At 32.9% G+C, this 72,089-nt stretch overlaps 1 protein-coding gene and 1 long non-coding RNA gene across 2 annotated transcripts in view; one reads left to right on the top strand and one right to left on the bottom strand.

The window, feature by feature from the left end:
• The first annotated feature begins 31,829 nt into the window (after positions 1 to 31,829).
• Positions 31,830 to 59,126, top strand: LOC143069404 (uncharacterized). Its single transcript, XM_076244021.1, has 30 exons — positions 31,830 to 31,925; positions 32,309 to 32,356; positions 32,733 to 32,893; positions 33,422 to 33,670; positions 34,047 to 34,199; positions 34,370 to 34,565; positions 34,899 to 35,151; positions 35,526 to 35,691; positions 35,936 to 36,109; positions 36,245 to 36,391; positions 36,755 to 37,324; positions 37,559 to 37,902; positions 38,458 to 38,640; positions 38,963 to 39,224; positions 39,445 to 39,592; positions 39,834 to 40,082; positions 40,413 to 40,670; positions 40,894 to 41,128; positions 41,481 to 41,697; positions 41,904 to 52,022; positions 52,307 to 52,642; positions 53,046 to 53,211; positions 53,806 to 53,990; positions 54,287 to 54,537; positions 54,852 to 54,954; positions 55,643 to 55,763; positions 56,876 to 57,045; positions 57,308 to 57,638; positions 58,172 to 58,371; positions 58,698 to 59,126. The coding sequence occupies exons 1-30, from the start codon at positions 31,874 to 31,876 to the stop codon at positions 58,986 to 58,988; spliced, it is 16,338 nt and encodes a 5,445-aa protein (XP_076100136.1). The 5' UTR covers positions 31,830 to 31,873; the 3' UTR covers positions 58,989 to 59,126.
• Positions 59,127 to 70,642: 11,516 nt separating this feature from the next.
• LOC143069403 (uncharacterized) overlaps positions 70,643 to 72,089 on the bottom strand; it is a 7,691-nt gene continuing 6,244 nt past the window's right edge. The window contains exons 1-2 of the long non-coding RNA XR_012976386.1: positions 70,930 to 72,089; positions 70,643 to 70,711 (exon numbers count right to left, since the gene is read on the bottom strand). The exon at positions 70,930 to 72,089 is cut by the window's right edge and continues 6,244 nt beyond it. This is a non-coding gene — a long non-coding RNA (uncharacterized LOC143069403). The remainder of the gene's footprint in view (positions 70,712 to 70,929) is intronic.

Genomic DNA, 72,089 nt, shown 5'->3' with positions numbered 1-72,089 from the left:
AGAATTTTGTGTCAACTGTGCTAAATTGAGAACTTAATGTTTTTGTCATATGTTATACATACATGTATTGGATGTTTAAATATATTTAGCTGGTACAAATATATAATTCAATAAAGCTTCTCAGTTTACACATTTTGTTTTTTTGTATAGATAGTCTACTTTTTACAATTTGTTACAACAAATTATTAATTTGAAATAACAAATTATAAATTTGATAAAACAAATTATAAATTTGATATAACAGATTTTCGATTTTGATGAACAAATTATTTATTTGATATAACATATTATCAATTTGATATAACAGATTATAATTATTTGATATAACATTTTATTAATTTGATAAAATAAAAAGGGAAATTTTATATGTCAAATTACTTATGCATGGATTAGGGTTATCCCCCTTCTCTATTTGACTTAAAGTATATATTAATGCAACGATTTAACTGTTTAGAGATATAGACATAAATGTGTTTTTTTTTTTTTGCATTGTTCATGATCTGAATTCCTTCTTCCATATATACAACGGTATTAAGGTGCTCAGATTATACTCGTGTTGTCTTTTTTTTAACAGAAACTGAGAGTCCACAATCATTCAAAATCTCACGCATGTTTCTTTTTTTTTTAATAAAAAATTTCCAAACAAAAAATATATGTTGAAACAAATTTATTTAAGACAAATGCAGTGATGAATTGAAGGATGTTTAATAAATTCTTTAATAGATATAGGAAGATGTGGTATGAGTGTCAATGGGGCAACTCTCCATCCAAGTAACAATTTATAAAAGTAAAACATTATAGGTCAAGGTACGGTCTTCAACACAGAGCCTTGGCTCACACCGAACAACAAGCTTAAAAGGCCCCCAAGCATTACTAAAGTAAAACCATTCAAACGGAAAAACCAACGATCTAATCTATAAAAAAAAAATGAGAACCGAGAAACAAGTATAAATTACTACTGTACATCAGATCCCTGACTTAGGACAGGTGCAAACATTTGCTGCGGGATTATACAAGTTCCTATTGAAATTAATGGAGCAACATGCCGGGTTTCTTTAAGAAGGAAAAGCATGTTTTGTGTTTCCTTGCATGTTCCTATGTTCCTAAAAACACCAACATCTCAGCAGAACTCTTCATTTCTCTTTGACTTGAAAATATGCTATATAAATTGATCAAACAGACCCCTTTTCTCTCTTATATTTGTTCGTTCTGAGGCACCAGGTCCCGTATGCGAAATTGAGAAACAAGTCCCGAAAATAGTCTAAAATAAAAGGGAAAGGGAAGTAGGGTTGGTTATAGAAACATTAAACCTGTAAATGGAGTTTTGAAAATGCGTTATGATATTAATATGATTACACGAATTTAAATGTGCCAGTTCGGGTTAAGCAACTTTTAATTAATCATTATTATGATAAAATCACACTATTTGTAGAGAAATTTACAATTTTATTATATCAAATTGATAATCTGTTATATCAAACAAATAATTTGTTATATCAAATTTATAATTTGTTATATCAAATTTATAATTTGTTATATCAAATTTATAATTTGTTATATCAAATTAATAATTTGTTGTATCAAATTAATAATTTCTTATATCAAATTAATAATTTGTTATATCAAATTTGTAATTTGTTATATCATATTTGAAATTTGTTATATGAAATTGTAAAAAGTAGACTAGCATGGCCCTAAAAGACTTCCATAGATTTCATCTAAGACTAATGTTGTCTCTCACAGGAAGAGCTTAAGGGTTGCGGAAAATTGAGGTACAACACCAAGACATTAAAAAAAATACTAGCCGTTTAAAAATACCAATGTCAGTTAATCATCAGTTAACAGGTATCGTTTACACAACAGACGATTTTTGAGAAATGAGGTACAAAAATAAGGCATAAAAAAGAAAGATACTAAACGTTTAAAAAATACTATTGAAAGGCCAAAAGGACGATATCATCCGTTTAAAAATACAATTGAAAGTTCACTGTACAGTTAACTCGTAGAATTTACAAGTATGCCGACTTTGGCGTATTAGGAGACCCAGGTCTCCAAAAAGAAAGTACATGCACTACAGGTTTAGAAATATAATTGAAAGTTCTCTGTCCGGTTATCAGGGAGAGTTTAACTTTGGAGTACTTGGATACGCCGAGGTCTCCAAAAAGGATGACACTATACCAGTTTAAAAATACAATTGAAAGCTTAGTGTCTGATTTAAGGCATTTACACATTAATTTGAATAATTTGGGTCATTTTTTTATTTTACATTTTTATCAAAGATTTGCCCTTTAAGAACGAATTATCGCAGATCACATACACAAATGTCATGTCCTTTGACCTCTAGGTCTGTACCATATGCTTGTACTTTGGGTTTTGTGTGCTGGCAATCATTTTTGCTAGTTTTGACGTTGACATTGCATATAGGCATTCGGCAATCCTCGGTAGAATCCGCTACTCTCCTTCGATATCCATCGGCTGTAATACGGTATGTGATATGTGTCTACGCCTCACATTTCTTCGCCGGAAGATAACCGATTTACTACAAGTGATTAATATTTTTAATATTGTATTCACCTCCTTTACAGGAGATCAGTAATGGAAACAAACGTATCACGGACGAGGTTAGATAGGGGTACGGAATCGGCCGAGTTGAGAAAAATGTGCACATAGGCTTTCAAAATGTATTACACGATAAATGTGTTCAAACTCTGGCAGGCAAGATCGATGAACAATTCCTGACAGTTGCATGGCACAATTTCAAAACGAGGAAACCGTCAAATTGCATTATGTTTATTAACGAATTAATATTTTATTAATTATCTTAATAAAAAATAATCAATGCGGAATTGAAACTGCTTTCATTTTGAAATTCAAACATGTATACGAGTGAGAATCCTCTCCAGGGCTGATAACCACTTAGGTTAAGATTTCCAGTCGTAGTATCTATACTATTAAACGAGAAGACCTCATTTTGGGTGTCGCTTCTCTTCTTTCCACAATAAATTAATCAACACGCCTCTGTGTCCTATAGGTACAGTGCATAGTCGCATTTGTCATCCATTCATATGATTATTCAGATTGAGTTATTTTGGGAGAAAAACGAGAAAAAAGGCATCCGGATATTGTCCCGTCATTGGACTAAATTTTAAGTCAGATTAGACTTCCGGTTTGCGTTTTTCTGTATACTTTGACCATACATATACTACAAATTTAACTTTATAAAGTGTATTTTAATTCTATCTGCTATCATTTTCAAGTTTACTATACACGGCGGTCACAGAGTTTATCAAATAGAGGGTCTGTATACTATATCAATGACCATTAGTAAACTTAGAATTGAAAGTAAATACACTTTATTTATATAGTAATGAATGTTCATAATATACAGATAAGCGCTAAAATTATTCATGTGAACTTTTGATACCTTTTCTGAAATTCTCCGTCATTAAATCTTTTACAAAATTCATTGATTACAAAAAAAAAAGAAGATGTGGTATGATTGCCATGTTGAGACAACTCTCCACAAGAGACCAAAATGACACAGAAATTAACAACTATAGGTCATCATACGGCCTTCAACAACGAGCAAAGCCCATACCTATCCACGGCGGTCACAGAGTTTATTAAATAGAGGGTCTGTATACTATATCAATGACCACCATGAATCGATTAGTAAACTTAGAATTCAAAGTAAATACACTTTATTTATATATAGTAATGAATGTTCATAATATACAGATAAGCGCTAAAATTATTCATGTTAACTTTTGATACCTTTTCTGAAATTCTCTGTCATTAAATCTTTTACAAAATTCATTGATTACAAAAAAAAGAAGATGTGGTATGATCGCCATGTCGAGACAACTCTCCACAAGAGACCAAAATGACACAGAAATTAACAACTATAGGTCACCATACGGCCTTCAACAACGAGCAAAGCCCATACCGCATACTCAGCTTTAAAAGGCCCCGAAATGACGATGTAAAACAATTCAAACGAGAAAACTAGCGGCCTTATTTGTGTACAAAAAATGAGCGAAAAACAAATATGTAACACATCAACAAAAGACAACCACTGAATTACAGGCTCCTTACTTAAATGTTCACAACATACTAAAGGTATGTTCATATTAAAATTGATAGAAAACCAAAAATTAGGAATTTAGGAAATATAGGAGGAGGGATAAAAAAAACATTTTCCTATCCCCAATAACCTATGACTCATGATACGTTTGCTGAAATTCTCCAGTCATTCAATATTTTACAAAATTCTTCAAACAACACTTTACATACTTTAAACTACGATCTGAATGCCCGCGATTTCGCGGGTGTGTTCTAGTACTAATTTATTGTAGAACATGTAGAAAAAGGGTCCGTTCGGAACAAATCTTACCCTTAGTAGCTTTATGCATACGGACCTTGAGCTACTAAGGAAGATGTAGCATAGGTATTCGAAACAAATTGTAATGAATTTATAACAAAATTCACTCATGATTAATCTAATGTCAATTGAAGTTAAAAATGAAGAATCTAATTTGAAAACTTAAATAAGTTTTTGGAGAAAACTAGATTAAACCTGTATTGTCTTTGAGCTACGGAATTAAATGTTATTCCTTTAAATATACACAGCTGTCTTCCTCGTTTCAATTGCTAAGAGCAGATGAAAAATAATAAAATATTTTGAAATGCGTAAAATGTACTTAAAAATATTGGTTTCAAGGATTAATAAAGAAAGCAGCAGATTTGATGGAATGTTAGAATTCTACTGGGACAACATAACATTCTATCAATGTGAAATGTCACTATTAAAAAAATTAAATCAGATATATAGTTTCTAGAAAATGAAATAGAAACATTGAATCGATGTTCATTATAACGACCATTAAATGAATAATTAATACGTTCTTTGTTGATATTTCATTGCAAATTACGATTTTCTCTGACAAGACATCTCTAATGGTGACAGGATAAGATAGATTGAAACCAGTCCGTAATGAACGTACCGTTCACGGATTATAAAGAAAGACGATTGAAAGATACGGGTTTCTGTTTCTTTTACACATTCCCCATTCCCCATAACTATTTTCATTTTATCTAATAATCTAAATATTGGTACCTGATAAGAAGAAGTTATGACAAAGAAAGTTGGAAAAATGTGCAGTCTTGTCAACCATTTTCTTATATGCATAGATAAATAAGAAGTTTAATTAGTTTTAACATATTTTATTTGCTTAAATGTGCAAAAGGGATTAGACACAAGTTAATCAAACTTATATAGTCTTCTCCCATAACAATTTATAACAATAGAATATTTACAAAGCATGCATACAAACAATACATTATATATATATAAAAAAAAATATTTGAACTTTGAAAAGATGGTGTGTGATGATGTGACTGGTTATACACAATATGCATGTATTTGCACTTTATAATGTGCTATATTACACAATTAGAAACCTCTTAGACTCTTTAATAAATTCATATACATTCTTTATAATTCTTTCATTTTCAACATTAGTTAAATACGTATCGCCGGAGGTTAAGATGTTCAAATTTAGTAGAGAGTTATCTGGTAACCAATGAAGATTATTACATAATTTGGTTCTTATATTCGAATAATTAGGACAATAAAAAAAGAAGTGACGTGAATCTTCGCACTTAGCACCACAACTACAAGACGGATCTGAAATAATGTTGACTCTGTTAAGATCATAATTCAAAAAAGATGCTGAACACCTAAGTTGTGTCAAAATAATATTTAGTTTACGATTGCCAAAGTCATAATGTTTTGGTACTTCGGCTTTTGAATTCAATTTAAGATTTTTTAGTTCGGTTTTAAATTTACCTAAAGAGTCAATGTTGCGTGTCACCACATTAAGGTTATTCCACAGTCGTATCGTTGAAGGTATGAATGATTCTTGGGTTAATGAAAGTCTACAAAAAGGGTATATTATATCATTCCCATTACGTAATGGATAAACCGCTGTACTTTGGATTGTTGGTATATAGTGAAATATAAATAAGAAAATATGATACTGAGTGCCAATGAGACAATGTTTGAACGTCAAGGTAGTTGCTTCTTCGGGTTGTATTGGAACTCAAAATCAACATTGATCTCCATTTTGTCATGAGAAACAAGCAAGACATAAACTTTGAAAACGATTGCAGATTTAAATAAACAATCAATTTCCCCATAGGCGATAATGATAGCCTTTTCAGTCGAGATACTGACTTGAGAAAGTTGATTTTTTAAACAAAACCTTGCTAGAATTAAAGAAAATATCTTAGGACAGTATTTTTTGGTCCAAAAGATATAGGTTCGCGTTGCTTTTCTAAGCTGGCGTAAAAGTTATACTTATCTCCCATGCTTATCAATTTTGCACTTTACTAAGTGAAAACTAAAATACGTGTCTCATTCTAGCGTTGAAAAGACATCTCAGTTCCTTTAGGGCTCAGGAAAATAATTTATTTGGCCTTTGGTGTAATGCAGAATGCACTAAGTCTCTATTAATAAAAAATAACGGACGCACATGCCAACCAATCAGGATTAGTTATACTCTAATTTTTATTTGGCCTTTTTAACATTGTTTTAATCCTGGTATCTATGATGAGTTTATCTGAATACCATAAAATTGAGAATGGAAATGGGGAGAGACAACAACCCGACAATAGAGCAGACAACAGCAGAAGGTCACCAACAGGTCTTCAATGCAGCGAGAAATTCCCGCACTCGGAGGCGTCTTTCAGCTGGCCCCTTAAAAATATATATACTAGTTCAGTGATAATGAACGCCATACTAAACTCCAAATTGTACACAAAAAACTAAAATTAACAAGAAGTAATTGTAACAGGATGCTGTTACGAAGTCTCCCAAACAAAGCTCCCATAACTCGCCATTTATATGGTCCCATGTTCATTTGATTTGAATTTTTGTCCAATAGAAGAATATATATGGCTTACGGGTGGGGATCTCCACCATTTACAAGTATTCAAACAGGAGGGGGTGGTGGTGACCCCCAGGGACTTTACCTACATTTCATTTGATTTGTTTTATTGTCCCATACAAGAATATATGTGGTTTAGGGGTGGGGATGTTGACCGTTTGCAAGTTTTCAAACAAGAGGGGTGGGGTGACTCCCTCGGGACTTCCCTTTTATTTCATTTCATTTGTTTTATTGTCCCCTACAAAAATATATATGGTTTAGGGGTGGGGATCTGGACCATTTACAAGATAATAGCACGTTCTCAAATTGAACGGGGTGGGGGCAACCCCCAGGAACTTCCATTTAATTTCATTTGATTAGTTTTATTGTCCCATACAAGAATAGATATGGTTTAGGGGTGGGGATGTTGACCGTTTACAAGTTTTCAAACAAGAGGGGGTGGGGTGAGCCCCTAGGGACATCACTTTTATTTCATTTGATTAGTTTTATTGTCCCATACAAGAATAGATATGGTTTAGGGGTGGGGATGTTGACCCTTTACAAGTTTTCAAACAAGAGGGGGTGGGGTGAGCCCCTAGGGACATCACTTTTATTTCATTTCATTTGTTTTATTGTCCCCTACAAGAATATATATGGTTTAGGGGTGGGGATCTGGAACGTTTACAAGATAATAGCACATTCTCAAATTGAACGTGGTGGGGATGACCCCCTGGGGACCTCCCTTTAATTTCATTTGATTTGATTTATCGTCCCATTGAAGAATATATATGGTTTAGGGGTGGGGATCTGGACTGTTTACAAGATAATAGCACATTCTCAAATTGAACGGGGTGGGGATGACCCCCAGGGACTTCCCTTTAATTTCATTTGATTTGTTTTATTGTCCCATTCAAGAATATATATGGTTTAGGGGTGGGGATCTGGACCGTTTACAAGATAATAGCAAATTCTCAAATTGAACGTGGTGGGGATGACCCCCCGGGAACCTCCCTTTAATTTCATTTGATTTGTTTTATCGTCCCATTGAAGAATATATATGGTTTAGGGGTGGGGATCTGGACGGTTTACAAGATAATAGCACATTCTCAAATTGAACGGGGTGGGGATGACCCCCAGGGACTTCCCTTTAATTTCATTTGATTTGTTTTATTGTCCCATTCAAGAATATATATGGTTTAGGGGTGGGGATCTGGACCGTTTACAAGATAAAAGCACATTCTCAAATTGAAGGGGGTGGGGATGACCCCCCAGGGACTCCTCCTATATTTCATGTGATTTGTTTTATTGTCCTATAATCATTTCTGAAGACTGCATGTATCTATCACTTACAATTTTCAAGTTATATTCATTTGAAAATTTTAGAAAATAAAATCCCATAGGGTTCTATAGTAAACCCCTCCCTTCTTTCTAACCCCCAAAATACCCCTTAACAGACCCCAATGGACAAACGAAAGATTGATGGCTCACCTAGACATGTTAGTCTAACATATTGTAAAATCCTAAGTAAATCTGACAAGCCGTTTAGGAGAACCGCTGCGGACAAGTTCATTTTTAAAGTGGCGGAAGAAGAAGAAGAGGAAGAAGAGGAAGAGGAAGAATAATAAAAATAATAAGAACTGACCAAAAACAATAAGTCTCCAAACTTTGTTTGGGAGACTTAAAAATAATACAAGACTAACAAAGGCCAGAGGCTCCTGACTTGAGACAGGCGCAAAAATGGGGCGGGGTTAAACATGTTTATGAGATCTCAACCCTCCCCCTATACCTCTAGCCAATGTAGAAAAGTAAACAATACGCACATTAAAATTCAGTTCAAGAGAAGGCCGAGTCTGATGTCAGAAGATGTAACCTTCATAAAATGGCTCCACCCATAAAATCTAATGGTTTATTGTAACCTGCATGCAGTTATCGCACAGAAATCAACGAAAGTATCCTTTTCTATGGAACGCCACAGCTGACTTATGAATACAATATTTAATCATATCATTAAGGGAAGAGATATATTATAAAGCAAATGTTCTACACTTTTACGACATTTGACTTTACTACTTTTCTTATGAATCGAGAATAGATTCTGCTAAAGTAAAGTATAAAGTATGGATAAAATAAAGAAATATTAAGAATTATACACAATAAAAAAGTTAAAAATTATGATTTTCTTACATTGACGACAATTGGTTAGTATACAGTCTCCTAGCAGACGATATAAGAAGTTGACTGATGCACAGTCTCCGGACTGAAAATTTTCCTACATTGCACTTCCTGATTGGAAGATGTTATAGTTACTGTGTGAGTGTGCGAGTTGGTTGTTTTATTTTATTACATTGTATTATGTTTGGGAAGGTTAACTTTCTGGTAATAAGACCCGTCACGGCCTGGCTTGGGAATTTGGTAGGCTAATGCTCACATTAATCTGTACCGATACAGGCTCCAAATGTCCTCCTTTATAAATACGCCATAACTCATGGTGGTGATCCTTATAAAGGATGCTCATACGGAGACAATAAGACTGACTCTATAATAGTTATTAATTCCGTTGATTGGTTTGGACAATTCGATTTTGATTCAAAGCCGACCAGTCTCAAGTTTATTTGCTTTAACTCCAATGATCCTGACCCTGTAGTTACGGTTGATTCACAAAAAGAGCATAGTACCAACGTTAGAGGTACTTTTGAACATATGAAACCTTTTTAGAATTGGAGTACGATCGACTGTCGAAAAATGCGTTGTATACCTTTTGATCTTCCCTCTAAAGTTGTTAAATTAAGAAAGTTAAAAAAAAAAAAAAGCAAAATCAAGTTCGTTTGCTCTTTGTTTTTAAATAACAAGCTTTTGATAAACTATTTATAAATTGATAGCATAAAAATGACTGAATGAAAGATGCAGAAAAAAATGGAAGGTATGTGTCCCTGTTTTGAAAAATAAGCAATTGAAAATTTGGCGGGAAATTATTCTCTCTAGATTTTTCCGATTATTTGACAAAAAAACAAAAACAATACCAGCGAACATCCTCAATTGAATCTTTTAAGAATCAAACGATCGCATTGCATCCTTCCTGTCACGTGCTAACAATGTCATCCATGAGAAGAACATCAGCACGGGAAGACTCAAGTTTTTTTTAGACTGCGTTTCAAAACATAAGTTTCCTCATCATCGGATTTCATGAACAGATACTTGTAGATGTCATGAAAATGCTCTATGTAAATACAGCTGATTTACAAACCCATCGTCCTTTATATGCATGCCTTATTTGTTTAGTCTACCTATAATGGTTCCAAGATAATTCAGATCTCTATGTTTTATATCATCGAAAAAAAACTTAAACACTTTACCAGTATAAATACTGGTGTACAGTAGACAGATTTAATTCTCAGGAAGACTCAAAGTAATGGGAGGGGTAGTAGATAATTTTAGTATAAGTTTACCTCTAAAAAATCCAAGGCATATACATGTTGAAAATATGCCACACAACACTATATGTTTTGACCCGCTTTGCAAAAAATAGAAGTGCATATGAACTTTCCATCCTAGGATGTGATTTTTTACAGAACTTGGTAGTAAAAGTGTCACAAGTTTTAGCCGTAAAAGTATTTCCTTTGGGAAATTGCATTGTCTATATTTACAGAAGTGCAACCTACATATATAGAGAAAACATAGAACTGCGATCATACGGTAACTAATGCTTTTTACATGCCTAGTTCACGATGACATTGATGGGGAGTTTTACAGATCTTTAGTATAAAATCCTTTAGGCAAACCTTCTTAGAAGTCTTACGAGTGTCAATTAATTTGTCAAATAGTAGAGATTCAGTAAAATCTCAGAGGCTAAGGAAATTTGAGTTTTGTATCCATTTCTTATTTATGTTTAATGATGATAAACTGGTAAACAAACACATGGTGGTAACAAAACAAAGCTTAGTTCAACAAAAGAATATTTAAAAAATAAAAGTTATTTATTTGAAAATATCAGGTTTTTTTTAATGAATAATGATATTTATTTTCACATCTAATTGGATGGTGGATCTTGAGGGATAATATGACTTTTATTTCTATGAAAGTATTACAGATACATATTATCACGAAAAAGAGTAAAAACATTGAAATCAATGTTCATTTCATAGACCATTAAAGCTGAATTATTAATAACCTTCTTACCGATATTTTCATGCCAAATGAGGATATACCCTGATAAGAAAATCCTCCGTGACATGAAAATAAAGATTTCTGAAATGCAAAGGAAACTGATAGGCAGCTATAAAAACTTTTATTTTGATATGACAATATAAAATTGACGTCTGTAAATAAAAACACTAATATTTAATCAAATAAAGGAAACTGTGCGCATCTTTATCTCACGTGCACCGGAAGGAGGAGCATTTTATCTCACGTGCTCCGGAAGTACAATCAGTTAATGCATCGCAGGTGGCACCTGTCGTCTTTTCACTGTGTTTGATGTAGATAACCAAAATTTAGCTAGCAAGTAAAATACTTGACGACAACACTTTACCAGTATAAATACTGGTGTACAGTAGACAGATTTAATTCTCAGGAAGACTCAAAGTAATGGGAGGGGTAGTAGATAATTTTAGTACAAGTTTACCTCTAAAAAATCCAAGGCATATACATGTTAAAAATATGCCACACAACACTATGTTTTGACCTTTGCAAAAAATAGAAGTGCATATGAACTTTACATTCTAGGATGTGATTTTTTACAGAACTTGGTAGTAAAAGTGTCACAAGTTTTAGCCGAAAAAGTATTTCCTTTGGGAAATTGCATTGTCTATATTTACAGAAGTGCAACCTTCATATATTATACAGAAAACATAGAACTGCGATCATACGGTAACAAATGCTTTATACATGCTTAGTTTATGATGACATTGATGATTTTACGGATCTTTAGTATAAAATCCTTCAGGCAAACCTTCTTAGAAGTCTTACGAGTGTCAATTAATTTGTCAAATAGTAGCTTCAGTAAAATCTCAGAGGCTAAGGAAATTTGAGTTTTGTATCCATTTCGTATTTATGTTTAGTGATGATAAACTGACAAACAAACACATGGTGTTAACAAAAAAAAAGTTTAGTTCAACAAAAGAATATTTAAAAAATAAAAGTTATTTATTTGAAAATATCAGTTTTTTTAATGAATAATGATATTTATCTTCACATCTAATTGGATGGTGGATCTTGAGGGATAATATGACTTTTATTTCCATGAAAGTATTACAGATACATATTATCACGAAAAAGAGTAAAAACATTGAAATCAATGTTCATTTTATAGACCATTAAAGCTGAATTATTAATAACCCTCTTACCGATATTTTCATGCCAAATGAGGATATACCCTGATAAGAAAATCCTACGTGACATGAAAATAAAGATTTCTGAAATGCAAAGGAAACTGATAGGCAGTTATAAAAACTTTTATTTTGATATGACAATATAAAATTGACGTCTGTAAATAAAAACGCTAATATTTAATCAAAGAAAGGAAACTGTGCGCATCTTTATCTCACGTGCACCGGAAGGAGGAGCATTTTATCTCACGTGCTCCGGAAGTACAAGCAGTTAATGCATCGCAGATGGCACCTGTCGTCTTTTTACTGTGTTTGTTGTAGATAACCAAAATTTAGCTAGCAAGTAAATATACTTGACGACAACTGTTTTTGAGAATTTTAATGGAGTCCCTGAATTTTTTTAGAAGTATCAGATTGGAAATTACGAACAAACGAATATTTATAGTTATGTTAAATTTATCAGATATCCTGGCTTAAATGACCTATCATTTACACAGTGCCTGACAAATCGACTGTTGTCTGTTATTAAATGTAGTTGAACTAAATGTTATGAACACTTATAAGGGTCCTAGCTATATCCTGTTAAAACTAATGTTTAAGCATTACACAATGGTTTGCTTTTATCATACTGTTAATTAACCTTTTACACTTAATCTGTTGAATATGTTCTAACTAAAATTTTAGTCAGGGAAAACATGATTTGTAAATTAGTTGTATTTAGCATTGAACTAGATTTCAGTGATTGAGAGAACTCTAAGATCATTAATATGTATCTTTTTTTTTATTTTTTTTTTATTTCTGATCTAGTGAATCAACCTCTTTTCATCTGATATTTACAGTTTGTTTTTATGTTATGCTGTTAAACCACTATTCAAGACAGCTTTTTTTGAAAAACAGTTCATGCATAGTCAAAAATAAACATTTTTTTTTTATTGAAATTTTTCATTTGATAACAGTTTATGCATCTTGCAGTTTTTATATCTAATCGAATTTTGCTTGTGTTGTATGCATTTACTAATGCGTTTAACATGGTTTTGTGTATCTATATAAATCAATTGTTTAATATTCTCTAGCAGATCACGTTTAAAACTTGACTGACTATACATTTCCTTTTTGATTTTTTTATAACAGCTATAGTGGGCTTTTTATACACGTGTTAGCAGAATACTTTTTTACGACAAATTATAGTTCTTCAATTGGTCAATTAAAGGGTTACCATAAATGTTTACTCAGGTTGACCAAACTAACTTTGATGTCACTAAGTCTTTCAATCTAATGTCAGACTTCGTTTATAAAATAGTCAATTATCTTTGTAATCTTATAGATTCTTAGTTTCCGTAATTATCTAATCACATGTAGAGACCAGAGAAGTTCCGAAGGGACTGATAGTTCAAAGCGGAAATAATTGAAGACAAAAACGAAACTGTAATTTCAATGTAACTACACCACTGATAGTCATGCTGATATGACACGAGTCTCTCATGTTCTTAGTTAATAAAAAACCTCATTTCACAGACAAACGATAATTAATATCATTTAGAAAACTATCTTATTTAGGAAATCAGTCTTTGGAAAAATTTAGCAAAACGAATTTAATTTTGATTTAATTGAAATACCTCTCTGGACGGATATGTCTACAAATTAATTGTTGTGTTTTTTTTACTCGTAGTTGGTTGTCAATTTTAAATGTTTTACATTCAATTTTGTAGTTTTGTTCGTGAATACGACAATTATGTGGAGAAATACTACTAAATATGGAATGTCGTATAGCAAGCTTAATGTGAGCAACATTAGATTTATTAAAAATACACACGAAACAAAGAAATGAATTCAAAATTAATCTTATTTCTCTTAATAGATTATTACTCTTAATAAACCAGATTTTAGAAATACGTACGACTATTCATGAATTCGCTCCTTTCACGATTTCCTTTCCCTTGTCTTATGTACGAAAAATTGACAGTCGCGATAATAGCTTCCAAAACTTGATAGGAAGATACATATAAATACCAACTCTTTATTGAAGGGATGTCATAAAAAGTGTTGAATCAATTAACCTATTAAGAATGCCAATGGTATTTTTAGTCATCAGAAAAGGTCTGTATTTGAAATACTTGTCCCTATCCGGAATATTCTTTGCAATTTGCAATACGACCGATTGGCGGAAGTCATGATAGATGCCAACAGTGGAGCAGATAATACATATTATCCCACAGCACCTAAGTTTATATCCGTTTTTTTAGCTTTGTGTTGTTCAGTCAGTCTTTCGTTTTAAAAGTCTGGATCTTTTCAATTTTTTATACGTCTATTTTTAGATTCTCTGTTGTTGTATCTACAGTTGTTGCTTTTAAGGACTAGGGAAAATGTTTTTTTATGTCGGTAATTTAATTTGTTATTTAATAACTCTGTTTCAAGATTCCCAATTTTTTTATATTACACAGTTAAACAATTGAAAACAACTCTTATTTCATTCGTTTGAGACGCTTTTGTGGATTAACCTTCACCAGGAACGCTCAAAGCAGTACATTACAAAGCCAAGGATGCAGATGAACCAAAACAAATAAAGAGTTGCATGACCCAAGACTAATCACCAAATGCACCCAAGTCAACTTGGCCTGAAGTAGTTGAAACCTTAGTTTCTTAATAATCAAACTAACAAATTATTCATTGGCCGAAGGAGATTATACTCCTGGATTGGACTTGCACGCGATCCTGTCAATTTTGACTAAGTATCTGTACTACCTGGTATGAATTGAATTATTTCTGACAGGCACACATATTGTAAAGTTAACTTTCGACGTGAAATTCGCGAGAGCTACCCATAAGTTGATGCCTTAAATTTACCAACCATATTACGAGGGCGACACCTCACCTACAGGCTTGACGTTATATATTTGTTTGTTGATTGTTTTGCTGTAATGTCTTTCAAAGTGCCATTTAGACTCATACTTTCTTAACTGCATTCTTTAATACTTTAACAAATCAACTTTAACAAATGAATTTTTAAAATAACATATCGATGAGTATCGAATAATTACAATTTAATGAACATAGCTTTCATTTTCGTATATTAAATGTAATGACTAATGAAATGATGATATTAACACCAAACACATCAAACAAAGTAAATATAAATGGGAATAAAACTAAACGTGTTGTACAGATTAAAACAAGGGAAATGCATAATAATAACTATATCAATAAGTATCAGAACTTATCTAGTAATCTGTGATCATAAAGCGCGGGGTCTCGAAAACCCAGACTGCCAGACCATCCGTATATGGTATCATCTCCCTTTCTTGACGTGGTTCCATTTTATAACTCATTCAAGCAAATAAAATCTAAGCTAAACCAATAAACAACCAGTTGTTTGACTAACAATCTTAGTTTGTGTGTGTAGCTTGCTGGTCGATGTGAGCCAAGGCTCTGTATTGAAGACCGTACTTTGACATACAATGGTTTACCATTTAACAAATTGTGACTTGGTTTAGAAGTTGTCTCATTGCCACTAATACCAAATATTCTCTATATATCTATATGTCGACTGAAACTCATTGCTGCTCACCGAGATGTAAATCAAAAAGGCAAAGTTTTTGGAATCACAACAAGAGCAAAACCCAAAGAAGACTCGATGCGGACATTTTAGTTTCATTATACATACATGTATATATATAGTGAAGCCCATGTGGTCGTGTGGTCTAGCAGGACGGCTACAGTGCAGGCGATTTGGTGTCACGATTTCTCAGTGCATGGATTCGAATCCCGGCGAGGGAAGAACAAAAAAAATTGCGAAAGCAAATTTACAGATCTAACACTGTTGGGTTGATGTTTAGCCATTTAAGTGCCAAGCCACTTTGACATTTTGGTTTTTTTTAACAATTATTTGATCATCTTTGATATTTGTTTGATAAATTTTGTTTACAAAGTTGGTTTATATACAACAGTTCAAGAAAAATACAAAAATATTTTTGTAGGATACATGTTTTTTATTTAAAGAAAATAATCAGAAAAAATGAATTGTGACTTTTTGTCCTGTGACTTATTGTCCGTGACTTTTTGTCCGTGACTTTTTGTCCTGTGACTTTCTGTTGGGTTGATGTTTAGACGAGTTGTATATACATAATGTACACAGCCATGTATCACCATCACTGCTGGTGATCCGATGGATAAATCTGTTGTAGAGTTGTCACTGGCTCAGACGTACTTACAAATATAATTATTTTTTATGACTGTATCTTGCATTAATTTGTAGAATCCTTTACTATAGATAATTTAGCTGATCTGTAAAAATAACATCTCCATGCCTTATATATCATATACTGTAGTGCGACGTTAGATTAAAACTGACGTGGAAAGGTAACACCCGGCCACCGAAAGCTTCATTTTATGAAGCCCAGGTGGTCGTGTGGTCTAGCGGGACGGCTACAGTGCAGGCGATTTGGTGTCACGATATCTCAGTAGCATGAGTTCGAATCCCGGCAAGGGAAGAAAAAATAATTTGCGAAAGCAAATTTACAGATCTAACATTGTTGGGTTGATGTTTAGACGAGTTGTATATGTATATATATAAGGTTAAACTCAGTCCTTCAAATTAAACAGATAAAAAGCTATTAAAGGTGTGTTATCTTCGTGAATTACGACCGACCATGCGAGTATTTTATAGCTAGTTAAGGTCGTTTAACACACCCATCAGTGATTCATGTTCTTATATAATTTCTTTACTTTCAGTTTATCTTAGAATAAAATATTAAAAAGCCCAAACCAGATTCCAGTACATTCAGTATACGTCTATATAATCATGTGACTGAAATATAAACAATCTCATTTCAAAATCTTGGTAAACATTCTAATTAAACATCAAACAAAACTAAGCTTACATTACAGAAACAATATAAACTTACAAATCAATTTTAGTATTGTGTTATAGCGATTATACGTCATCTTCCTTGACAACCTTCCAGAATTGGGTTTATAATTGAATCAAAGAAAATAGGTCACTGCTGAAATCGTATAACACTTCGTCAAGAAAATCAACGCTAAGACCAGCTGTAATTGATGTCTTTGTTCAAAGGACATTGGAGTGCATGCTTTCAATAAAAGACATCGAAATAAAGGTTATTTTTTAACATCTCCTCAGTTTAATATTTATGGTTTGGTTCAAACGTAAAGGTTCCGGCAAAATTTCAAAAGCTCAACTTACACGTGTACAATGATAAATTCTGAATATGAAAAGAGCACTCGAAAAAATAAAAACATTGTAGAAGATATGGCGATAAAAAAAACATTGTAGAAGATATGGCGATAAAAACATTGTAGAAGACATGGCGAAAAAAACATTGGAGAAGATATGGCGATAAAAACATTGGAGAAGATATGGCGATAAAAACATTGTAGAAGACATGGCGATAAAAACATTGGAGAAGATATGGCGATAAAAACATTGGAGAAGATATGGCGATAAAAACATTGATTGATTAATTGGTTTTGGCTGAACGTTCAGTGACAAGTATTTTATACCTTTTCAGACGGGAAAAAAAGACAATAAATCTTAGACTAAGAGGAACAAAAAGCAGGTTTTAATTTACAATGAAAGGTACAAACATTGGACTATCACTGTGAAACGTGGGATATAAAGTTAATATAATGCCTTCCAAGATATCAACTTTTGACCTTTACGTTCCACTTCTCATCACCAAAGTTTATACATCCCTCACAGCCATATCGAATGGTAGCACTCAGCACATGCAATTGACAATTTCGTGTTATACCAAAAAAACAACAAATAGAAGGGTTATGTCCAATCTATGTCATTGAGTACGATTCAAGAGAAGAAACAAGACTTGAGCCTCTTTCGACATTTTATCTATATGTTTGCTAAACAAGCAATTAACATGCGCCAACTGGTTCGCAGATAAAATGCCAACACTTGATAACAATATACAAAACTTCCCGGGCATCGTACGACAGTTTTATTTTTCTTGTCGTTTCTAAAAACCATACAGCCGGATATATTTCCCTATACCTATGTTCATATCGACAAATAAAAAAAAATGTATAAAAGAAAAACTAAACTTTTCCAATTTATTTTCGCCCTCAGGAATCAAGTGGTTTAAAAGTAGCTTTAACTATCATGCTTCCGACCAATAAAACTCATTATTTAGGTTGTAAAACATAATAAACCTAAACGATCCTTGAAAGTTGGACTCACCAAATTCAGACCAAGTGCTTATTTCTAAGCGTAACAAAGCTCCCAGTTGACACAACAGAATATTCGCAGAGTTTTCTTTTAATGTTGCTCAGTCTTTGTTTTTTAATGTTTTTTGTTTTGTGTGGTGTTATTTTTCTCTTTGTCTCTTTTTGACCATGGCGTAGTCGGATTTTTTTTTTTTGCGACATTTGGGTTTGAATGTCCATTTTGTATTCTTTCGCCTCTTTTTGATTGTATGTAATAAAAAGTGTGGTGAAAGGACATTAATTCATGGCACTTCTGAAGATAAATTGCCAACATCGTATATAGATCGTTATAATGTTGTGTTAAAATGCCACATACAATTAGAGTGCTGTTATATTCGAGAGAAAAATTATGACAAAGTGATGTCATTGAATGACTTCGGTATAAATTAAGTGTGTCACTACACGATTTTCCGATTTGCTGCTATTATGGTAAATAAGAACGAACGTTGAACTCTATTCTCCAATTATAAGCAAACTAGATCAAACTAGAAATATTGTGTGTAAATGAAAAAAATCTCGTCAAGTGATTCATTTGGAATGTATAAATATAAAAATTATATATATATTGGTTAAGTTGTTAATTTTATGCCGTAACAGATGCGGATACATTTTAAAATTGATTATCTATACAAAGAGATGTGATTAAGCTGTTTGGGTTGTTAATATCAAATTTAATGTGATATGTATATATCAATTTCATTTTCTGTTCCGTTTGTCTCTGAATCCAGACTGCGCGTCTATCATGTTTAAAGATATATACATTCGGTTCTATTTCGATTTTCGTTCAAAATTTAGTCGATAAAGTAACTTTTGGTATAAGTAAAAATCTTATAATGATTGTTTTTATATCTGTGCAATTGAAGGTGTATGTGTGTGTACGTAAGCCGTATCTTGGGGAGGGAGCAAACGCTGTTAAAAACAATTGTCAAAATTCACATTGTATTTGAAATCATTCGGAGTTTGTACATACTTATTTTTTTATATTCATTTTATTACAAACGTATTTATACTATAGTAATCTGTCGAATAGAAAGAAGAAAAAGCCCCACTAAATTATATCCGATCGATGGTTTTTTTTTATTCCTAGTAGGCGATAGAAGAGGGAAATAATGTTTTCCGATCAGTTCGTCCGTCGGTCTCTTCGTCTGTCACGTATCAGCTTATTTTTTTTAGTTTAACATGAACTGTTCAAATCAACTCCAAAATAAGTTCACATGTTTATTATGGTGTTATTTTTTTTCATGGCAAAGAAGGGTATCAACCCAGATTTTAAAAGTTTCTTTTCGTATTATGTTTTCATACAATTTCAACATAAATTTTTTCTCCATTATTTTCCATCAAATATTCAAACATATAAAAATCACTAAAATAGCAAATATTTGAACTGCTTGGATCTCAATGATAAGCGGCTGTATTACTGTTTTGTGTAACTTTGATGTATAAATTTGAAAATTTGTGATTGATTGATTGATTGATTGTTGGTTGCTTAAATTTAGGTTTGAAGTTCATTGAATATCCGACAGTTTAGTTAATGTTCAGTAGTTCTTTTCGATTAAAAATACATTTTGTTATTTACTCAGTGTAGTTGTTTGGCGTGCAATGAGTGCACTGTAACATTATGCTGTCTTCAGATAAAATTGAGAATGGAAATGGGGAATGTGCCAAAGAGACAACAATCAGACCATAGAGCAGATAACAGCAGAAGGTCACCAACAGGTCTTCAATGCAACGAGAAATTCCCGCACCCGGAGGCGTCCTTCAGCTGGCCCCTAAACAAATAATATACTAGTATATATACAATCCAGTTCTCGCCTATATTTCTGAACAAATCTCATTCCACAGCAGCTTCAATAACCTTGACCCTACCTTTCAGTCAGTTCAAACAATTTGACCTTAAAGTAACTATTGAAGATAATACTTTGATATAAAATAATAAAATTGACCATAAAATATCTCGAAAGAGTAGAATGATCCAGAATGGAATAGACGAGTAAAAGCTGATCAGATAAAACCTATTACTTTTCCTTTTGCTATTGTGCAAGCCTATATTTGACGTTAATTACACTTTATCTCAGTCAATAGACGAAATAGCAATTTACTAGTATCCAGTATTTGTAAGTGCTTGACATCACATAGATCAATAATTCAGTTAACAAAAAGATAGGAATATGTGTTGTGACATTTGATAGAATGCTTAAATACCGAGTATGTTGTAATGAATGTCTTTTATTAACTGCAATGTGATCATGTGACTGTTTCGTGAACTACATTAGGAAATAGTGGCAATCGGCAATTCTCGGGTGACTCCGCTGCTCTCCTTCTATCTAGATGAGGTACGGAATCGGCCGAGTTGTGACGAATGGAAATAGTGGACGATATCACTGAGAATATGGCCAAAGCACTTTTAGAAAAAAAAATACAACCGCTTCCTGCTTGGTTTCTATGGTCTAAAGTTAAAAAAAGAACCGAAACAACTTTTCGGGCAGTTTTAGCGCTTGTCATATTGTATCGACACATGTTTTTCGTTTGAGACTAATATGCTCATCTCTATATTTCTATTAGTTATCTTTGTCGTTGGTTTGCTGTCTGGTTTTATAAATGAATGTTGAAAGTGGGTGCTCACTGAATGGCATATTTATTTTATCGATTTATTGATACTTTTGTGAGTTTTTTTTTTTTTTTAGGATTAATTTAAGTGCTTTGGAATAGTAAAACCACTTCTTCTAAGCAACTGACATCCGTTGAATTCTCATAAAGTTTGCCATAAAAATCGGGAGGCTATAGTTCATGTTGGGAAATCAAAGTAAGACGGCTTGTTTCTATAATAAATAAAAGATATACCGTGACTCGAGAATATCTAATGAGTTCAGATGTATATACCCTCTCTTAAGAGAATCTGGCAATTTTAAAACAATTAGAAATAGTTACATTTATGTACCTGCCTAAATTGGATTCAACTATCTTATTTCCTAAGCATTTTCAATCTCCCATACAGACAGAGTTGTCGTCCTTTCCTCCTCAATCATCTTGAGGAGGAAAGGACGACAACTCTGTCTGTATGGGAGATTAAGCATTTTACGATATGAGGATTTTGAATTGTCTCTCTTTGGTTATATGTATTCTCAATTTTGGAAAATTCAAACCGTATAAAAAGATAATCCAAATTAGGGAAATCAGAGGAAATACCGCAAATATCATTTTTTTTTTTTTTTTTAATTACCCGGAGATGTTATACTTCTAGGAATACTAGAACACCGAGTTAAAGCCGAAAACTAAAAAATTGTCGAATCACGGAATTGTGAACTATTATCACTTTATGTATGATAAATCAAGTAAGCATTTATTAAAAGTTAATAGATATTTGTCTCGTCCTGAGCATGCGTGAAATATTTGCAACTGGACGTTAAGCAACGAATAATTAATAAGTAATTGTCCTTATTTTTGTAGATTATTTGACAAGTTTCCAGACGTGCAGGATTTATTTGTGCCTTTTCGAGGATTATCTTCAGACGAACTTAGAACTAATATAAAATTACGTGAGCATGGCCTTAGAGTGATGGGTACGATTGAGAAATGTATAGCCAGACTAGATAAACCAGAGAAACTCGAAACTCTAATGTCAGATCTTGGACAGAAACATATAATCTTTGATACTAAAATTCAATATTTTGATGTAAGTTTTACAATTTTAAGTTTGAGCAATTTTGAATGCGTAATGTATTAAAGGCAAAATTTTAAACTGTTGGAGATATTCATAACAAAGTCAAAAGTTGACTTAAAAACGTCTCAGATTGATTATATGACTTTTCAATAACAACAGATCTGAAACTCGTAAAAACAGACGCAGCAGCTCGAGCACCCGAAGGGACAATCAAAATTTGAAAAAAAAAAACGAAAATAACATAAGCAAAATGAGACAAACAAAAAACAACAACAAACATCAGTCCGTAAAGCAATACGTATAGAATAACATAGACGGAACAATACTAACCACACCAAACTAAAAAGATACCAGGTGAATGAAATGCTAGAAAAAATATTTTAAATACTTAATTTCTGTTTTGTTAAAGTTCGAAATTTATTTTTAAACAATTTGTAAGTCTTCAATTTACTTTCCTCTGCATATGCAGCAACTCTTGTACACCAGTTTGATTTAAAATTATCAAATACATCTTCCTCAATTTGTTTAATACAATTTTTGTTCCATACATTAAATTCAAAATTACAATATTCCTCATAATTATACAATTTTAACATTTTTTTAACTCTGAAACTCCAGTTTTTAATTCTAGTATTATACTTAAGTATAGACCACTTAAAAAATTTAAAATTTATCCTGCGTGGGTCCATTATGGAACATCTAGCCCAATGTCTCAAGACACATGACCATTATTTAACGCATGGAGGTTTCCAGCCAATATCACCAGCTATGGCATCATTTGGTGTGTATTTGCCAACACCGATGAAAAATCTCATGGCCCTGTTTTGGACTGCTTTTATGCAAGAAAAGTCTCTGATTCCCCAAATACCTGCATCATAACTAATAACCGACCGTTGTATCATACAGTTTTGAGGAAAAAAAATTGTGCTGGAAACCACCATGCGTTTTACTCTTTACAATTAATAATCCTAATGCTCTACTTGCTGACTTTTCTACCGCCTTAGCCATTAACTGATAATCTAAATATTCAGTCAGTAATAAGCCTAAATACTGATAACTTTTTACACATTCTATAACATTAGCACCAATAGAAAAAATACATTTAGTTTGAAAAACAGCTGGATTTCTAAAATGCCTGATCTTAGATTTATTCATATTAACTATCAGCTCATTATTGAGACACCATGTATTAATCACATTCATCATTTTTTGTAAATCTTCTTCATTCTCTGCCATTAAAATAACATCATCAGCATAGAACAATAGAGCTAATTTTTCTTTATCTATGTTAATACCAATATTCAACGCATTAATATCATCAACCAAATTGTTTATATATATATTAAACATTATAGATGATAAAACACAACCTTGTTTCAATCCAGAATCAACATAATCCATTCAGTCATATTACCATTAACAAGTACACTACATTCTACATTAGAGTATAAAGCTTTTAAAGAATACATAAACTTTGAACTTATACCTAAATTTTTCAGTTTGTCAAACAAAAAAAATCTATTAATTGAGTCATATGCTTTCTTAAAGTCTATAAAAGCTACACATGTTGATAATTTACACCTTTTCCTAGTTTCTATTATTGATGTTATAGTGCTTAAATGATCAAGTGTACTTCGTCGTTAATTATCTCCCTTTCATCAACCATTTGACTACTCTTTCATTTAAAATACTACAATACATCTTGTATGTGAATGGAGCTAGAGTTATGCCCCTATAAGATAAGGGATCTCTAGGATCTGATGTAGAACATTTTGGTATTGGGGTTAAAATTCCCTTATTCCACATATATGGTACATTACCAGAACTGAAACAAAAGTTAAATAATTTATGTAAAATAGAAGTAATAGAAATGTTCTTACAAAACTCAGCTTGAATAAGGTCAATTCCTACACTTTTACAATTTTTTGCATTCATTACAACTTTATGAACCTCATCAATAGTAATTTCCTTATCTAAATCAATACAAATAACATTTTCTTTAAGCATACAATTTTCAACCTTATTATACTCTGCATTTACATTTGGGTTCAATAAACTTATATATATAATTTCTTAATTGTTAGATGATCTTAGATATAGTTCCATCATCCAAAGTAGCTTCATTCGGAATACGCACCTGTCTCTCGTTACCAATACCAATTTGACCAATTTTACGCCAAAACTGATTGGTATCATTGTCACTAAAAGTACATTGTACATTATCAACAATGTTTTAGTCACAATGTGTCGCAAGACTTCACATCACCAGTCACTTATCGGGGCCGCGGTGGACGTGGCCGAGTAGTCTACTGTATCATTAGTCTGTTAACACTGAGGTTGATAATTTTCGAACCCCGCACATGACATGATCATGTACGGTCGACCCCAATGTCAGGTGACCATGATGCCTACACAAAGCCGAAACGAAATAGCAATAGTACTGAAACTGGTGTTTAACACCAAATAACATATCAACTAATTACATGTACATACATTGTATATATATATTTAATAAAGCCGGTTGTGTTTTCTGTTTTCAGCTGATAATTCCGCAGTTACTTCATGCCTTGGAACCTATTTTGGGTGATCAATGGACACCGGATGTTGAAGATACATGGTCGGATTTTCTTAAATATATAACAGCCCTAATGAAGCAAGCTATGATAATATGACAATGTCGGGCCATCGGTCAATGTTCAGTCCGAAATTTTGAACTGTGATTTGAAAACAAAAAAGTGTACATATAGACAATCATCATTTCTATGTGCTTGTGTTGTTCATATAAAATTTATATATTTTACATGTAATTTCAATTGAAGATATTTTAATGACTCATCATGCGAAATCACTCGTAAAAACCTGTAAAAAAGATTTGTTTAATTTTCACCTGATTTTGAAAACGCTATGTCACATTTCATTGCAACGTTTTGTAATAAATAACCACGTTATTTTGAATGTTTTGTCAACTAAAAAAGGAAAGCGAAAGAAACAAAGGGACATTCATAGTCATAGACCAAAACAAAAATGACATAGCCATTGCGAAAAAAAAAAGAAAAGGAAATAGCTCAAAAGACAAACAAACAACACCCCAAGTCAGAAGCCTCTGGCCTTTGTCAGTCTTGTATAATTTTTATTTTTATTTTCTTGTGTATAATTCAGAGTTTAGTAGGGCGTCCATTATCCCAAAACTAGAAACACATTTGTTTAGGGGCCAGCTGAAGGACTCCTCCGGGTGCGAGAGATTATCGCTGCATTGAAGACCCAATGGTGGCCTTCGGCTGTTGAATGCTAGATATGGTCGAGTTGTTGTCTCTTTAACACATTCCCCATTCCCATTCTCAATTTTATTAACATTATATTAAACACAACATAGATAACCATAGACTGGGAAACAAGACCCTCAAAACCCCGCCCCCCCCCCCAAAAAAAAAAGAACAAACAAAAACAACAATCGGAGTTCATCTTCTAAAGGTGCTCCAGAAGGGTAAGTATTTCCTGGTTCACTTGTGGCATTCGTCGTGTTTAATTATTTACAATTAAGTACAATTGCTATATTTAATTTTCCATGCAAAATTTCTTTTTATCTGCGTCAATATCAATTTGCGAGGGAACGCAGATAGAAATGGTATTAAGTGTTGTAACCAGGACACTCCAGTATGATATAATTGTTATTCGGGCTTCACAACCCATGAAATCGATCAACTAAAACACTGCATACAGAATCTGGGTGTTTGTGTACACAATTATCCTGTTTTGATGTGCAATTATACATATATCATTCACAGTTTTTGTCTCTCTTTAAGTTAACGAAAATATTCCAGTTATAGATTGGATTTCCAAATATTTGGGCCTCAAGCTGTAGAGACACTTAAACTATAGAAGAACGCAACTGGTGCTGAAAAGTTGATACCTTTAATGTCATTGAAACTCCAAACAATATTTTGGCTTTTCAAACTTTTGGTCGATGCATGATCTAATGAGTGTTGTTCCGGAAACACATTTCGTACACCGGAAATTGGAATCTCTTGTATTTATCAGAACTTAAGCAGGCGCAAATGAAGATCTGGTTACCACCAGAATGATACTGACATTTGCTCTGCCAGTTGTCATTCAGATCCGCAGTTTTTTTTTTTCAATCCTGCTATGTACACAGGGGTATGTTAACATTATAAACAAGGCATTAATGTGAGGCAGGTTCAAAATAATGAGGTTTATTTTGGGTATTTTTCTCTATTATCTATTTTTCTGGTGTTTTTCCCCTGCAGTGTACGTCGATTGTTGTCTATTCTGCTTCCCCCAGTCCAGACCCTCATGTGTAAAAAAGGCTATGCTTTACCTCACTTATCCGTATTAGCTTATCAATAAAGATGGAACATTTCTTTAATCAGAAACAAATAATAGTATGCGACTTTCAACTTAATAAAAAGATACGCTCCGTTACGATTTAAGGGTCGAAATCTTTACAGTTATTATGGGATGTATTATAGCGGACTATTCAGTATTGAATTTGCTCAATTTTGCAGGATGTAATATTGTTTATAAAACATATTTTATACTGGGGTGAATAATACAGTGTTATCCTGCAATTTTGATTGGTTACACAAACAGGGTGTATGAGCCCATAACCCCGGTGAGGGAACACAGATAGAAATTGTATTAAGTGTTGTAACCAGGACACTCCAGTATGATATACATGTAATTGTTATTCGGCCTTCACAACCCCCTGTCAGTGTCATATATCCCGTTCCCCTAGCGGCCCGGGAGATTTATAAAACATTAACCGGGAATAGGAGCCCATATCCACTGTAATGATCCCGAATGAAATACAATATCCACATCCTTTGTGCTCTGAGGAAGGGAATAGTTGTCTCATTGGCAACCTTATGTCTTAAGTCTATACTCTACAAATTGATAGGATATGGCTTGATTGATTGTTGTGTTTAAAGTTCAGTGGCAAATATTTAATGCATGTTCAATACGAGTACAAGTTCATTGCAATAGGGGGTCGATTGAGATTAGAGGCTGCACATTTGGAGTAACACAGAAAAATAAGATGAATTGGATAGAGTTAGAAGTTCAGCTATGTAACGACCACCTACGGACCCCTAAAAAATTATGCAATGGCTCTTAACAGACATTAAATGTGGCTCTGTCTCTACACGAATCATCGGATTTTACGTTCCAAGTCTGATCTGACGTGGTTGTGTATATATACATCCCGCACAACCAATCGGATGTCCGACGTTGGTTTGGGTTGTATTACTTATAAAAAGAAGACCAAAAAGTGGCCATATTTTGATTCCACAGGCAACTCGGGTGTCACGTACAATGGTTGTCGGATAACGGTTAATAACATGAATAAGATGGATGCCATAATTGACTTATTCATAGAAATGTTGTCACTTTTATGCCTTCTCGCTTCGTGTTTACTTTGTGTGTGCTTTTTCGCATCGAGGCCACTAAAATTATAAGAGTCTACAGGGCGTCCGATTGTCTGGACAGGATACAGGATACATAAATACGCTACCACGTATGTCGGTATGGACCTGGTCGGGTTGTTGTCTCTTTGGCACATTCCCCATTTCCATTCTCAATTTTACTGCTAAATCTGAAACCTTGTGTTGATAGAGTGCATGTATGAAATATTTGCAACTGTTAAAAAAAAACCCACCAATCACTTAATATCAATAATTTAAAGTGGTTCACAAAGCAGCGAAAGCAATACATCTGGCTTTCAAAAACTTTGGGTTCGACGACCGTATGAATATAGTCACAGAAGTGCTTGTCGTGCATCCGGAAATTAGGATCGCATGTACTTGTCAATTAATAGAACAGGTGCAAATGAAGATCTTGTTATACTTAGACATATACTGACTACTTGTTTTGTTAACCTTTATCAGTTTTCTTACCTGTAACCTGTTTGTGCAATCCTGTGATGTTCCAAGTGTCTGTTGACAACACCAGTGTATTATTATTTTTCATCATGTCACATTGTGTGCGCTGAATGTGAGAAACAATGAATATATTTTCGAACTGTCATTTTACCAATCTTCTTTAGTCACTTTTTTCTTAATTAGTTGTCAGTTTGTTTACTTCTTTATATACCCTGATTGCCAACTTATCCCCATGATACATTTTATTGTAAAACTTATGTATTTAAATAACAAATTAATGATTTCTCGCTATAATCAAATTATCTTATCAAATAAGATCGAATTAGTTTTTTAATAGAACCAAATATCTTTGGTAAGGACTAAATTTCATAGATGACTATAACAGTAGTATGTGAATTTGTTATAAAAAAGATGTGATATGATTGCCAATGAGACAACTCTCCACAAGATACAAAATGACACAAAAATGGGGTAAAGGGGGACTTGGGTTAATAGGTGGGGGTATGAGGTATCGGGGTAAAAAATGAGATCAGGGAAAGAAGAGAGGAAAGGAAGAAAAGGAAAGAAACGGAAAAATACTCTAAAGCGGAATTTGGGAAATGAGAACCCCATTGTTACTCATCTCTTTTGTTGAACCCTAATATTCGTGGTTATTATATAACCATGAAAATCACAACAAATAATATCTGGAAATAATTAATCTATAAGAGTAAAACAAATTACTAAATATGCTTTTCAATCGAATAACTGAAAAAAAACCAGAAAAATTGAAAAAGGAAAAAATCTGAATCAGACAAGCGAATATCTGATATCCCCACCTATGTCTGTACAAACAGCCACCAAATTTGTGAGCAAAAAACTACAATTAACTTAATTTTAACACAAAATTCATAGTCAGAGAGCTGACATCTACATTTGATTATTTTAACACCAAACTACCGGTAATAGACTTCGACATGAACAATTGTTTTATAAACTGACAACACCGGTACAGGCACCCGTTAATCAATAAAAAATTCCTTACAGGCGAATGTATCAATAATCGAACATCATAAACAGAAAATCATAGATTTGCCATTTACACCAAATATCTAGCTGTACTCGGACATTAACACATTAAAAACCACTGTCCACCGGTACAGGCAACCGTCGCATTGACATCAACACAAAATTCATTAGCAGATTAATTTTTAATCTGACATCTTACTCTCCCTTGATAACAATAATACCAAATCAATGTTATCAGAGATCAAGCATTAACACCAGAGCCCACTAAATCGACCGATAACAACCAAACAGCAACGCCACAGACATCCGAAAATGTGACATCGACACAACATTAATTCCTAGATCTAACATCGAAGACGGAATAGACATACTGTGTCTTATGTTTGATCATACATTATAAAGACAGATAGGCATTTATCTCCATTTCCATAAAACAATGCATACCACACTTAATAAAAATGTAAAAAGAAATCGAACAATAGCGAATGAGAATATATATAATTTCCCTCAGTCATACCATATTACGTGTACCATCCAAATAAATAAATATCTATCTCATTGAACTTTACCCCACACGTCCTTTCATTAACCTGCTATGCATACAGTTATTCTCTCAAACAGTGTTTGTACCAGAAATGTGACACTAGCAAACCAAATGCAGATAACCTTTATAGTTGTAAACAATTGTTGACCAACACCAAGATAAAGGTTCACTTTCCTACGCAGTTGTTTATCACAGTGGTCAACGATTTCGGCCAATTATACAACATCCATATCAATGTAGTTTGAAAATTATATGCATATCATTAGTTATGAAATAATTTTCTCTGTTCATATAACAGAGGTTGCTGAGCTTTCAACTACCTTTAATTGTTGTTTCAAACTGTCTGCTTTACAATGCATGCCGAATTTGGCACATACAAATTGTTGAACTGAAATGTTTTCTTGGATTATATCAGAATGATGATTTTTAAATAGAAATGTCATATTTACACATGCGTAAAGCACCAATAGTATTTTGTAAAAAAAAATCCAAAGATAAGTACAAGCGATGTATCTTATAGTCATCCAGGAAATGAAAAGAAATATTTAAATAGTCTTTAAGTTCATAAACAACTAATCTAGTATGCTAATATTTTCCTACACCAATTCATAAAAGCGACAATACATTATAATTATACAATTCATCACTTACACCTGTTTTCATTAAAAACTTCCGTCAAGTACGCTTGATATATGTGTTCTCTGGAATCCCTTTCGCCAAGTACGCTCGAGACAAGTGTTTTCTGGAATACTGGTACCCTTCGTCAAGTACGTTAGATACACGTGTTTACTGGAATACTAGTACCCTTTGTCAAATACGCTCTAGACACATGTTTTCTGGAATACTAGTACCCTTCGTCAAGTACGCTAGATACACGTGTTTTCTTGAATACTAGTACTTTTTGTCAAGTACGTTAGATACACGTGTTTTTCTGGAATACTAGTACCCTTCATCGGGTGCACTCTAGACATGTGCTTTTAATATACTGGTTGCCAGGTGTGCTCAATACCAGTGTTCCTTGGAATATCCTTCGTTAGATACTTTTGAAAAACATGTTTTCTGTAATACTCTTTACCAGGTACGCTCAATACACGTGTTCTCTGGAATACCCTTTGTCAGGTACGTTCGTGACAAGAGTTTTCTGGATTACACTTTATCGGGTACGCTCGAGATACGTGTTCTCTTGAATATTCAGATATAATGAAAAATATATTGAAGAGTGACAACACAAGCTGTCCAAAAAGAAGTTTAATGAAAAGGTCACTGGCCTTTCGTCATAACAATCTCAATTAACCGATTTAACTAGAGAATTAACGCCTTCTCCAATGACTATGTTAAGGGACATTTAATTTAGGCCATTAAATCGTTTTGCTGTTCAAGCCAATGATTCTTCAGTGATAATTATTGGCGCATTTTTACCAGTAAAACCAAACTTGCTAATAGCGAACGATTATTTCAAAATATAGTTTTAATAGACTATCAAAATAAAATAAAATGTTTTTCATTTGTCTTAATCGTAATGAATGCCCCCCTAGGAAATTGTTAAGAAATATATGGTTCTGACCCCCTTGGGCAAATTTGACCTTAGTTGAATTGGACTAGTGTGTTACTAGGATCTTTTTTTTCCATAAAGATTCTGACGTTTTTACATATCCATGGCGTTCAACTGTTTAGGTTTGGGCGTGCCCGATGAAGATAAACCCGATAAAGAAACTCGGACGCACTAAATGCTTTTGAAAAGTGTTTATATCTTCTACATACATTTATAAAAATAAATGGTATTCAAGGGCGGATCCAGCTATTTTCAAAAGTGGGGTCCAAACCCAGAATAAAAAGTGGGTTCCAACTGTATTTCCCCATTAAATGCATTGATCGTCAAAAAATAGGGGGGATCTAACCCCCGGAACCTCCCCCTGGATCTGCCACTGGACTATTCTAAACAAAATGCAATATATATAAATTAGTTTTAAGTACACCACCGCGGACATTTATTTAGTTTTCCAGAAAGTACACGACAAATAAAATATTAAATAAATCTGAAATGATTGTGAAATATTAAATTGACCTTTTAGTTACATTTGACCACTGATAGTGACAGATTTAATTGATAACTTTTGATGAACCTAACAAAGTACAGATAATAATTAATTATAGATCTACTATCGAGGAATTTACCCTGCACCCCTATCTGTGTCAGCAACTTGTTATCACCGATTTAGTATAAAAGACACAGTCCAATTGGAACACCTCAATTAGAAACGAGACATTACACAAGCTCCATAATGGGGCTAAAGTTACTTATATTATGTGCCCTTGTGGTACTTAATCAAGCAGGTTTGTTATAGGCTAATTATATATTTCTAATTTTGCTTCAAATAAGTAACGATAAAAACGAATAATTTATTATCCAAACACACATGTGTATTTCGTAATATTGAATGATAATTAGAAACTGATAATGATTAACCCTTTAATTGTAAAAATTCTGTGTATCTCATTGTTACTTTATATCTCACTTTTTTTCGTTTATTGTTTTGTTCGTAAAACTTTATTAGATCGTTCGTTTTCTCGCTTGAATTGTTTTGCATTTGTTATTTCGGGTTTGATAATTATTCAAGTCCGTACGATAAAATACTCGTGTCTGGTTGAGGGATGTTTCATTGCCAGTCATACCACATTTTCTTATTTTTATTATTAACTATGATATTCGTTTTCAGCTAAACTACCTAACTCACAGACTGCTACATGTGCAAGACAATGTACAGGTAAGTCACGTGTTTCATAACTTGTTACCTGCAATCTAGCGCATATATAAACATCATTGAATTCTTAAGATAAAAGCCCAGAAATACAAATCCGCATGCATTTTGACAAGATGCATTTCTTTATTTCCTAAATAGTAGTTGTCTCTTTTACAGTCATGAAAATAATCTCGTTTCCATAAAACCGAAATTATTTTAATCCTTCTATTAATAAAAGGTTTTTCCCATTACTACGAACAGGGACAGTCTATACCTGTCCGGGCTTCGAATTATCCTCGCTTAAATTAAAAACTTCTGTTGATATAAGTTCAGTGTGTAACAGCATATATTGTCCTTTTTGAAAAGGAGGTTTTAATATGGTCATTATTTTAATTTGCAGAATCGAAAAAATTTGGATACGAAACCGGAAAGACATACGACTATGACTACACATCAAAGGTGTCAACGACAATACAAGGGGCTTCCGAAGATAAAGCAGGAATTGACATGGCTGCAAAAGTTCACATCGAGGTTCATTCAAAATGCGATCTAGTGCTTAAGGTAATTAAGAAGAACAAAAATAAAAGTTATGAATTTTGTTGTTAACTAAATGTAAACATTATGTCATTTATATAAGGAAGTTCGCTTCTCAGTTTCAAAATGAATAACTCTCCATAACACTAGTAAATATTGATAGGGGATTAATTAAGGAATCAAAAAAAGCAACAACAAAAATATAAAGGTCAATGTGCTTGTTTTCGAAATATTAGCCATTGGAATTTAGGCGGGAAAATATTCTTTATTGATTTTTCATAGATTTATCGATAATCATCGACAAGTTAAAGTTCTCAAAAACTATTAAAAAATAAATAAGATTTTATAAGACTTTATCAAATGGCTTCTGATTATACATGTAAAAGATTTATAAAAAGAAAAATGGGGTCAATGGCCAATTTGTTTTAAGGCATTCAAAGGGATAAAACCAGAGGATTTCGAAAATATATTGTCTTGTTAGATTGAATTCATAGCGATACATTTTCGTATTCAGAATCTAAATGAGTTATTATAATCATCTCTTTTCATTTGCAGGTTTCTGATGTAGTACTTACTGACTCAGACCCTAAATCACCAAACACCAGACGCAATGCTGACGTCACTGGCGAATTCAAGAAGAGTCTTGAACAGAACCCATTGATGTTCTCTTTCCAAGATGGCCGTGTTGATGAACTATGCCCTTCAAACGACGAACAGACATGGGCTCTTAATATCAAACGAGCAATCATCTCTGCTTTCCAGAACTCTATGGATGACTTCAGTCAGGAACAGGAAACAAAAGAGGTAAAATTGTGTACCATAATCTAAGGATAACCGATCATTCAGTTGTAAATATTCAACTCGGCAAAATATGTTCGGAATGTGTCGGCCGTGTCTTTCACTTACAAACTTAACTTAAAGTCTGAACAAAACAAAAGTAAAGAAATCGATGATTTTTTTTAAAATTATCTCTTTTCGTGGTTTTGTGTAACTATTTGTTTTGCTCTATTTCATTTTAGATTATAACAAACCAGTCAGCTACTCCCGTAGGTGGGGCCAAGGCGTTATTCTAACCATTAAAAAAGAAAGTTATCAAATAAAAGTATTATTATACTAACTATTTAAATTTTCAACAATAACTGTATGTTATGAAATAAAATAATTATGAAATTGTTTTCAGATGGATGTAACCGGAAGCTGTGATGTAAATTACTCTCTGGCTTCCAATGGGTGGTACACAATGACAATCAAGAAGACAAAAGACACATTAGGATGTGTAGATCGTCATGGTTACAAAACAGCCATGCAAGGAACACCATACAGGGTACCATCTGTAAGTTATTATTCTATATCACATTTTTTTTAATTAATGGTGTTGCAAAATATCCATATTCTACAGTTGAATTCACTTTCAAACAATATTATATCACGTTAAACAAATTGAGTAGATTAAAACTGTGTGTGACTGAAACGGTTTTCACTTTGTTTTTATTATTGTTCTAGGAAATCCAGTCAATGCCATTGGTTAAAAGCACACACGAATGTCAACAGGGAATCAGTAAAACTGGTATCCTTCAGAGCAGCAGTTGTGAAGAACAACATGTTCTACGACCATTCTCCAGAAAATCAAGTGGAGCTGTTACAGAAACAAAACAGACATTGAAATATATTACAGAGAGTCAAAGCAGATCTACAAAAGGTGAAATTGAATCAACAGAAACTATTGATACATGCATCGCGAATCAAACGAATACTGAGGACTTTTTATCTACAAAACTCTTCCTAATATAAACGAAGTCCAAACGTCATTTGTTTCCTTGTAAAGCAATTTTAATACTAGAGCTGATATGACCTGTTCACTACTTAATGGCAACTTTGACAATAGATGAATTTGTCTGTTGTGTTTCCGTTCCCGATCAAGACTAGAACATAAAAGCGATATCACGCTAATTAATAACAATTTTGTTTATTACATTAACGTGCAAACTATGCATATATAATTTCCTTATTAAGTATTTATGTTCAATTTTAGTGTCTACTGAAAAGAGAACAACACTGGCATTTGAGCATGCTTTTGACAATACCAATTCTGCAAACGCACAGAAGGAGGTTGTGAACAATTTGAAAGAATTTTGCGAATTATCTAAAGATGCCGTGAAAGTCTCCACAGCTAAACAGTTTACTGAGCTTGTCAGACTTATGAAAACTTTGGATAGCGATAGCATGGAAAGTGTCCACAAGAAAGTACATTCAGGAAAAGTCTGTCCAAAGAATACAAAAGTCAGGTATGTATAATATAATGGAAATATAGTATACATGTATCTGTAATATTTTTTCACTGCAGCGTTTGCCATTTACGACTTCAGTACTGTACAATATTACATGATCGGGTAATTAGTTAAGTCAAATAATTCAAATTCTGCTTTCTCGTAGCTTTTGTGTTGTTTTTTCCACATTATCTCATATTTAACGTAATTTCAAATATGACACCGGTAATTTGGACAGAGTTATAAAGACATTTTCTTTTTCTTCAATAATTTGTAAAACAATGAACTTTCCAATCTGATGAGAAGTCTTCAGTAATTGATACCGTTACTGCAAAAGAGCCATTGCTTTATTTAAAGTTGAAAGTGTAAAACAAATTTTTCATAATTTGCAGGAAATTCTTCCTTGACGCCATTCCAATGGTTGGAACTAAAGCTTCTTTGAAAATGATGACACATTTGATTAATACCGACGAAGTTACCGGAGCTGAAGCTGATATGTGGATGACAAGTCTATCTTTTATTCAACATCCAACAAAAGACATGCTATTGGAACTGAAGGTATATATAACTCTTTAATTATTCACTTGAAACAAAAGATTTAATGAATTGGTTTCGTTTTTAAGATGTTAGAATGTAATGGTTCTTTGTATATATGTAAATATATGTATACGTAATGATAATAACGGTTCTTTCAAATGCGTAAATATCTTTATACATATAGACAGTAACGGATCTTTCAAATATGTAAGTGTATGTAGATACGTTTCAGCATAATGTATGGTGTTCATGTCTCTCGTTTTAGCCTTTGTTGACTAACACAAAGAACGGACAAGCCATGCTTGCAGTTTCATCACTTGTGTACACCTACTGTAAAACATCTTCCTGTGCTAACGACATTGATATGGTAAACCTTGTTGCCAGCTTAGAAGACAAGATTGGTGTTGGATGCTATGCTGACAAGAACAATGTTAACAACGTAAGCAGTTTCATTCATTTCTTAAAAACATGTTCATTGTTCTTCGGAAAATTTACTTTTAAATAAAATTTGTCATATTAGACAACAGTATTTTCAATATAGAATAATTCACTTATCTTTTATGTTTCGTTTTAGATAATCCGCGCCTTACGTGCCTTTGGAAATGCTGGTTTCTCTAGCAGTATCACAATGGTCACTAGCTGTTTGACAAGAAAAGAAAATCCGACAGAGGTTCGCCTTGCTGCAGCTCAAGCTTTCCGCCGAATGGCATGTGATGCAAACGTAATTAAAAACTTATTTATTATTTCTTATTCATTATCTTACATTCTATACTTTATGATAAACGAATCTATAATTTGACTTGTTAAATTGCCGACATTGTATTTTTAATTTTTATAAATTGTCTTTATTGTATCAATATATAAATACAATCATACCGTCTGATTACTGTTGTGCAAACATTTTATTTTGATGTTACTGTCATTAAATATCATAATTGATTTATCTTTTAATTTAAGGGTAGAAAATGAAAAAAACTATAAAAAAAATATAGTGTATTTAAGATATCGAATGTATTATTACTGCAAAATAACATACTTACATGCAAGAAATACTTCTTCAAAATAGGATTTGTTTTTATTTCAGAGAAACGAGTTGATGACAATTTACTCAAATCGCGATGAGGATTCCGAAATAAGAATTGCTGCTTATCTTGGATTGATGACATGTCCCTCAAAGTCTATCCTCAACAAAATCCAGACCACACTGGAATCAGAAGAAGTAAATCAAGTAGGCTCCTTCGTCTGGACTCACCTTACAAATCTAATGGAAACATCAAGTCCACTGAAACAAAGCATAAAATCTATTTTATCTAATGACATACTGAAGAAAGAATTCAACTTAGAAAAAATGAAGTATTCCAGAAACTATGAAGCTTCATTTTTCCTAGAAAAGTTGAACACAGGTGCAGCAATTGATAGCAATCTCATTTGGTCTTCTAAGTCTTTCCTCCCCAGATCAGCCATGACAAACCTCACCGTTGACCTTTTTGGTCACTCTGTTAACCTGTTTGAGTTTGGAGGAAGAGTAGAGGGACTAGAGTATTTCCTAGAATCATACTTTGGACCCGAAGGATATTTTGGCAAGTCAAAGAATGTTGTCAAACAATCAGTGAAAGGAATTAGCAACAAAGCAATGGATAAACTGAATGAGGAGGTGAGCAAATAGATTGACAGAAGTTATCGTTCTTTTCATATTGTATTTGAAATCCATTCACATTTGCCTTTATTCATATTTTGTTTGTTATACATTAAGTGTTTAATCGTTTTATTCAAAAACCAATACTTATATGAAATAACCACTTTTCGTCCTTTTCATCTTATAAGTTCAAGTATATTTAATTAATACAGAAACTTCAATAATAAATTTTGAATTTTTGCCGTTTTTTAGTTTGGATCAACAATGGAAGAGTTCAAAGGGAGCATGTATTTGAGAATATTTGGCAATGAACTACAGTACATCAACACCGACGATATCAAAAGTCTGATTGAAGGACAAAACTTCAACATTCTGGATTTTATCATCAATCTGGCTAAAGAGCAAGACTATTCTTTCACACAGAGCTTCATGTTTCTAGATACCAGTCTCATAATTCCAACAATGGCTGGTTTCCCACTTAACATAAGTTTAGACGGAAGTGCTACAATTGACCTTCAAGCTTCCGGTAAAATGGACCTTAGACAAATTCAGTCAAATCCCATGACAGTTTCCATCGATGGAAAAATTCGACCAAGGTAATATTAAATACTCAGATACACAATTTTAGTATTAAGATCAACCAAAACAAAAGACGCAAAAATAAAAAAAAAACCAAAGCCAAATGTCAGCTTGAAATACAAACTGAAACATCAGGAAAGTCATTAACCAAATAAGCACAAATCAGTCAACAACAATAGTTTGAATGGAGTTTTATGATTGTCTCCGTTATTCATTCAAACACAAAATTTGTCATAATTTTGCGCAATAAATATCCCGTGATTGATGATATCAACATGATCAAAGAAATGAAAAATTATATCAACCAACAAATTTTTCAAACTATAAAGTAATAATAAATGCTTTAAACAGTGAATACATATAATCAAACAAGTCTGGTGTTAATTTTTTTCTAGACAAAAAAAAAAAATAAAGACTATGCATGTTTTTACGCACGAAAAAAAACAACCAGTATATCACAGTTGTGAAAGAATGTAGATCTGAAAAGATATATATCCGTACGCATAATTAAGAAATGCATATTTTCAAGGTAAATTTGTATCTTAATCAATCTAAATATCTTTTTAATTCAGTGCTGCTTTAGAAGTGACAAGTCTTATGAGTGTTGATGCCTTCGTAACTAAAGCTGGAATGAAAATGGTATCCTCAGTGAACTCTGCCTCTGCTGTTGAAGGTCATCTGGAAATTAAAGGTGGACAACTCTTTAGTGCCGAATGGAAGACACCAGATGCAAAGACAGAAATATTTGAAGCAAAGTAAGTATGAAAAATTTCATGATAAATTATTTAGGTCATAAAAAATATCTTTTACTCTTAATATAACCAGTCTGGGTTTTTTTAAATGGTATAGTTTCCGTGCTGTTTATGAAGTTATCTTGATATAATTCACTCGAATGACAACCTTAATTTACCTCTTTCCATATCAACAGCATGTTTTTTTTTAGAATAATTGACTGTTCTGTTCTTTTCTATCTGTTACATTTTTTATTAATCTAAAAGAAAGAAAAGGGAATGCAGTCTCTTATCCATATAAACCTTGCATACTTTATAGTATGGTAATGGTTATCTCTTTTTGCAGAACTTCATTCTTTACTGTTCATCGTGATGAGACCCGTGAACAAAAGATGATAACACAAAACAGACAAACAAAGAAACTATGCACAGGAGATGACCTTTCCCACGTGACTGGACTTGAACTCTGTGGCGAAATTTCCTATCCTAATGCTTCTTTAAAAGCTGATTCTCCATATTTCCCTCTAACTGGACCATTGACAGCTGGTGTTACACTGTACAAGAGAGACAGCCATACTAGTTACAAAATGGAGTATAAATTTGGAAAGGTAATTACCTTTTTTTTACAGCTTACTTTTTTGCTTAAGACTAATGTTTAAAAATTATGAATTTATTTTTGATCACTGAATGTTAGTCTTATTTTTCAATTAGGTAATAATACTTCAACCACTCATATATATCATAACAGGAATATAAATATATATATATCATTATTCCTTTTTTTTCTGACGTGAGGTATAATGGTTTTATTTTTATAATTTATTTTAGACAAAATCTGTAGTGATTGCCAATGTAGGATTTAACACACCAGGGTCAAAGGTTGATAGAGAAATGAGACTCGGTTTCAATCTGAATATGAAGAAGCATGATATAGAAATGATGATGCTGTCACCATGGAAAAAGGCCACCTTCAATGGTAACTTTTAATATATAAGGAATTATGTATTTTATGTCAATACCTTCAATATTATTTGTTATTGACAATGCTATCAATTTTCACAGTAAAATTTAATTTAGTATCAAGTCATGATTTTAAAGTTTTAAATCTTAAATAACATTATATTTATCAGGTATTATGGACTTCTTCCTTTTTTATTTATTTAAGAGATAAATACTTTTGTTAATACTTTTTACAAAAAAAGTAATCTATTTTATAGGAGCTGTCGATACCAAACAAAGACAATTAAATGGTAAATTACTTATTGACCAATCAGAATACTCAGTCAATGCAGCTTTAGCTAGTAAGAAGAAGTCTTCTAAAATGATATATACACCATCTGTAGAAATAGTCATTCCAAAGAAGGATAACATCAAACTTGATGGAACTATTGAATATTTGGCGGGAACAACTTTGGATTCTGCATTTGCCATTCGTGGAGTTTCAAAAGAACCAATCAACATGAGATGTGAGTTAAACATCAATAGTCATAGAAGTTAAAGTCACATCCCCTTGCAAAGAATACCAAAATAAATAAACAATAAATCAAAAAGAATCAGCATGCCAGGTTTACAGTAGTACATCTCTTTTATGAAATTCAATGATTCGATATACTTTAAATGCAATAAAACCAGCAACTAAATGCTTTGATGTATACAAAATCTATTATGGGCACAGTTTCAGTTTTGTTTATTTTCTTCATAATTTACGTATACATATTTTTAATTTAAGTGATATACTTAATTCTATAAAAAAAAAGAGAAGTTTAACTATATGGTTTTTGCTGTTTTATTTGTAGTGAACATGCTAAACAAGAAGGTTATAAAATCCATCAAGGGCAGTTTTACAATGGACAAAAAAGAAGAATATAGTTTCGAGACCAGAATGCAGACACTAGTAACTAAAAAATCTTTGAGATATAGTCCATTTATCTCAGTTAAAACCCCAGCAAAACTGTTGATGGGTCTTGGCGGTTCAGTGGAAATTAAATATAAAAAAGCTGCAAAGGTTGACCTGACTGTTACCGGATTGACACGTTCTCCAATGAAATATTTTGGTAAGTAGAATTATTCTTTTCTATTTTTATTCCATTTATCTCTCTTTGTTTAAGAGTATATTACAAAATGTATTTAGATTTAAAGGATGAATAAACTTGTTGGTATTCAACTTAATTTAAAACAGATAATAGAATTTGTTTTGGTAACATTTGGTTGTTTATAATTAGGGCCAAACTTTCCACTTTTGTTGATGTCATTTTTAAATATGATTTTTGTTTTCAGTTCAATTAAGAGATACAGGAAACGCAAAGCAAGCCCGTTATCAGACAAAAATGAACATCCAATCTCCAATTCTGACTACTAAAGGCAGATCCAACATTATGATTCGACCTACATCTATTATAACCAGAACCACGTTTGATTATATCATACCACGTGTTGCCCGTGATAAGGTTACCATGAACAGCAAGATTGTCATGAAATCAACAAAGAAAGCTACATCAATCAAAGGCAATGGGTCAGTGTTATTTTATTTACTAGAGTATCCATAAGTCAAACATAGTCAGAAAATAAACATAAGTAGCCTAAAAACATGGCAAATCTTTTAGGAATTTTGGTCCTCAATGCTCTTCCACTTCGTACTTTATTTGGCCTTTTTAACTTTTTTGGATTCGAGCGTCACTGATGAGTCTTTTGTAGACGTAAAGCGCGTCTGGCGTATATACTAAATTTAGTCCTGGTATCTATGATGAGTTTATTTACAATATCATTGTTGAAATATTTAGCCATCGCTTTAATTAATTAGACAATTTTGTAATAGTATCAAACAATGTACATATATTTAAGAGTCGCTTTGTATTTCTTTACAGTGTTTTGACTTTGAAGAAAATGTCACATTTGAACCTTAACCTTGGAATGAATTTTTTGACCAACGCAAAACTGACCACTAGCAACTTCAATGTCAAGTATGGTGCCAATAAGAAAGATATGAACAAACAGATTAGCTTTTCATCAACAGTAAAACACACGTTAGCATGGCGAGCAAGCGATGTCAGAGTCAGCGCACAACTGCAACACCCTGAATCAGTAAGTTATAACAACACTTTGCAATGTACGGCTGATATTCTATGTTTAAAATACAGAATATTATTGTCTTAAACGTCACAAAAAATATTCGATCAATGAAGCCTTTAAGTAAGTCTACATTAAAGAATAAAATAGAAAGATTATATGTAATCTGATTTTGTTTTGAAGAACGATGTCTATATGGTACCAAATATTTTGTTTTCTAGGCAACAGACCTGAAGATAAAGGGAAGTCACATTCATACCAAAAAGGCACTGGATACCAGCATTTCGGTGTCAGTTGGTAAGAAACACACCTTGAGCACATCAGTCTTCCTGAAAAACAAATCAAAGAAATTGACATCTGTTTCTGGTGGAATTTCACTTTCATTGAATGAGAAATCCCTTTCCATGTCAAATGTCTTCATCCAACAGAACAACCAAAAATATACCAACGACTTCGCTGCCACTATCGGTAAACAAAGAACAACGATAAAATCTGCCATCAAGAGCATGTCAAATATTGAATTCGAAATATCCAATGATGTAACACTACCAGAAAGAAAACCTTTTACCATTGCTGGTCAGCTAAACAGGAGCCCTAGGGATTTCAAAGTAGGAGCACAGATTGGAAAATCATATATTTTGGCATTTACTTCTCAATACAAACCAAAGACCTTGATCAAGATGTCTGGTGATGTGAAGGTTAACAGCAGACGCGTGACAGCTGAAATTGAAGCAATGAATAACAATCCTCAGTATACCGGAGTATTTGATGTTAAGTGGGATGCTGATAAAGATGAATCAAAAAGAATAAAGTTTGTAGGAGATTTGACATACAAAAACTCCATGGATGTAAACGCTAGACTAGAACATGTCAACCCATTTACTAGTGTCTTATCGAGTTATAATCATATAGTTGATATAAATACACAGGGCCATTTTGATATCTTTGTGGGAGGGAAAGAGGAAATAGCTTTAGATCTTAATCTAAAAAACAAAGATGAAGGAAAAGCTGGAACCCTTAGAATGCAGACACCGGTCACTGGATTAGTACAAATGAATTATGATTTGATGTCAACTACCAAACAATATCAGAACTCAATGGATATCTCATGGCAGAAATCAAACAAAATTGGAATTTTAGTAAATTTGGACAAACCATTCAATGCCAATAAATTTCATGGAATTGTTACAGTTAAAACTCCATTCAAGGGCTTCCAAATGTCCTCAGTAGAAGTGGACCATGAATACAACGGAAAGGTAAAAAGTATGCTGAAAACTGAACTCAACAACGAGAAAGTAAAAGTTGATATTAACTATAGTAACGAAGACCAGGATGTAAACGGTGTAATTAGTGTAAAATCGTCATTATCCAGCTTGAGAACAGCTTCTGTAAGCTTCCACCATAAAACTACAGACAACAAATACCAGAACGCTTTAGCAATGGAGCACAATGGCAAAGTATATCAGTATGAAGGTCAAATGAATCACAGATTTACAAAAGGAGGACTGAAGAATAAAGGAAAAATTGTCTTTAATCTACCAAACAACAAATATGATGCAAATTGGGATCACAGCATTACCAGCAATGAACTCATTTCTAAAATGCAGTCAAATATTAATGGTAAATCCTATGAATTGGACGTAAATGGAAGACAAGCCATAACATTGAGTGAAGGGGGAGTATCATTTAACCTGAAGATTAAATCTCCACTTATGGACGATATCCTTCTGCGTGTTGACCATCAACACAGACCATCATTGATAGACAGTTCAGCAACCGTATCTATTAATAGTAACGTTATGATGTCTGGTCATGTAGACTACAAGAGAGAAGCTGGCAAGGTGATGTCAAAACAGTCTTTCAAAATGTCTGATATCGCTTTTGAAACTTCAATTATATCTGAATATGCCCGTTTTCCAATGTCAGGACAAATTAATATGAAGTTGAATGATAATGAAATCGATGCAAGTGGAACCTTTGATCGTCAGCAGAACAGCCAAAACGGTAAACTTAAATTTAGGTCACCATTTACCAAACCTATTGTACTAAGTATTGATCGAGCAATTGATGGGGAACAGATCATTTCATCGTCTATTGAGTATGGAAAAACTGAAGTTATTGCCATGGAAAACAGATTCAGATGGGACAACACAAAAATTGTCAAGATATCAGTTGTAACACCAATAGAGTCAGTCAGGAAATTTGAAACATTACTCAAGTTTGATGGAGGTATAACTGCTTTCAAAACAGTCGCAAGTTTAGAAATTGAACCTACTTTTAGACCAATCCAGATGACATCAGAATGGAACTCTGTCAATGGGCTCAATGGAAAAATTCGTTTGGAAACTCCATTCCAACAAATACCATACAGTCAAATAAGTTTGGTTTCTAAACCCACTTCTAGAATGACATCATCAGATCTAGTTATTGAATATCTCCCAAGACGAGAAATAATCATGAAATCAAGCTACATGGTGCAGAAAGATCACGTTGAAGGCAGTTTAGACATAAAAACTCCCTTCCATGATATGCAAACAATGTCAGCATCAGTTAAACATGTAACTCGAAATAACGCCCTAAATTCTGAGATGACCTACACCTGTCCTAAAGGAACAAAATACGTCGCTGACATCAACTATAAATCTGGTATCAAGAAAGAGGGGTCAGTCAGTCTGAAAATGGATAAGAAAAGAATAAGCGTTAATGGTATGGTCGACATGACGTCTGGATACCCAGCTGGTTTCTTGAAGACATCAACACCCTTTACAAAGGATATTATTGTTGATATTAAGCAGAAGAATCAAGCTGAAGTAATTGTGACGTCGGGCTCGCTGAGATACGATAACGGAAAAGAAATATCATTGGAAAACCGATTCCGTTGGAATGATGCCTTTGTGTTCACAACAGCTCTTGCTACACCATACGAATCCATGAAAACAATTAACTCTGTAATAGAAGCTAAAGGAGACTTACGATCTTTCTCTCTTTTAAGCAGCATTGAAGCAGAACCAATCACAAAGAAGTTCTTAATCTCCAGTGCCGTAAATACAAATGGTGGATTCGATGGTAACTTCCGCATTGAAACCCCATTCGAGGCCATTCCATATAGTCAGATAACCGTCTCTAGTCAAAGAATTAGCGGATCCACAAGAACAGTTGCTAATATAGAATACCTTCCAGCTAAATATATCAGTGTCAAATCAAGTCACACAATGGATTTGGATAACATTGATGCAACTTTTGAAATTCAAACTCCATTCGCCAAATTTCAACATGCATCTGCTTCAATAAAACACACAAATGACGACAAAGGCATTTCATCTTCTGTAGGAATCGAATATCCTAAAGGAAATATATATTCTATAGACACTTCCGTTAAAAACGCCGAAAGGAAAGACGCTTCCATCACCGTCAAAAGTCCATACAGCAAACCAGTAAGTCTGTCAGTCTATCATCAAGGAAAATATCCGTCAATGGAGACACACGGTGAACTACAGTACCAGGGCAACCAGAAACACATATTGGATATAGCATTTAATAATAAAGCTAACTTTAAGTCATCTGTGTCATACAAGTGTCCATCTATGGACAAAATATCTTTGGAGATAAACCATAAAGGAAGCATGAAACAATTCAATTCTCTCGTCAAAGCGCAATACAAGAAGGGCGAACCACATCAGATCGAAGTAATCTTTAAAAATTTGGCTAAAATGCAAGGATCTTTTACAGTCAAATCAGCGTTCATGGATGACTTTAAAGCATCTTTCCATCATACAGGGTCCTTGAGGAATCTTAAATCTCATGTTCAATATGCTTACGGTAAAATGACTCCAGCCTCTGCCGATGTAGCACTTATTTCTGGAAAACGTACCAAGGGATCCGTGAAATTGTCTGCACCAATGTTTGAGGATATTACCATGACTCTTATTCACAAGGGAAATCTGAAAAGCTTCAGAAACAAGATGAACCTAATCTACAGCAAGAAACAGAAAATCAGTACCGACTTTAATTTCCGTCTGGCTAAAGTAATGAAAGCTACATTTATGTTTGTTTCTCCGTTTAAAGGATATAAGAAAGTCATTGCCAACGTGAAACACGAAGGAACATGGAAGAGCTTCAAGTGTGATGCCAATATTAAAAAAGGAAAAGACGTTGTTAAAGCCAACATGAAAACATCCATAGGGTCTAAATTCAACTGGGAAGCAAGTGTAGAAACTCCAGTTGCCGGTTGGAAGAAAATGAATGCTGCTGTATCGCACGAAGGAACACTTTCTAATTTTAAATGCCATGCTGAGATAGGTCGAGGTAAACAAGACATGGTCGCTGCAGACATACGATTTGCAATTAATCCAGCAATTGATATTCTGTTGGCCGCACAGACACCTTTTGTTGGCTACAAAAATGTCAAGGCATCTTTGTCACATCAAAAATCAGACAGCAAGATAAAGTCTCATGCTGAAATAACATACTTCAAGAAAGATACAATATCTGCAGATATCTTAATAAACAAACCAACAAGAAGTGTTGATATTTCCATAAAGACTCCATTCAAGAAATATGAAAAGATGGCAGGTTCCTTCTCACACACTGGTTCATTATCAGAATTCAGTACAAAGATGGATTTGGCAGCAAACAAAAATAAGTACTCGGCTCAGATCAATTTGAAGACTGTAGGTCAACTATCAGCAGAGATGAAAATATCAACACCCATTGTCGGCTATCAAGAAACCGATCTTTCCTTTACTCATAGTGGAAGCTTAAACAATTTCCGTTCACGAGCAAATATTCTTTTCAACAAGAAGAAGAGTGTCGCTGATGTCTCATTTAACTCACTCAGTGGTGTAGAAGGACAATTGACATTGCAGACACCCTATACAGAAACTGTAAAAGCTACAATTATGCATAGCACTGAGGGAAAAATGAAATCATCTTCAAACATTGCATATGGTAAACAGACCATTTTAGATTTTGATGCTTTGTTCAGTCAGAGAGGACAAACATTTGGAACTGTCTCCATCAAAGCATTGAAGGTACCAAAAATGGCAGCAACTTTTGAATACGAGGGAGTTATATTCAACAATAAAGCAACCATACAGGCATCACTTGGGAAAGACAAGATCATTGTTGAGACACAAATGGAAACCAAATCGGATGTCTCAGGAAGAATTTCTATTTCAACTCCATTTGATTCTGCAAAGACGATGTATATGGTATATTCTAAAACTGGACCGATGAATAAAATGAACGGTAACATTGAAGCTGGAATCAACGAACAGAAGATTACGACTGACATAACTATTTCATCTGATGACGTAACAAAGGCATCTGTCACACTCCGAACACCGTTTGCTGAACTACGAAATGCTGATGTATCCATTAGATTTTCTGGCACCACTAAAAACTTTGATAGCCACAGCGAAGTGACAGTTAACGAAAAAATGGCTGAAGCTGATCTGACAGTCATTGTGAATGATCGTCTTGACATTAGAGGGTCTATGAAAACTCCATTTACTGAAGACTTTGTCATCCGAATGAACCATGATGGTGCATTGAACAGTTTCAAATCTTCTTCTGATGTATCATATGGATATGATAAAATTAGTGCACAAATAACAACTGATTTGACCAATGGAGTACAAATTGACACCACCCTCAAAACTCCATTTTCAAATGATGTGATCTTTGCTACATCTTCTAACTACGATTTCAAAGACTTCCGATCACTTTCTCAGTTAACATACAGTGGAGCTAAACAACACGAATTAGAAGTCACCTTCTCTGTCGTCAAGGAAAGAAAATCTCTGAAGACAAATGCACAAGTAACCTACAATGGAAAATCAGTTTCAGGAAAGGTTGACTTTGAAGGTGGAATGAGAAACTTCAAATCTGCAGGAGAGGCTAATTACAATAACCAGAAAATAATGGCAGAAATCCAATTCCAGTCACTGAGAAGACTAAATGGACAATTATCATTGAAAACACCATTTTCGTCCGATTTCCTCCTATCCTTCAACCATCAAGGTCAGATACCAACTGCTTTTACATCAGCTGCTTCGATGTCATACGGAAAGATATCCCATGATATTCGGGCATCATTTAACCACGATGGGTCATTTAAGAAGTTCTCTTCTAATGGTCAGATTAGTTATAATGGCAAGAGAGTATCTGCAGACATTTCCTTTGATGCTACTAGTGACATAACAGGAACAGTGACATTGAAGTCACCTATGACGGATGACATAATTGTTACTTTCTCCCATGATGGAACACCACTGACATTCAGGAGCATTGCCAAAATTACTTACAGTGGATCAATGAAACACGATGTTCTCATAACATTCAATCATGCCGGATCAATGATGAATTTTAACACTAAAGGCGCTTTAACATACAATGGCAAAACCACATCAGGCGAAATTGTATTTGATGCTATTAAAGACATTGAAGGTAAATTAGAATTAAAAACTCCTATTACAGATGACATAATTGTGGCAGTTTCTAACGAAGGATCCTTAAGGAATTTCAAATCTTGTCTCAAAGTCACATACAAAGGACAGTTACAACATGATGCCAGCCTTAAATTTAACTTCGATGGATCAATGATGCGGTTTGGAACAAAATCATCTTTAATGTATAACAGCAAAATAGTATCCTTCGATGTTAGTTTTGATGCTACCAAGGATATTGAAGGGAAAATTACATTGAAATCGCCATTTACCGAGGATATGATTGTGGCCGTCTCACACGAAAAAACGATGAATAATTTCAAAATCTGTCTCAAAGTTACTTACAGTGGAGAATTGCAGCATGATGCCAGTCTTACCTTTAATATGGATGGAACATTGGTGAAGTTTACAACTAAATCAGTTTTTACCTACAACAACAAAATGGCCTCTACTGCCGTCAGTTTTGATACCACAAACATTCTTGAAGGCAGAATAACAGTCACAACACCATGGACAAATGAAATCATTGTAGCTTTTTCAAATGAGGGATCTATACAAAATTTCAAAACCTGTCTTAAAATTACATACAGTGGTTCTTTGAAGCACGATGCCAGTGTTTCATTTAGGTTGGATGGAACAGTCAGAAAGTTCTTAACACTGGCTTCGGTGAAGTATAATGACAAAATAGCTTCCGCTGAGGTAACTCTTGATTCTAGAAAAGACATTGTTGGAAAGATCACCTTGAAAACACCAATGTATGATGACGTTATCATTGAGATTGCCCGCAACGGTAACTGGAAAAACTGTTTGTCTTTTGTTCAAATCACCTACAATGGCGCTTTGCAACATAACGCAAGAGTAAGCTACAAGTTGATCAAGAAACCAACAAGTATCCAGGCAAATACTGAGGCAAGTTACAATGACGAAACAGTATCCGGAGACATTTCTATTGAAACATCATCTGGAATTGATGGAACCATGACTGTTAAATCACCATGGAACGAGGACATTACCACAATTGTTAAATACAACGGAGAACCAAAAGATTTCACTGCCCAACTCCAGCTGGACCACAAAGGCTCTCGTCAATATGAAGTAAATATAAGACATAAAACAACTGGTGAAATGAAGAAACTTTCAACTGCTATCTCTGCGTCCTATAACGGCAAAGAAATGTCGTTTGACGGTTCATATGACTTAAAAGACAACAAGAACGCTCAAATGACTTTCAAATCACCATTCACCAAAGATGCATTTGTGAAAATATCTTTAGAAGGAACAGTTCAAAGATTTAGCTCAAATGTAGAACTATCATATGGCGAGAAGACCCATGTTATGACTTCAAAATTCAATATGATCATGACTGATTCCAAATTAGGTTCTGCAGTTGAAATATCAGTCGACAACCAGAAAGGATCTATTGACCTCCTTGTTGAGTACTCTGATGAATACAAGGTTAAGGTATCTGTCAGTTCTCCACTAACTGACAACATTGAACTAATGTCTTCTGCCAAAATAAACCGTAACAATCTAATTGGTTCATTACTGATTAAACTCGCAGGAAAAACCATCCACGACAGCAGTTTCAGCCTGACAAGAAGAATGGGAGAAAACCAATTTGTCGCGAATTTAAATGCTGTATACAACTCTAAAAATGTCAATGGGGGAATTTCAATTGTTACATACAATGGAATTGACGCCAAAATGACACTAGAGACTCCAGTTGCAGGATACGAGAAGATTGCAGCCAATTTCTTATACGAAACTGACAGGGATACAATTACGGCACAAGTCAATGGAAACGTTGGATCTAACAATGTAGAATTTAATGCAGTTTTTGATAAGACTTCACCATTCAATGGAAAAATTAATATCAAAACTCCAGTCAGTGGATTAACCGAAATGTCAATGAACGTAGTTTTCAACAATAATCCTTCAAACTTTCGTCTCACATCTGATTTCGCTATTGAAGGTCAAAACATGTATGACCTTAGTTTTGAGCATATCTCCTCAACAAGAAATATACAAGGAAGTCTAGAACTGAAAACAACAATTTTAGAAGACATTGACATCAAGTATGACATCTCTGGAAGTTTAACAAAGTCTTCATCCTCGTTCAGTGCCTCCGTTGGAAGTAACAACCAAATTTCATTGAACACTTTGACCAACATTCAAGGCAGGCAAATGGGAGAAGTAAAATCAACCTTAAATATCAACATTGCTGGTTTCACAAAAACAGCTGAATTAGAATTAAAAAGTGGAAGAAGCTTCAGCGATTTCACTTCTAAAATAAGTGGAAAAATTGATAACGATGAAATCTCTGTAGAAACCATATTTAAAAGTCAACCATCTTATGAGGCATCGGTTAAGGTAGAAACACCTTTCAAATCAACTAAATCAATGTCAGCTACGATCAAGAATATTCGTAAATCAAATTTTGTCAGCACATCAGCTGTTGTTGCACTGTCCCCTGAAAAGGTTTACGAAATGAGTCTTAATTATCTCAACCAGAACTTCAGAAAGATGGATATAAAAGCCGAAGTAAAAACTCCAGTGAAAGGACATGAGTTGATGAGATGGGTATACAGGCACGGGACTGACCAGGTTTTATCTGTATTTTCGAACTACGAATGCTCAACTGGAATTCAAATTACTGGTGATATTAAACTGTCACCAAGATCGATCAACATGGATGTCAGGACTCCGTTTCAATCAATTCGATCATTGTCTCTTAAGGGAAACTTAGAAAGACAAAATATGATCTATAGTTTAGACACTTCTTTTGAGATGAATAAGAAATCAGTTAAACTATCTGGTTTAGTAGACTTAGAAAGCAGACCAATGACAACTAGAATCGAGCTGAAGACTCCATTTAATGGACTTGAATCTTCCGAGATCAATCTGTCATGTACAGGAGACATCAAAGATTTGCGCGCCACAGTCGAAGTTGTAACTCCTTTGATTAAACCAATCAATTCCGAAGTACATATCCGTTACGATTCTCTTTTGGACATGGAAACCACTGCAATTCTTACCACAGGGTTTAAGTCCTTCGAACGATTGAGTGTTTCATTGGTCAACAAGAAAAACAGAAATGAATACCAAACACATGTTGAAACCTCGTGGAATAGAGAAAAGACCATTTCATTTGATGTTTCATGTGATGTTTCGGAGATATCTAGTGGAAAGCATATCAAGACATCCATGTCAATTTCTACACCTTTCGAAGCCCTTAAAACTATAACTGTCAATATGGGACATAAATATTCCACTGGTAACTACATGCAATCGGTCTTCTTGGAATACAACGGGAAACCCCTACTAGATATTGACACATCTTATTCAAATATTGAGTATCACACAGTATCCATAGTAACAAGACACCCTAGACCTATGAACTTCAGAATCGGAGGTCACATGGAAGCCGAAAAGATAAACAGTGATATAAGCTTAAACTGGAATACAGACAAAACAGACAGCAATATGAACATGGAAGTCTTTTATAGTCATAGCAATAATAAGTGTAACTTAGCACTTAGATTTGTACATCCATCAAAAACCATCGGATTTAGAGGAGAATTAAAACGTTCAACAAGTCATAACTTAATTTCGCTTGATGTTAACATAGATGATGCCAATGTATTTGGATATACCTATGATTGTAAACACGGCAATGATGACAGAGATACTAGTATGAAATTTCGTTTCCCAAACAGATCTATCATGTTTACAAACGCAATTCAGAACCGTCTTGGATCTAAAATCGTAACTGGTGCCTTCTTCTGGGATGCTGATGGTGACCAGACAAAGAAAGTATCTGTTAAAGGGGATATAACTCCAAGTGAAAATGGTGTAGATGCCAATGTTGTTCTAGAAATGCCAAGTATTGGACAGGTAATGAAATATTTTAAGTAACTTTCTTGTAACTTAATCAATGACAAATTGAATTGTTCAATTTCTGTAATCGTACTTTCCTTACCGCCCCTGATGATAAAGTTGAAAAAAAACCTTGTATAAAGAATCTTTTTCTTATCGATGAATGTTAAATTAAACAACGTTTTATTCTGGTTATTCAAAAAAAAACAAAAAAACCTATTCTATTTAATATATACTGTATGGATAAGTCTCATATTTTTTTGTAAATATTAACCGATATTCATTTACTTTTTTATAAATAGGATGTTAAGCTTGATTCCAACGTGAAATTCAACAAGGGATCTGTTCTGTTTGATGGTAAAACTGCATTCCAGTATTCCAAAGATTCAAGGAAGACACTCATCCTTTCCTCACGACTGGAAGATCTTTCATCCGGTACTGACACCAACTACAGCTTTAACCTAGGAATCAAACATCCGTATACTACTGTTGACGTTGAGGTAACTTCACTCCTAGAATCATCAGTTTACAAAAAGATGGCTTCTGTCGATGTTAAATACCAAACAGCAAACAAAATGGCAAAGAACTTTGGAATAATGGGAGAAATCGATAGCTTAAAGAAGAGCATCAAGATGGATGTAAGTTATTATTTTACTGTCATGTTAAGGGATGAATCATAAACAAAAAAGCGTTATTTATAATGCTATATATATAACACCCGAATAATCAATAGTAGCTTGTACTATGTAGAAGCACAAATAGAGAATTACTTTAATTTAGAAAGAGGTCAACAAAAGGGCGGAACTCGAAGAACTATAAATAGAGAAAACATTTTAATGTCCATGAAAGATTACAATCTTAGAGAATAAATATAACAAAATACATTAAATAATAAAAGAAGTAGCTAAAAATTCTGTCAAAACCCTATGTTTTATTCAGAGAAAAATTTGAAATGTGTACGCAAAAGTAATATTATAGAAAATATATGTTTTATCATAATATATACATGTATTTAAAAAAAACATATATGTTCATTTACAGCTGACCACGCCTATTAAATCAATCAATATCCAAGGAAATGTGCAAACTACAGCTCCATACAAAGTATCAATTAAGAACCTGTATGATAATGCCAAACCAGTCAGTGCAGATATTGTCTTTGACCCATCAGATGCCAGTATTGATGTCAACATGAACTATGATATTGGTAAGAATCAAAAGCTGACCAAATCATTATTAATATTTAAACTAAATTGTAAATTTTCTATCAACTAATGTTTCAACTAAGTATGTTTTTAGTTACAAAGATTTCTTTTCGTTTTAGGCAAAGTATGTTTTAATAGTAAAGGTTGCAGCTTCTATAGGCAAAGTACTTTTTCAAAGCAAATGTTGCAACTTTCTCAGACAAAATATGTTTTTGAGTGAAAGTTGCTTCTGCCTCAGGCAAAGTTGCACTTCGATGATATTGCCTGCTATTTTTATGGTTAACTATTTTTGTCTAAACAGAAAAGCCCTCTGTGTTTTTATTACACAAACTTGGATAAAGGTTTTTTCGAAGACAGTTATTACAAAGCACGTTGTCTGTTCTATTTATTCGGTCCACTACATTTGCAAATCTCAGACTTTTATACGACGATTAAAGATAATGATCTGTGTACTTAATATAGAAATAGTTCATGATAAAAATATGTAGCATTCAGATTGAGGACAATATAAGAAAGGTATACTTCTTAAATATCGAAGTAACAAAAAAACATTAACGTGTACAGCATTTTTAGATTTTACCTTGATATTGTTTCAGACAATCCACAAAACATTCTTCATGTGAATGCTAAAATGTCAGACGAAAGTGGAATCACAGCCGAAGTTTTCAGAGATGTGGACAGTAAGAGAGTTTCCGATACACTCATTAACCTGAAACTGAAGACTTCCAAGATACTCCATACACGTGTACATTGGAACCCAGATCTTTTAAAAACCGTCAAGGTTTGTTGTACATTAAAAGTTATGGGAAAACATTCATCAGACTGAGTGTTAAACATAAAATTACTTAATTACAAATTAAGCAAAACATTTATCTTTTTTACATCAGTAACTTGTTAAGATGAAAATAATAAGATAAACAAATCAAACAAAATAACAACTTCATTAATATTACAATTATGAATAAAAATTATATTTGAAACAAATTGAATTTAAAAAAAGTCTTTTGGTTTTTGCATTATTTTTCTTTTAAATTATATGTCCGTTGTTTGAGCTAATCATAATGTCTTCTTTTGTAGTCTGTTGGTTTGAACAAGATTCATAAATATGGCAATGGCATCAACAAAGCACTTCAAACATCATGGATTGCTGTAGAACAGGAGGTCCAATCAAAACACAGATTGATCATATCTGCTATCAAAGAAGACATGAAACCATACATCAATTTTATGTCAGCTAGAGTTACCGAACTTCAAAAAATGAGACGCAATAATGATTACTACTTAAATGATATCGTAGGACATTTCCAAACAACCCAAACTGTTATCAGGTAGTTAAAACCGAATCATTATCTTTAATTTTGTTTCGTTAATTTTCACTATTATTGGAATTCAAAATTTTGTTATTTCTTTAAATATAATACAAAATAAAGATGTTACTATAACACTAAGTAAAAAATATTCACAGTAATACCGAAAGTTAAATCTTAAACAGTTATGTGTAAAACTTATAGGAAAGTCTAAAAACTAATAGAAGGAGTGTCAACAAATGGTGAAATATCCAAACGAGCTTAAGAAATTAAACACTTTTAATTTCTATGAAAATGTTTGACTATAATTCTGACAATTTCCTTTATTATTTTAGACATCAGATGAAATCACTTCAATATGAAATCAACAGTCTAACAAAAGATATGGACTGGACACTATATAATTTGTATCTTGCTGAAATTACTGAATTAGTAAAGGTATATTTATTTCTGTGATTTTGTTTTAGGTTTTCCACTCATATTGTTTTATAGCGTTTCTATTCGTCTATGACTGCTATTCCTTGTCTTAAACATTTTACAACAATAACAACTATGAATTGTCACATTTTACTACAATAACAACTATGAATTGTAACATTTTACAACAATAACAACTATGAATTGTAACATTTTTCTACAATAACAACTATGAATTGTAACATTTCACTACAATAACAACTATGAATTGTAACATTTTACTACAATAACAACTATGAATTGTAACATTTTACTACAATAACAACTATGAAGTGTAACAATTTACCTCAATAACAATTCAAATATGAGTTGTTACAGTTTATTACAATAACAAATCAACAACTTTGAATTAGAATATCTCACTAGAATAACTACAAATTGTAATATTTTACAACAATAACAACTATGAATTGTAACATTTTACTACAATAACAATAATGAATTGTAACATTTCACTACAATAACAACTATAAATTGTAACAGTTTATTTCAATAACAACTAAACAACTTTGAATTGGAATATTTCACTAGAATAACTACGAATTGTAACATTTCACTACAATAGCAACCATGAATTGCATTAACAAACTTTATAATATTTTTTCTTCTTTAAGAAGAATAACACATTAATATTTTATTTACATTACAGTTGATGGAAGACATGTCATTACAGTACTACTCTGAAGTTTTAGATTTTACACAGTCACAGACAACACAGCTGTCAAACACCATTGAAGGAGTATATACCAAATATGGAAAACAAGTAACAGGTATACATCAACATTAATGATTAATGCTAAGGATATAAATATAAGATACTACTCTGTAAACAAGTAACAGGTATACATCAACATTAATGATTAATGCTAAGGATATAAATATCAGATACTACTCTGTAAACAAGTAACAGGTATACATCAACATTAATGATTAATGTTAAGGATATAAATATCAGATACTACTCTGTAAACAAGTAACAGGTATACATCAACATTAATGATTAATGTTAAGGATATAAATATCAGATACTCCTCTGTAAACAAGTAACAGGTATACATCAACATTAATGATTAATGCTAAGAATATAAATATCAGATACTACTCTGTAAACAAGTAACAGGTATACATCAACATTAATGTTAAATGCTAAGGATATAAATATCAGATACTACTCTGTAAACAAGTAACAGGTATACATCAACATTAATGATTAATGCTAAGGATATAAATATCAGATACTACTCTGTAAACAAGTAACAGGTATACATCAACATTAATGATTAATGCTAAGGATATAAATATCAGATACTACTCTGTAAACAAGTAACAGGTATACATCAACATTAATGATTAATGCTAAGGATATAAATATCAGATACTACTCTGTAAACAAGTAACAGGTATACATCAACATTAATGATTAATGCTAAGGATATAAATATCAGATACTACTCTGTAAACAAGTAACAGGTATACATCAACATTAATGATTAATGCTAAGGATATAAATATCAGATACTACTCTGTAAACAAGTAACAGGTATACATCAACATTAATGTTAAATGCTAAGGATATAAATATCAGATACTACTCTGTAAATAAGTAACAGGTATACAACAACATTAATGATTAATGCTAAGGATATAAATATCAGATACTACTCTGTAAATAGGAACGATGAATTAAACCTAATATAAAGTACAAAAGTATGTAAAAGGAAAACATTAATACTGAAGTCCAATTCAAAAGCTTTTTATTTGGCTATTTAAATTAGGGACTTTCCGTTTAGAAATTTTCTCGGAGTTCGGTATTTTTGTTATTTTACTTTTTTTACGATTTGATGTATTTTCAAGTTTAAACTATTTCTTATCTATCTTTCAGATTCAGTTGCATCTATTTCAAGCAATAAAATTTTGGAATCAGTTCGTTCAAGATTACCAACAATTCCAATGAAACAAATGGCTGACAGATACAACACAGTTATCTACAATGCAAGAGAATCAATCAATACTGGGCTAATAAAGACACTTCCAACCCCAGTATATCATATGGTGAGTTATACAGTTGAAATATACTCCCGACCCCCAGTATATAATATTGTGAGTTATACATTGGAAATCCATCTTTAACTTGTAGACATCTTCAACTTATATCATCAAAATGCTCAAAATTTTATCAGCAAAGAAAAATTTAATTAAAATTCAAATGTTGTGGAATTCTATCATTTTTTTATAAGTTGGTTATCTTATATGGTGTTGAAATATTAATTCGATAAACTAAGTGTTAATTGAATGTTTCTTCTGTTCTTTTCAGGCTTCATCAGCATATAAATACTGGGAGATTGAAGAAAACATCAGATCTGTTTTTATCAAATTCGTCAATTTTATTAAAAAAGACATTGAAGACGAATTCAGTAATATCAAAGACTTAATTACTGATGTTAAGAAAACAAAAGTCACAGTATATGACCCAAAGAAAGGTCACTTTGAAATGGACATTTATCTTCCACTTGAAATGAAATCTTTCACAGAAGTAAAAAGGATAGTCAATCCAATTGAGAATCTCAGATCTTACATTCCACAATCTAATCCACTCCCATCCTTGGGCGATATTTGGTCTCATGCAGTTATTCCATCGTTTGGTGGTGAGTAAAATAAAGAAACGTACTCTTTGAATTTAAACCAAACATTTCTTTATAGTATTTCCAATTCACTAGAGTTCAATGTTCTAAACGACTAACCTTTATGCTTATTTTTTTTGTAATACTATGTACATCATACATAGGTATTTATTTTCAGTGAAAACTTATTTTACGTGTATATTGCATTCTTTATTCAGATGATCATTTTAGTCAATTTGACGCAGCGATCATTGCAGTTGTATCATATTCAATTCTATTCTATTATAAAGTTCAAATTTATGATAGAAAAATAGTTATGGGAATTTCCTGCTAAAGAGAGGCGAAAGATACCATAGGAACAATTCAATTCATGAGTCGGTAATTAACTGACAACGTCATGACAAAACAAAACCAACACCAGAACAAAACAATAACAACATTTAACTTAAAGCAACAAATAAGAATAAGTTTGCGCACATTATCGTATACTACTAAATAAGTATGTTCCACACCTTCATTTACAAAAATGTATACCAAATTAATTGAACATATTTCAGCTCATGCTTACATCAAGGGAGATCATTTCACCACCTTTGATGGACAAGAATTCGATTTCAATGGACGATGCAGCTATGTCCTTGCACGTGACTTTGGCAAGGACAAGTTCAGTATCATTCTTAATTACATGGGACGACAGAGCAAAAAACTGGTTGTCATGACATCCACACAAAATGTTCAAGTTGCTCCAAATGGAAAGGTAAACATTCTTCGGATCTTATGTTACTAAGTTTATTAAAGTTTAAGAGATGCATTTGATAATCTCCATCTGAGAAAATAAATGAATTTTATAAAACTTTGCCACAGACGATATGTTTCTTTTCTACATGTATTGAATTCATTGTATTGCATATTCATGATGAGTGCGTTCCGTGTAAAAGTTAGGATTTGATGTTCGATAACAAATATTTATACAAAATTAATTAAACTATTTTCTTTCTTTTTAATATTTTCTGCTTTCTTAAAAAACAGCGTATGATTATTCTCTTCGCAATCCTTATTATGTATGTGTTATATTATTTTCAGGTCCGTGTTGATGGAGTAGAGAGCAAGCTTCCATATGCCTCAAACGAGATAAAAATTTCACAAGTAGGAGACAACATTTATGTTGATGGAAATGGTTTTGGTGTTGTCAACAATATCAAATCCGCGTCATATGACATTGAACTCAGCCATTGGTTTCACGGAAGAACAGGTGGTCTGCTTGGTGTCCATGACAATGAGAGATTTGACGACATGATGATGTCTAACAAACAGATCACATCTGATGCCAACGCTCTGGCCACTTCTTGGCAAGTCCAAGAAAAATGCCGTTAACTTTAGAACGTTTACCGAAAGAGATTAAGTTTTGTTTTTGTTGATTATTTGTTAATTGTTAACTTTTGGTTCTTATTTATTTCTTCATTTATTTATTTTTGTGTATAAACATTCGATTATAATAAATTAAGAGCAGCATTTATTTTGTTTGTTTCACTCATAAATGAGCTATTAAGAAAGTAACGTTTACTGCAGCAATTTAAATTAGACTACTTAAAAGGTTGAATAAGGATGACAAAGCGAGAAATGCAACAAAAGCACTATCAAAAACGAACGGTAGTATATCATATGTCTGACATTCTGGTCTTCGTCTAGATATTTTCCAGAAGTTTAATATACAGCTTTAAATGTCTTTTTGATGTTGTTGTTGTCAAGGTTTTGATGGTATATTGACGTATACCCGACATTTCTTTTCACTCACACGTGTCATATAGTATTTAAAACGTATGGATTGTATGCTTTTAACATGCTTTGGTCTAGAATTAACTGATTTTAATAATTCTGTGTACCTTTTGATATTCAGCTAATGACGTTAAAATAAATGAGATGCTTAGGGCTCAAAACTGTTTTACCCCGACGCGTGTTAACTTGACTGTCAAACGACAGAAACCTCATCAGCCCTTGATTTTTTTGTTTGTGATAGATAAACAAAAGTTATGGGGTAACCATTCATGAAACAACATCAGTTCATGCACTACAAATTTACACTAAGCAAAGGAAAGCTCTTTTGTTGCTGTTCTACAGCTCAAAGTCAAAGTGAGGGCTTCAACACGGAGTAGAAAATATCTCATCGAATTGAAAGTATAAAACGCCCCAATTCAAACAACTTGTATCTTGATTTAACATATGAACATGATGGCGATGACCGACCTTTAAGTAAATGCATACTCTTAAATACATTCACAACTTGGCGAAACGATTTACATGTACCACTGTTGGTAGAATTTGTGTATCCGATGACAACACCCTGACAGTAGTTAAGTATGGTTCTTCAATCTTGTGGCAACGAACATGAGTGAAAAAGTGTATTACTCTAACTATCGAAATTTGTATATGGTGTAGTAAAACTAATATTGGTATATAAATGAGAGGCGGAGAGATACCACAAAAGTATTAATATTCAAACTCTTAAGTCAAAGAAAAGCTGATAAAGCCAAGGTGAAAACGGATGTTTCTCTTTGAATAACGAGACAATTATCCATAAGAGTTCAAATGAAGAGTATAAAAGCAATTATAGGTTACTGTACGATTTCTGATTTTTTTCCTTTTAGTGATTTAAAATAATTATGAGCATCGATATCTTAAAATATGTCTAACTTATAATGTGTTGTCTCTTCTTCTTGATTTTCCTTCATGAGCATGAATTATGATCTTATTCATTTTTATTTTTCAAGTAATTTGATAAACGTCTCTCTAATAAACGGGATTGATAGTTTACAAAATATTTGATAATTAACCAAAAAAAAAAAAAACAGCAACGATACAAACATGTTTTGGGAATGACTGATGACATCATTCAATCTCCGGCGCAGAGTTCATATCCGTTCCATACATGCTCCGCAATACTGCACTTAATATGACCTCTGCCATACATTGTCCGACCCCATGAGGAAATTTCCTCATGGCCGACAAGCATTCGGTATTCTCTGCAAAGTCCCTTGCGTGATACACAACCTAGCGAGGACTGTCGAAATTTTTTATGCGGAAGGTTAGGAGTAATCAGGTAAAGTGGCGATGGCGGAAATTATGAGAATCATCTCATCGCTTCATCTCCTTCAACTAGGATTGTCGCCAAATTGAAGATTTAAAATTACTTTGACGAAACGTGCATCTGACGCAAACACAAAATTTCAATCCTGGTAACTATGAGGAGTATATTTGAAGCGAAAAAAGAAGAAATTCTATGAATTTTGCCGACAGGCTACATGTACGGCTTGAGTCTTTCAAGTTTTTTATCACTCGGTTAGCACCTTTGATCCTGGTCCTGGAAGGTAGTTGTCCACTTAGCAGCTCTGTGTAATCCACATGGGTTGTTACAATTTGCCGGGTTCATATATACAAAAGAAACCCCCAAAAATCACACTTCAATTTACATGTCATAGAGTGATAGACATAGAAGCATAGGCGGATCCAGGGGGCTTGCCCTCCCTTTTCTTGAGAAAAAAATTGGTTGATTATATAGGGAATCGCTGAAGCATGACTGGAGTGGGCTCCCGTTAGGTCAGTCAGATACACCCCCCCCCCCCCCTTTATGAAAAGTTCTCGATCCGCCACTGAGGAGACAAATTATCCAGTGGGAACAAAGTACATGTAAGTGAAAGTCTTATTGAAACCGTAAACCCAACATGCCCAGCAAATTGTAACAAAACCCCCTCCCTGTGTTCCAAAGTTTTTGCAAAAAGAACAATTTAGAAATTAAGAAGATCTAAGGTTGGGAAATCTGGAATAAAGTGCTATATATTACTACAAGGCCACACTTAAAAATATTTTGGTTTGCCAAAACCCTACATTCAAAGGTTGAGACAGTGGGTAGGTAAGTAGGCATTGATTTCCTTTTTTTCCAACAAAAAGAAATTGAAGTATCAGATGTTTATTAGTCTTTCTGCCTATCTGATTAAAAAAACAAACTTCTTCAAATCAGGACAATAAAAGATTTTGATTAGGCAGCTATTTTCTGGGTAGGTAGGATTAGGGCAAGCAAACATATTCTTTTTTAGGGCCCAATGTATCCATACCATTAGGAATCCATTAAACTTCCATTAAAAAAAGGTAAATGGCAAATATTAACAAACCTCTGTGATACATGTATAACAGCATAACCCTTTGTCAGAGGGAAAGCCTCTCATAGCTTGGTAGGGTTGTTCCTATCCTAATAAAAGTTCTTGCTACCAAATGAGAAAAATATATTGCTTTTCTTTTATGAAGCCTATTCTTGTGCAAGCATTTTACAGTACATAGACACCTACATGTATATGAAATAATTCTTTCAAATTCTGAATCTTGCAGTATAAAACATGACAATGATTTTATTACTCTACTTTTATTCTTGCATTTTGACCCCTTCTCTAGTATCATATAATCTTGACTTTTACTGCACATTAACCAATGTCTATTATTTAATATACATGATTGGGGACTGGGTTTTAAGCTAACAGATACCTTGGTAGCTGTTACACCCAAATTATGTCCTGATACTCTTGGCATTATCAATAATTGGTATTGGAGTTGTGTGCATTAAGCCAGTGATGAATGTATGTACTGTTAATCAATTGTTATTATTTCAAGTTGAAAAAAATTCTGGACCCATTATCACTGCTAAAAAAATATTTTCTCACTAGCAACAAACACATCTCATATTTTTTATTCAGTAAGCCAACAAAACCTGGAAGCTACATGGAGCTTAAATTTATCATCTAGTAAAACATTGTACATGCCATATTGAATTCAAAATAAATTCAAAAACCATTGTTAGCACATACACATGTCCCCACATTGTCACTGGACAAACATCTACAATGTACCTAGTATGTCCTTGTTGTCTACAAAGCTTAATAAGATTCTCTTTTGAGGTTTCATATAATTTTCAATGAAAAACTATTGCTGAAGTATAATTGAGGCCAATAAGTTCAAGGGGAATAACTTCTAGAAAAAGAATTAAATCACAATTTCCTGTTGATATGCACATCTATAAAATTTCATGAAGTTCTCTTACAAGTGTGTTTTCAGAGGAGTTGTGATGACAAGTTGTTGAAGACCAGGACTGACAGACAGACAGACAAATGCATGGATCAAAACATTATCCCCTCTGTAAGTTCATTGTGTGGGGTCATGAAATAATTGTCATTGTAAGAGGTTATAATACTGAACTTTCTTATGCATCAATACAACCATTTAATCAAGCACAGACATGATGTACATGTATCCAGTTTGAGATGCATTTAACCCATTATAATTTATTTGCAAGACAACTGTTATTACTGTTTTCTTTTTGTTGATTGCAGATCTTTATTTGTAACTGAAGTATTTTATTCAGATTTTTGTGTTTTGGAATGCTGTCCAATTGACTCATACCAATTATTTCCTTGAATTCATATGCTTAAATCTTAAATCTTAGGTAAAAAGTTAAATCAGTTTTATCTGAACATTACTGAAGTTATGAGTAGTATAAAGCAAAAGGCTTTTTGGGAAGTTTTAAAAATGTTAACAATGTGAAGGACATTTATATTTCCATACTACTTGGCTAAAACTGATAAAATGTATTCTTTATTTCTATTTTAATTGTTAACAACAATATGTTCATGATAGATTTAAGAAGACATACAAAATTTTCAAAACAACAATTAATAAAATTCATTGTAATTAATACATGTATTAAATGCACACACATTTGCATGTGCAATTAGAATCACTCCAATTCACTAATTGAAACATGAATCATTTTTTTATCAGTTCTTAAGTCTACTTTGTAAGTTCTTTTAAAGTGAGAGGGTGTATAATCTATGCAGGCTTGTAATGCTTCTCATGTTTCTAGATAAACCTCCTATGGTCAGGTTAACATAATTGTGATCTGAAAATATAATAAAAAAAAAAATTATCTTTGTAATTTCTGTTTTTTTTTTAAGATAAGGGATATACATGGTATGCCATTGTTTGTCAATCCAGCCGTTTAAATGTCAACACTTAATTCAATATCTCAAAGGAGTAAGGGCAAAAAAGACCCTTATTTGACTCAAATTAATATTGCTGCCAATTTAAAAGTCATCTTAATGCTAAACATTTAGAAATTTGTCCAAACTAGTTAAAGTTAGTTGGGATCCCGGTAACATGTTTAACCCCGCCACATTATTTATGTATGTGCCTGTCCCAAGTCAGGTACCTGTAAATCAGTGGTTGTTGCTTATTTATGTGTTACATATTTGTTTTTTGTTCATTTTTTTACATAAATAAGGCCGTTAGTTTTCTCGTTTGAATTGTTTTACATTGTCTTATTGGGGCCTTTTATAGCTGACTATGCAGTATGGGCGTTGCTCATTGTTGAAGGCCATACAGTGACCTATAGTTGAAAATGTATGTGACATGTTGGTCTTTTGTGGATAGTTGTCTCATTGGCAATCATACCACATCTTCTTTTTTATAAGTAGCTAAAATAATAAAATAAGTATAAATTTAACCAGATGCTCTGCAGGGCACAGCTGTATAAGACCCCAGAGGTCGAATCCTGAACAGTTGGGCAAGTATTGACACAACATTCAAGCTTGATTGAGCACTGAATTTGGATTGTGAATAAATAGTTTACACAAAATAGGTTCTGACACAGAATGAATGTGGTCTTAAATTGAATTTGAAATTTACCTATTATTGTCCAATATCCAAAATCAAAATACATTTTTAGATTCAGCATATGAAATAACCCCAAGATTTCAATTTTTGAAGAAATCTAACAAAGTTCCATTTTGAACCTTTTAGTCCTCAATGTATATATCCATCTATTCATTTTTTGTTTAATTTTGGACCTCGATTTAAACCAGTTTGAAAACTGGGCCCATAATCGAAAATCGAAGTACATGTTTAGGTTTGGCATATCAAAGAACCCCAAAAAATCAATTTTTGTTAAACTCAAGCTAAGTTTAATTTTGGACCCTTTGGACCTTAATGTAGACCAGTTTAAAAAAAAACAGGACCAAAATAAAAAAAAATTAGAATCTAATTACACAGTTAGATTCAGCATCTCAAATTATGCAAATATATTTCAATTTTAAATGAAAGTTTAATTTTGGATCCTTTTGGTCCCTCATTCCTAAACTGTTGGGACCAAAACCCCCAAAAATCAATCCCTACCTAACTTTTTTGGTCATGAACCTTGTGCTTAAATTTTATATATTTCTATTTACTTTTACTAAAGTTAACGGGTGAAAACCAAAAAAAAATGCTTATTTATGCCCCTTTTTGGCCCCGAATTCCTAATCTTTGAGACCCAAACCCCCAAAATCAATCCCAACCTTCCTTTTGTGGTCATGAACCTTGTGTTTAAATTTTATAGATTTCTGTTTACTTATACTAAAGTGATTGAGCGAAAACCAAAATCAACTGCTTACAAAATGTATTTGAGCTCCTTTTTGGCCCTTTTTTCAAAAGCAGTTGGGACCAAAACCCCCAAAATCAATCTCAACCTTCCTTTTGAGGTCATGAAACTTATGTTTAAATTTCATAAATTTCTATTCACTTATACTAAAGTTATTGTGCAAAAACAAATAAAAATGCTTATTTAAGCCCCTTTTTGGCCCCTAATTCCTAAACCATTGGGACCAAATCAATCTCAAGCTTCCTGTCCATAGTATGCATATGATCTACATGTATGGACCTGAGGAGTAACAAAAACTTAAATTTTAGAAAGTTAGGAACAGTCTTTAAAATCAGGTTAAGAACCAACAAATATGCACCATTTTGTATTTCAATTTCAGTTTCTGCAGTTAAAAGTCTTCCCTATTGACTATAAGATGGCAATATAAGTCTACTCATAATTGTAAAAAAATGTGTTGAAACAACAATTGGGATCCGAATCAAAAAGTTAAAGTTGTAATATTTGAAGAAAAAAAAAGACAGATTTTAGATATTTTGATTAAAATGCATTATGTAGGAGTGCATCAGATAATTCATTTTAGCCAAAAATACAATAATATATATAAAAAAAATCAACACCTACTGAAAATATCAATATATAAACAAGTAATATCTTTTCTTTAACGCAAGATGTAGGTTGACTGTTTCGTCCCTGCCAAGGGTACTCATCAGGTGGCAAATTATGGCTACCACTACAGTAATTGTTTATTGAAAACAAATAAGTTACAGCCTTTTTAGAAAATTTGTTAACCAAACTGTAAGTTTATATGACTTTGCAGTGTCTGTGCATTTTAATTTATGCTACACATATGGTACATGATTTTGTTTTTCTATCATATGCATTTTGTTTAAAAAATCTACAAATAAGTCTGTGCTACTATCTCATGCAGATGGAGAGTAACTTTTACAGGATAAAAATATGTCCAGTTTGGTTTATTTTTCTTTTAGTTTAAACACCAACACCAATATGTAGAAAATAATAGTGATTTCAACACTATAAGAGGTGAAAAGCAAAATGTGAAAGCATTCTTTAATATCAATATACATGTATTATATTTTATTTTCTATTTTTGTTTCATAAATGCCAATTAAATGAATTGTGTTTGTTTATTTATTTGAAATAAAAAACAAAAGTCTAAAGGAAAATATACGAGTTATTTTTCCAATTATTAGTAAAGAAGCTATTATCCTAAAAATCATTGTTATTTGTAAAATGATGAAAAAAAAAATGATTTCATAAGCTTAACTAGCTTACATTTGTACGTCTGCAGTTGGATTCGAACCAACATACAACAAGTGTATTTCCCTTATTTACAGACTTATATATAATGAAATTTGTTATTATAGAGAATAACTTTTATCTTCAAGCAAAAAAAAAGGCTAGAAGCAACATAGGGCCAAATGAGTAAATTAAAGCAAAACAAAAGATAAAGCAATTAGTGAGTTACAAAGTAACAAATGGTGGCTTGTGTTTGATCAGTTGTTTGTATAGTTGTATAGCAATCCTAAGTATAAATGAATACTATAATATGCTAGAAATACTGAACCCTCTCAATTTCATACTTGATTTCCTGCAAAAGAATAAAGCAAAATTAAATATTTTCAAGTAGTATTTATCTTCATCATGTATATACAAATCAGGTCTATTCTTAATAAACTTGCATAATTAAAAAAAATAATCCCAATTGTTACATTCAACATATGCATAATTGTTTTTGTCTGATTACTGTATTCCTGTCCATCAACTTCTTCCTCTTCTTCCATTAACAATTTACAACTGTACTCATGGTCATTTGAAGAACTGCAATTTAGATTAATGGTAACTTAAAAATAAAGACAGTATTTTTAAAAGTGTTTAATTACTCCTATAGAAAATCTATAGCATATGTATAGCTAGATATTGACTCAATTTCTACATACATTGGGCCACACTTAAAAATATTTTGGTTTGCCCAAACCCTACCCAAAGGTTGATACAGTGGGTAGGTAGGGAGGCATTTTCTTTTTCTTTTTTCAAAAAAAGAAATTGAAGTATCAGATGTTTATTAGTCTTCATATCTATTTGATTAAAAAAAAAATTCTTCAAATCAGGACAATAAAAGAATTCGAGTAGGCAGCTTTTTTCTGAGTAGGTAGCGTTTGGGCAAACAAACCTATTATTTATTATGGCCCAATTAAGGGTCTTGAATCTACAAAAATGTTTGTTTTTGGCCCTTAATTATTAGACTGTTTGTCCCATAACCCACAAAATATATACAAACCTTCTACTTATGGTATTAAACATTGTGGTACAATTTTAAAACAATTGAAATACTTAGCTTATACACAACTTTTTATACTGACACTAGATTAAGGCTTGTTTTGGGCACCTTTGTACCCCTCATTCCTAAACCTTAGGGACCATAACCCCCAAAATCAATCCCAAGCTTCCTTTTGTGGTTATAAACGTTGTGTTATAATTTTATTGATTCCTAATTACTTATACTAAAGATATTATCCGGAAACCATCCATCTTTCGGACAGGATACCAATTTACGACCGCAAAATTTTTTGTGGTTGTATAAAAATGTTGAACATGTGCAATGAAATATAGTTTTAGAAATCGATTAGACTAGATAGGCCTTATAATTTTTTTCCCTCCTAATTGAAGGACCATTTACACTCAGGGCCGAGTCATCAGCAGGCAGTACAGATGTATTAAAACAACCTAGCATTATATTGCTAGTAGCGGGAGTAGCATTGTCAGGTAAATTTGTTCCCACTTTTTTTTTATAAAATGTTTTGTTCAAATCAAAATAGAATGCTTTTATCTCCCGAATACTTACATTGTACATAGAGGTGATACTACTTTGACAAATCCTTGTCTATGAGAGTTGTCTGTCAAATCTTAATTTCACAAAGAATGAATTGCATAACAATGAACTGAGCTCAAAGCAAAGTACTTTAATAATACACTTAGACAAAGAGCTAAATCCAGTGATATACTTTGTACTACAGGACAGTGGCAGGTCCTTCATGACCATCCATCCACCAAAACCATATCTCAATAACATTCCATACTTCATGATTGGATTCAGAAGTCCTGAAAAAGACATGACTTTTTTTATCGTATTTTAAGTATATATGCACAGGTTTAAACTTTATTGTGGTATAATCATTCAGTATCTAGCAACTATCAAATTGCTTCATGCACATATTGATATAGGTTGACTGCTCCTCTGTTGGAAATTAGAACACACCTCCACCTAATTTTAGTCAACTGACGAAGAAAAATTCAAAACAATAAAAAATGTTATCAAAGACTTGTCAGTGTCTATTTACCATTGCCAGATTCCATATCTACAACCAATGAAAATCAAATATCCCTCTAATAAGACTTAGAATTGAAATCCCAGTTTTCTAAAATGATAGTTACGTGGAACCTAGAACTAAAAAAAATTTGAAACAATATATCTTAAATATTTCAAATGCATGTACATTTAATAATATTAATTCTCCAAAATTCACTATATTTTTCCTTCTTTGGTTTTCTGTTGGAGACTGTATATTGACCTCTATGTAGCCTTTTCAACTTAGGCCACATTTAAAAGTCTTGTCCAGTCCAGGCCACTTAGCAGTTATTTGTGCTCAATTTGAGTGTATTTATTTAGATTATCTATCCTTCTGCTTTCAAGCACTTTCCAAAAATGAAAACAAATTATTTTCAGGAAAAAAATAAATCCGATTTTTTTGTGGGAAATAATTTTTTGACCCGGGGGCTTATTTTTTACCCGGGTGGGGGAAGGGGAAACAAACATATTTTTAATTTTGGCCTTGTACAAATTTTTTTTACAATGTTTACTATTTATGATTTGTATGATCCTGTGTTTGCATGTAAATAAAGTAATGACACAGAAGATGTAGATGAATAGCACAACATTTACAAACTATATAAAAATTCAGTACTTTGTAGCATTATGAATTTTGTGAATAAAACTTTGACATTATATAATGCACTACTTAAGAGAAGTTAATCAGTCTTAAACATTTGTGTTAAACTTTAATTGAAAATAAAATTGTCAAATATTTTATAATTTGATTGATATAATCAATTTCATGTTATACTTAGTAGTCTGTCTTTTTACTCCAGATGCCCCTTTAAATCATCTTTTGGCATAACGGTGTCATAACTGCTAAATTGAAAGGAAATTATAGAAGCAGTAGTTAGAGATAATTTCCTAATGTATGTAGAGTAAGAATTTGGTTAGCTTGCTTGTTTTGATTGTATATTGTACAATTGTTATTGGGATAACATTCAATTAAATTGAAATATAATATACAAGTTTAAATAACTATGCCTATCTATATTGTTTGCAGATGTCAATTTTTATTACAATGCTTGAGCTAACATTGCAGGCAAGTGAACTAAAGTCTTATTTTACAAGCATTAGGAAATTAGCTCTAATGAGAATTATAACCACATTTCTGTGAGGTCATAAAAATTCAATAAGAGTTTATATAATATATATCATTTTTCATGTTCAGTATAAAGTATACATTTGTACTTATTCAAATATTATTTGTTTGATTGTCTAGAACTTAAAGTGTTCTTAATTTTAGTGTATTCATTATATTGACATTTAACATTTTGTCATGTGGAACTTTACAAAAACTTAGCAATATTTTTAAAAATTCTTACACAATACTTGTGATTTATGTTAGTCTTTTCTCTTTTTTTTAGTTGAATGTTATAGTAGTTTGTAAATTGACATTTTGCTATATTTTCCCATGTATGTAGCATTATTATGTTTAGTGTGAATGTATTGAGTATAAACATGTGTATACATGTAATATGTATATATGATCTCCTCTTGTACACCTATGTGTCTGAGGTTTATAAATAGAGTATTGTCTATTGTCTATTGACAGCTTACAGTCAACATGGTCAAGCGATCCATCATGGTATCATTTGGCCTTTGTAAAAATTCAGGGAATATTTTTTTGTGTCTGATAATGTCACATAGACTTAAACTACATCTCATTTTAAAGGCCATAATGTGACCTATAGTTGTAAATGTCTGATTAATTTTGGTCTTTTGTGGATAGTTGTCTCACTGGCAACATATCTTCTTTTTTATACATAACTATGATTTCTACCTTTAAAATGAATAATAAAAAAAGAGATTAAAATAAATAGGCAAAACTTTCACCAGCTGTTTGTATGAGCCTATGTCCCTTATCTATTCTTTCTTTGTGTGCATTTGTTTGCAAAAACTGGAAGGAAAACTAACACATATTAGTGCAAAAAGTATTTGAACTACTACATTTGTACCTAACAGAAAAAGATTGACTTTAAATCGAACTGTGGTGAATCTAAGAAAGATATAAGTATTGATTAGTTATGCATCTTCTATCATTTTACAATTTATTACTATCATATTTAATTTGTCGCTTTATAAACACTTCACTCTCTATGTGCTGAGCCTGACTCAGCTAGTATAACCATGGGATTGTATCGCAATCTCGGCAAATTATAAAGAATAACAACTTGTGAGTGAAGCTTGTAGATTATAATTCCACCAGAAAGAATACAGGAGTTTACAGAGTGTGTAATGTTTGGTAAACTGAAAGAAATAAAAATACAATATTTTACAATATGTACGAAAGAAATATATGAATGTTCAATGCAATAATAATATCAAGTCAAAAACGAAAGTAGAATTCTCAGTTCAATTTATAGAAATAAACAATTACAGTTCGTATTGTTGAATAAACGTGGAATCCAAGTTAACGGAATTAACGGTATATATATTTAACAGTTTATAATTGATTTGAAACGTACTTGACGGTGATTTGTCACAATATCCGCAGGAGCAGTTTTGTCGTGGCATCCATTTGCAATAGACCGGTGAGGAAGAGAAAGTAAGCACTAGTGAAAATACGGAGAAGTTCAGATTATTTCCGGAAAATACGGATGTCTAAAAATCCAATCAAATAGACTATACAGTGAATATAATTGCGGATGTGATCCAGAATACTCCCCGTCTGAAATCTACCTGATATCACTATTATTCCATAAGATATAACACATATGAATGTCACTATATAAATCCAGAGATATATACATATATTTACACAGGAGTGTTCTCTATGAGAAGAATCATGTCCACGATAGGGCGTGTGTAGGTTGTGGCTTTTCCATTAACGATAACTCGCACTTCTGCCTTTCGGACATGTTCGTCTGAACTTTTAAATGAGTTCACTATAATTCCAACGGGCCATTGTGTACGGCAAATGTTTTTGTCTTTAAGAAGAATGACGTCTCCTTCGATGAGATCACGGCGATCTTCGGTCCATTTTCGTCGTTGTTGTAGTAACGGCAGGTATTCCTTCCTCCAACGGGACCAGAAAACACTGGCCAGAGCCTGTACTCGTCTCCATTCGGCAAGACAGAGATCTCGTTTGTCGAATTCCCCAAGATGGTCTGAAGTGAAAACGTAGTCAGTTTTCTGTGTCAATAACATAGCCGGAGTTAATATTAACGGATTCTCTGGATCTGTTGATACCGGTACCAGAGGTCTAGAGTTCACTATTGCTGAAACTTCTGCCATTAGTGTGTTAAGCACGTCATGCGTAAGACTTCTTCCGGCTGCATTTAGAAGCATAGAATCAAGAATTCTTCTGGTGATACCAATCATTCTTTCCCAGGCTCCACCCATATGGGACGAATGCGGCGCATTGAAGATCCAAGTTGTACCAGAACTGTACAGAAAGTTCTTGAAGGGTCCATCTTCAACGTTGATTGAATCAATCTTTAAATCGTCGATTGCTCCAATAAAGTTTGTTCCACGGTCAGATCGGAAAATCTTTACTTGGCCTCTTATAGCGGCGAATCTCCTGACGGCGTTTATGAAGGCCGAAGAACTCATTTCCTCGATTAATTCGATGTGAATAGCTCTTGTCACTAAGCATGTGAATAAAATTGCCCAACGTTTGGAGTTG

Source organism: Mytilus galloprovincialis, chromosome 3 (genome assembly GCF_965363235.1).
Source record: "Mytilus galloprovincialis chromosome 3, xbMytGall1.hap1.1, whole genome shotgun sequence".
In the NCBI taxonomy this organism is placed as follows: Eukaryota; Metazoa; Mollusca; class Bivalvia; order Mytilida; family Mytilidae; genus Mytilus; species Mytilus galloprovincialis.
The sequence above is the reverse complement of the archived record's forward strand: the minus strand, read 5'-3'. Positions and strand labels throughout refer to the sequence as shown.

Coding starts and splice junctions, on each gene's coding strand:
- LOC143069404 (XM_076244021.1), top strand. CDS start 31,874: ATGGGGCTAAAGTTACTTATATTATGTGCCCTTGTGGTACTTAATCAA. Junction 36,110..36,244: donor ACAAGAACAATGTTAACAAC/GTAAGCAGTTTC, acceptor GTTTCGTTTTAG/ATAATCCGCGCCTTACGTGC. Junction 36,392..36,754: donor GAATGGCATGTGATGCAAAC/GTAATTAAAAAC, acceptor TTTTTATTTCAG/AGAAACGAGTTGATGACAAT.